Source organism: Hylobates moloch, unplaced genomic scaffold (assembly GCF_009828535.3).
Source record: "Hylobates moloch isolate HMO894 unplaced genomic scaffold, HMol_V3 SCAFFOLD_1, whole genome shotgun sequence".
NCBI lineage: Eukaryota > Metazoa > Chordata > Mammalia > Primates > Hylobatidae > Hylobates > Hylobates moloch.
Window position 1 is genome coordinate 235,902,379 of NW_026652276.1, and position 71,375 is coordinate 235,973,753.

The window sequence follows — 71,375 nt, forward strand, 5'->3', positions numbered from 1 at the left end:
GTGACTGTTCTTACGGAGGCAGGAGCCAACTGGGATCCTCCCTGCCCACTACAGGTCATGCCGTCTCAGGGTCCCCTTGGGTGCTCTGCGTTGCACGTGCCCAGTAAGGTGCTGAGCACATGGAGAGCACTCATGCACTTATTAGCGCGGAGCTGTTACTGTTGCTGCTAGTATTACTGCTTGGCTGACTTCCCATGAGAGGGAATCTGGTTCCCATAGAGCAGACCCATAAGGTCTAGAGCTGAACTTCTCAAAGTGGAAGCTAAAGAACTTTTTATGAGGCTGTGAAATACAGGTACATAAAACTGAAAATGACTGAACACATAATTTTGCACCAAATTAAGCACCATGCTGTTTTCGGCAGGGAGCGAAGGAAGGTGTTCGATGATAATGTTTGGGGAAAAGCTAAGGATGGAGCCCTCCCTTTCCCAGCTTCTTCAGTGGCCCCCCGAGCACATCTGCAGTGGAGACAAGCTGCAGGGCCCTCCCTTGCCTGGGGCTTTGCCTGGCCTCCGTCTTCAGCTCTTTCTGGGCTCCACCAAGCCTTGGCCTCAGGGTGCTGAGAGACCAGGGATGCGATATGCTTGCCTCCACCAAAGGGTCACCAATGACAGCAATCGCGAGCGTCTGCCAGGTGCTCAGGAGCAGGATGCACTGTGCCAGGCACTTCACAGGTCACCTCACTTTCCGCTCACACAATCCGGTGAGGTGAGTCCTGGGACTAGTACGGGACAGTCCTAGGGAGGCATTGAGAGGGTGAGCCAGCCGCCCAAAGCCACAGAGCTGAGATCTATCCCTCCCCAAGTCACTGCATTTTAGAGAGAGTCACTGAGCGGGCAGAGGTGACACTAATCCCAAGGAATAGCTAGTCCATGATGGAAACACAGGTATCGGCACACAAGGACAAGTATTTGCTGAAGAGGACCGTGGCATGGAGTGTGATCCCCAGACATTCCATCTGCACCTGCCTGTTTCCCAGCCTCCTTTGTCGTTAGGTTGAGGACATCAGCTTAGTACTGACCAATGGTCCGGAAGCAAAAGTGACCCTATAGCACCCTTTGGTCCAAGGCTTTTAAGAGTGGATGTGGTTCTCCGTGTCCTTTTTTTTATTTGCTAGTATAGAGATAGAAGGTGGTGGAGAAACAGGCTGCCCTGCACAGTTGAGCAGGTTGTTCACTGCACAGAGCAGCCCCCTGAGGTGGTTGAGTTAAAACCCAGCTGAGATTCTGTTTGCTGAGCTTTGTGTACTGGCATAGGGCGGCATCCACTTCAGGAAGCACAAAGGCACCACCCACTCACCAAGGTGTGACTGCCCAAAGAGGGAGAATTCCTCTAATTTGTACAAAGACATGAGTGGGTTCCAGTAGCTTGGTAGAGAGGGGCCAAGGGCGTACAGAGAAAGGAGGTGGAGAAGAGGCAGTGACTACACTATCAAGACAGGAGTGCCAGCACCTTATTTTTGTTTAAAAACAAGATGAAACTCAAAAACAAAAAAACTCAACAACCGCAAAAACAAACAGCCGCTGCTAAGGTCTCTGGAGAATTAGGCTTGTTTTCATGTACAGCGCACAGAGGCAGGCAGACCTCATTTTCTTGTATCCCACTTTATCATGCTTCACAGAGAGTGCGTTTTTGCAAATTGAAGGTTTGTGGCAACCCTGTGTCAAGCAAGTCTATCGGCACCATTTTCCCAGCAGCACGTGCTCACTTTTGTCCTGTGCCACGCTCTGGTAATTTTCACAATATTTCAAACTTTGTCATTATTATGATACCTCTCATGGTGATCTGTGATCAGTGATCTTTGATGTCATTCTTGGAATTGTCGTGGGGTGCCATGAACGGCACCATATAAGATGACAAACTTAATCGATAAATGTTATGTGTGTTCTGATTGCTCCACTGATTGGCCGTTTCTGGTCTCCCTCCCTCTCCTGGGGCCTCCCCATTCCCTGAGACACAACAACATTGTTGGGTTTCAACAACATTGAAACCCAACCACAGCCTGTAAATGTTCAAGTAAAAGAAGGGTCACATTTTCTTTCAGTTTCAATCAAAAGCTAGAAATGATTAAGCTTAGTGAGGAAGCCATGGTGAAAGCTGAGACAGGCTGAAAGCTGGGCCTCTGGTGCCAGTTAGCCAAGTTGTGAATAAAAAGGAAAAGGTTTTGAAGGAAATTAAAAGTGCTATGCCAGTGAACACACGACTGCTAAGAAAGTGACACAAGCTCCTTGCTGATATGGAGAGAGGTTTAGTGCTTTGGATAGAAGATCAAGCCAGTCACAACATTCCCTGCAGCCACAGCCTATCCAGAGCAAGGCCCTAACTCTCTTCAATTCTGTGAAGGCCAAGGGAGGTAAGGAAGCTGCAAAAGAAAAGGGTGAAGCTGGCAGAGGTTGGTTCATGAGGTTTAAGGAAGGAAGCCGTCTCCACAACATAAAAGTGCAAGGTGAAATAACAAGTGCTGATGGAGAAGCTGCAGCAAGTTCTTCAGAAGATCTAGGTAAGACCGTCAATGAAGATGGCTCCACTAAACAACAGACTTTCAATGTAGACCAAGCAGCTTTCTATTGGAAGAAGATGCCTTCTAGGACTTTCATGGCTGGAGAGAAGTGAATATCTGGCTTTAAATCTTCAAAGATCAGGCTCACTCTCTTGTGGGGAGATAATGTAGCTGGTGACTTTAAGTTGAAGCCAATTTTACCAATCGAAACATCCTAGGGCTCTTAAGGATTATGTTAAACCTACTCTGCCTGTGCTCTATAAATGGACCAACAAAGCCTGGATGACAGCACATCTGTGTACAGTATGGTTTGCTGAATACTTTAAGTCCACTGTTAAGACTTACTTCTTATGAAAATGATTCCTTCCAAAATATTGCTACTTATTGACAATGCACCTGGTCACCCAAGATCTCTATTGGAGATGTACAAGGAGATTAATGTTGTTGTTTGTTTGTTTGTTTGTTTGAGACGGAGTCTCGTTCTCTCCCCCAGGCTGGAGTGCAGTGGCGTGAAGTGATCTTGGCTCACTGCAACCTCTGCCTCCCAGGTTCAAGCAATTCTCCTGCCTCAGCCTCCCAAGTAGCTGGGATTACAGGCATGCGTCACCACGCCTGGCTAATTTTTTGTATTTTTGGTAGAACAGGGTTTCACCATGTTGGCCAGGCTGGTCTCGAACTCCTGACCTCAAGTGATCTGCCCTCCTCGGCCTCCCAAAGTACTGGGATTACGGGCGTGAGCCACCACGCCTGGCCTGAATGTTGTTTTCACGCCTGCTGACACAACATCCATTCTGCAGCCCATGGATCATGGAGTCATTTCTACTTTCAAGTCTTATTATTCAAGAAATACATTTCATAAGGCCATAGCTGCCAGTGAGTCCTCTGATGGAGCTGGGCAAGGTAAATTGAAAGCCTTTTGGAAAGGATTTACCATTTGAGATGCCATTAAGAACATTTATAATTCATAAGAGAAGATCAATTATCAATATTCACAGGAGTTTGGAAGAAGTTTATTTTAACCCTCATGGATGACTTTCAGAAGTTCAAGACTTGCATGGAACAAGTATCTGTAGATGTGGTGGAAACAACAAGAGACATGGGATTAGAAGTGAAGGCTGAAGATGGGACTGAATTGCCTCAATCTCATAATCAGACTTGAACAGATAAGGAGTTGCTTCTCATGGATGAACAAAGAAAGTGGTTTCTTGGCCAGGCACAGATTACAGGCTCACCCCTGAAATCCCAGCACTTTGGGAGGCTGAGGCAGGCAGATAACTTGAGCCTAGGAGTTTGAGACCTGCCTGGGCAACATGGCGAGACCCCATCTCTACAAAACATAAAAAAAATTAGTCGGGCTTGGTGGTACACACCTGTAGCTACTCGGGAGGCTGAGGCGGGAGGATCACTTGAGTTTGGGAAGTCAGGATTGCAGTAAACTAAGATCATGCTGCTGCACTCCAGCCTGGGCAATACAGTGAAACCCTGCCTTTAAAACAAAACAAAACAAAAAGCCGGGCGTAGTGGTTCATGCCTGTAATCCCAGCACTTTGGGAGGTCGAGACAGGTGGATCACTTGAGGTCAGGAGTTCGAGAGCAGTCTGGCCAATGTGGTGAAACCCCATCTCTACTAAAAATACAAAAATTAGCCATTTGCAGTGGCACACACCTGTAGTCACAGCTACTTGGGAAGCTGAGGTGGGAGAATTGCTTCAACCCAGGAGGCGGAGGTTGCAGTGAGCCGAGATCGTGCCACTGCACTCCAGCCTGGGTGACAGAGTGAGGCTTCATCTCAAAAAAAAACAAAACAAACAAACAAAAAAACAACAAAAAAAAACTGGTTTCTTGAGATGGAATCTACTATTCCTGGTGAAGAGGCTGTGAACATTGTTGGAATGGCAGCAAAGGACTTAGAATATCACATCAACTTAGTTGATAAAGCAGCAGGGTTTGAGAGAATTGTCTCTAACATTGGAAGAAGTTCTACTGTGGGTAAAATGCTATCAAACAGCATCACATGCTAGAGAAGTCTTTCATGAAAGGAAAAGTCAATTGATGTGGCAAAATTCATTGTCTTATTTTAAGAAATTGCCACCATCACCCCAACCTTCAGCACCCGGGTCAGTAGCCATCAATGTCAACAAGACCCTTGACCAGCAAAAAGATTATGATTTGTTGAAGATTCCTATGATTGTTAGCATTTTTTAGCAATAACATATTTTTAATTAAGTTTTTTAGAGTTGTGTACACTACACTGTAGTCTATTGAGTATGCAATAACATTACTGTATTTTTTTTTAAATAATGTTATTGCAGGCTGAACGCGGTGGCTCATGCCTATAATCCCAGCAATTTGGGAGGCCCCAGAAAGTGGATCACTTGAGGTCAGGAGTTTGAGACCAGCCTGGCCAACATGGTGAAACCCCATTTCTACCAAAAACAATACAAAAATTAGCCAGGCGTGGTGGTGCATGCCTGTAGTCCCAGCTACTCGGGAGGCTGAGGCATGAGAATTGCTTGAACCTGGGAGGTGGAGGTTGCAGTGAGCTGAGAGTATACCACTGCACTCCAGCCTGGGCAACAGGGTAAGATCTTGTCTCAAAAAAAAAAAAAAGAATAATGTTATTGCATACCTAATAGACTGCAATATAGTGTAAACACAGTATAAGAAACTAAAAAATTCAAGTGACTCAATTTACTGCAATATTCATTTTATTGTAGTGATCTGAAACTGAACTCACAATATCTCTGAGATATACCTATATATATTTATATATAGGGTATGTATTTCTCAGCCAGTAATCACTTCTCTCCTCCCCTTGACCCCTTCTTTGTGATGAAGTACACTTTCCCAAGCTCCTTGATGTTGAGCTTGGCTACGTGACTTGCTTTGGTCAATGAAATATTTGCAGATGTCTTTGGCTTTACTTTCAAGCTGTGGTGATTGGCTATGAAGAGAGCATGCTCCAGGTATCCTGGACTCCAGGATGAACACACGTAATGCAGACCTGAACCCACCCTTCACCCCTGCAGCAAAACCGCCCCACTGAGCCCATGCTTAGGTCAGCCAAACTGCAGTGGACCCACAGACCCACGAGCATAGGGGGAAATGCCTGCTCTTAGCAGCCACGGAATCCTGTCCTGATTTGGTGATGCAGGATGATGATGGTGATAGCTGACTCAAATGGCCTCTATCAAAATTAACTCCTTGTCCACATATAGAACTTGGGAACTGATTTTTGGAGGGTTTAAAAGAATCATCCTGACCCAGCTTTAATTTTAAATTCCATGTAAAGTTTAAGCTTGACATTTCAAAGTTTCTGATTTCTATTTAAATTCTTGGCTCTCAGTGGTGTCTACTCACTGCTCATTGAGAGTTACCTGTAAATCTCCCCAATTCCGTTCACCACTACAAAATGATTAAGTGCTGACTCCCATTGTTCTCTTCCAATGGTAAAGCCAACATGCGGTCTCAGAACAGTCATTAGATGTGAAATGAGGCTGAACACAACTGGGAACCTCGTGGTGCTGGGTCTAAGCCCTCCCAAGTGGATCCCCTTTGTATAAAGTTCTTTCATGTTTTGGGGTGATTTTTTGACCCATATATTTGTCCCAAGCCGTGTAATAAGCTTTGCTCATGGTATTCCCTAAGACAAGATCAAATAATTTCCCAAAGTTCCTCACCTATGCTAGAGGACCTGTGTTTCTCTGCTCCCCGTAGCCTGGCAGCAGAGACCAGGAGTGGCCTAGGGCGAGGCTGTGACTGCATCGCCTGTCCAATGCCACATCCTTCTTCCTCATGCACATGGTCCATGAAAGCCAGAACATGATCAGAATATGCTCAGAACATGCTCAGAGCACACTTGGAACATGCTCAGAACACACTCAGAACACACTTAGAACACGCTCAGAACATGCTTGGAACAGGCTCAGAACAGACTCAGAATACACTCAGAACACACTCAGAATAGGCTCAGAGCACAGAACATGCTCAGAACACACTCAGAACACACTTAGAACACGCTCAGACCATGCTCAGAACATGCACAGAACACGCTCAGAACATGTTTATAACACGCTCAGAACAGACTCGGAATACACTCAGAACACATGCAGAACATGCTCAGAACATGCTTTCATGCTTAGAACACAGAACTTGCTCAGAACATGTTTGGAACATGCTCAGAACACACTTAGAACATGTTTATAACACGCTAATAACAGGCTCAGAACACACTCAGAACATACTCAGAACATGCTCAGAACACGCTCAGAACACGCTCAGAACATGCTCAGAACACATTCGGAACACACTCAGAACATGCTCAGAACAGGCTCAGAACACAGAACACGCTCAGAGCATGCTCAGAACACGCTCAGCTCTGCTCTGTGTCAGCTTCCTGAGTAGCCCTACCTGTGACGCTTTCATAGGCAAGCGGGGGCTTTCCAAGTCCTCATTCATGCTGCTTTCTGGTGCAAGAATACTGCCTCAAGGAAACATTAAAAATATCATAGAGAAGTAGAGAAAATACCAGGATTTTCAGGAGTGGACTTGACAGACGTTTGCCTGATGTGTGAAACGGGTGGCTGTAGGAGAAGGTGTCCGTCACATTTACGGGCAGACGGAGAAGCTCATTCGCTCATGCCATCAACCCTCGCTGGGTGTCCAGCAGGGACCAGACGCAGGTCTCAGCCCTGGGAGTGCAGGGGGCACATGGTCAGGTAAGCCCCAGCTTTCAGGGAGCTTGTGTCTCAGTGAAATGCCAGGAGAGGGCCACTTGGGGAGCACTGGTCAGTTACATGGGGTGACAGTGGTGTCCCCCAAGACAGGAAAGCAGGACTTGTTCCTACACACATGCCACTCTGAATCTAAGCGTTGCCTTTGTTTCTTTGATGTCCAGACCCAAAGTGGACAGTGACTTTACAGTGACTTTTCTTTCTTGCTGCTTTTCCTCTCTGCTCTTATCACAAAGTCCTTCCAGCCGGAGCCTCAGTCTCTCCCTCCCTCCATGGCTTCCTGCTTTCTCTTCCACGCTATATTGATTTTCTTCTCCCCCAACGTTGGCTTCTGTGCTAATGCCTTATTCCAGTGAGGGAGCCTAACAGCGGGATTTCGGGGACTGAGGCAAGGCCATGAGGAACTCGTGGGCGGGCAGGCCTTTGTTCTGCAAATCTTAGCGTGCAGTTTGCACTCTCCGTTCAATTAGGATCAGACTTGAAGAGGAGATGGGGCAAAGGTAACTCATCCTGTCTTTTTCAATTTCAGCATTTTGTGTAACACCATGTTCCAAATCAGTGTAAAAACCGCAAAAACAAAATTATTACTCGCCATAACTGAAGCCCATCCTGTGGCCACAGAGAGAGCCAGGGAGTCTCAGGTGTGTGTGTGTGAGAAGAGGTTCAATTCTTCCCTCCACTGCTTCCCCATAGAGGAAGGACCGGGGGCTCGCACCCAATAATATACAGTGATAGGAAGAACTCCTGTGATATCAGAAGAATCAACTCAAGAGGTGTTCGACAGGACTGCGTTTCAGAGACTTCCTTTTGGTACGCCCAGCCTCTTGAAGCCTGACACATAAATGGAGCCTCTTCTGGAGGGAGGAAAAAGAGCAGAATGCATTGCACGCAATGTGCTGCTTCATACCCGATGTACAGGAGTCTCCGCAGTGGGAATCCTGCCATGGGCACTCGCAAACCACATCTTTGACCACACAATGAGCTTCAGGTTTGTTTAAAAAAAAAAAGTCTGGCCCTATCTAAGTGGCTGCGCTGGAAGCTGCAGCTGAGGCCCACGCCACCGTGGACAGCCCAGGCAGCTTCAGGTCTCCTGCAGCTGTGCCGCATTGCTATTGCCTGGGACCTGGTCATCTGCCAGCAGGATGACCGCGGGAGTAGGAAAGACAGCTCCCTGTCATGACAGACACATGGGCGAGCAGCAGTGTGCACGCGTGTGGGTATGTGCATGTCCACGCATGCATGTGAGTGAGGCCTTTGCGGGGGCGAGGCTCTGTCTGTTCCCTGTTTGATGCCAAATGTTAATTGCTTTGAGGACCAGAAACCAAACCGTGATGCAGTGAAAAACAGGACAAAACAGCTTCCCACAGGCATTTGGGGGACTAACTGGGCAGCCACTCAGAGCCTCTGAGTTTCGATCCCCTGCTGTTTAAAGGATGTTGTGGGGACTCCCAGTCTCTAAGACCAGGAAGGGGGCTGGTGATCATCAAGGCCAGCAGAGCTCTTAGGGAAGTTCAGGGCATGTCTGACCCGAACCCCTGCCCCTCCATGGGTCCCTGTGCTGTGTCTGCAGTCAGGCCGGATGGAATGTGTCTGCAGTCAGGCCGGATGGAACACCAAAGGCATGTCTGACCTGAACCCCGCCTCTCCATGGGTCCCCGTGCTGTGTCTACAGTCAGGCCCAGTGGAACCCCAAAGAGGGGGTCAGAAAAGGGCGTTCTTCACGGGGGAGGAGTCTAGGGCCAGAGGCTGTTCGCTTGGTCCTTCAGCCCTCACTGCCTACAGGGGTCCAGGGCTCCGGGAGGCGATACAGGGATACAGCAAAGCCGAGCTCCCACTGGACAGACATGACTCTGTTCACCATGGTTCCATCGCAGAGGCCCAGGAAGGACAGAGAATCATTCTTACTTAACACAAGGTGCTTGTTGACCTACACAAAATTAATTTCTTGACTGTCGCTGAGAATTCCCAGCAGAGGTGTTCACATCAGAGAGAACTAAGCGCACGATTGCCTGTTATCTGACAGCCTGAACAAAGGCCAGCAGGTACCTGGCAGGCTAGGGAGACCGGGGTAAAGGGAGATTTTTCCTAGTTCAGCGGTGAGGCCTCAAAGAAGCAAGACATGCCTCCATTGCTGCAGCTCCACATGCCACTCCAGCCACCGCCAAGGTATCCAGAGCGGGGCTGGGGCCAGGGCACCTGGCTCTGAAGCTTGACTCTGCCTCTCCTAGCTGTGTGCCCCTGGGAATGGGACTCAACCTCTCTGTGCCTCAGGTTTGGCATCTGTAAAACAGGGATGGGAAACTGAGTCCTTTCTTCACCTGGGGACTCTTGTGTGCCTTGCCTGCTTTCAATCATCTGCTCCACCTATTGCTTTGTACCCAGGCCAGTGGGCAAAATCCAGCATTGCCCATGGCAGCTCCAGGCACAGCAGGGCGCAAGAAGCCAACCCAGGAGGCCTCTGTCTCCTCCACAGACCCTACTTGTCGCTCTCATCTGGTTCCATGATTCCGAACCTTTGCAGGTAAAAAGAGCACTTTTTGGCTGGGCGCGGTGGCTCAAGACTGTAATCCCAGCCCTTTTGAAGGCTGAGGTGCGCGGATCACTTGAGGTCAGGAGTTAAAGTCCAGCCTGGCCAACATGGTGAAACCCCATCTCTACTAAAAGTACAAAAATTAGCTGCGTGTAGTGGTGGGTGCCTGTAATTCCAGCCACTCGGGAAGCTGAGGCAGGAGAATCGCTTGAACCCAGGAGGCAGAGGTTGCAGTGAGCTGAGATCGCGCCACTGCACTCCAGCCTGGGTGACAGAGTGAGACTCCATTTCAAAAAAAAAAATCTATTTTTTTAATATCCACAGACTTTGAGGTCTATAACCAGATGGTAGTTATATTTTTAGTACTTTCTGAGAAAACTTACAAAGTCAAACAAACAACTCTGGGCTCCAAGGGGCTTTTAAAAGGCTCTGCATTTTGTCGTCACAATGGCACCCACCTATATATTTGAGGCCTGATTTATATACACATGAATAAGCCTACACACAAACACGTATGCGTTCAGAAATACATACATCCACGATACACATGTATAAATACATACATCCACAAATACATATATGTAAAGCTTGGGTGCCATAACAGAGTGTCCCCAAAATACAGTGACCTAGGGAACGCAGGAGATTACTTCTGTCAAGACATCCTCCTGCTGTTAACGGGCCCCAAACTGTGGGGCAGCTGTGTTCCTAGGGGTCATTTAGAAACCCAGGCTCGGCCGGGCGTGGTGGCTCACAACTGTAATCCCAGCACTTTGGGAGGCCAAGGAGGCCAGATCACGAGGTCAGGAAATCGAGACCATCCTGGCTAACACGGCGAAACCCCGTCTGTACTGAAAATACAAAAAAGTAGCCAGGCGTGGTGGCGGACGCCTGTAGTCCCAGCTACTCAGGAGGCTGAGGCAGGAGAATGGCGTGAACCCAGGAGGTGGAGCTTGCAGTGAGCTGAGATTGTGCCACTGCACTCCAGCCCGGGTGACAGAGCGAGACTCCGTCTCAAAAAAAAGAAAAGAAAAGAAATCCAGCCTCCTCCTGGGTGCTGCCTGATAGACTTTCTGTGATGACGGAAGTTACCTGAGCAGGTGCTGTCCCATCCAGTGGCAACAGTCCCTGTGGCTATTGGGCATTTGAATTGAGCTAGTGCAACTGAGGAAACAAATTTTAAATTTTATTTAATTTGAATTGGTTTTAATAAAGTGGCACATGGGGCTCGTGGCTACTGTGCCGGAGAGCACGGCTCTCCTCGTCCCCAGGGCCTCGCTGCCATCTGCCCGGACGAAGCTGTGAGTGGCCTCACCGTCCAGACTCTGCGGCTGGAAGTGTGGAGAGGTGGCAAGGCCGGCGTCTGGAGGCCAGGCCTGACCTTCCTTGAGAAAATGTCACCACATGGTCACGCTCAAGCATGAGGAGGCTGGGAATGTGCTCCGACCAGGCAGCACGTGCTGGCTCCAAGTGCGGGACTCAGAGAGGAGGGAAGGAATCCTGGCACTCAGGGATCTGAGCCAGGCCATCTAAACGCAAAGCCTGCTGTTTCTTCCGGATCTGAAGGACATTCATCAGGACTCTACGCCTCCAGAGGTCTGTGGTGAGAGGGTGGGGAACACTTACTTAGCTCAGCTGCCTGCTCAAGTCCTTATTCATTCAACGCCACAGGCGAGCGTGAGCTACACTTGGGGTACAGGAAGCCCTGGGGAGCTCCCAGGAGACGGTGCGGCCCCCACTGCTGGCCCTCCTCTGACCTCCTTCAGCTTCTGGCACTAAGACATTGTCTGTGGTATGGCCCTCTTTTTAAAAATCACGTTTTCGTTATTTGGGGTATATACACCCAGCCATGGAAATGTGGACCATATGGTAATCCTAGGTTTTGGTTTTTGGGGAGCCATCATCTAGCATTCCACGGTGGCTGAGCCATTTTTCACTCCCACCACAGGGCACAAGGGCCCCAGTTCCTCCCCATCCTCACCAGTGCTTGTCATTTGCTGGTTTTCATACTCGTGGTCTGGGCCTGCAGACAGGGCATGGTGTCCTCCCCGCAGCGGGAGACCCTGCGTCATTCCCTCTCTCCCTCAGCACCTGGGCACCCAGCGTGCTGTCTCCGGCAGGTGCCCATCGGTGCCCAGTGACCATGGACGGCGAGGAGCTGCAAGCGGTCCCGCCCCTCCCTCCGCTCATGCTGGAACGGTGGCTTCTCTGAGGAGGAGGGGATGTGGGGCCCTCCGCCCAGGACAGGCGGTGGAGAGACACAGGCTTACAGCCAGCCCCGGCTGAGTCCAGCCATCAGCCCCTGGGCCTCAGTTTCCTCCTCTGTAAAGGAGAGGTGATGGTGCCTACTTTGGCTATTGTGAAGATGAAAGGAAATCACGTTACGAAAAGCTTAGGACAGCCCTGGCATGTGAAGGGCTGGGGAAACACGAGCCGTCGTTGTTACCATTGCACAAGTCTGCATCTCTGCTTACAAAGCCATTGTCTGCTATTGTCCCCACACCTCTCCAAGTCCTCCAGCCAGCGTGGGAAACCCAAGGGCATTCTGGGGGCTGCTCATCAGCAGCTTCTCCTCCTTCTGCTCCCTGATCTGGCCTGGGGGCTGCAGGAGGACCCTCACCCCTTCTTCAGCCCTGCCCTCTCTCCAGCCCACCGCGTTGCCGTCTAGACTCACACTGGGCTTTCGTCCTAACTCTATCACCTGGGTGGGGTGACCCTGGCCCAAGCCTCTGTACTCACAAGGGGGCTGACAGTCCAATCACGCTCAGCGCCCGGTGGAAGGAACAACTCAGGCAGCAGCTGGCTGTGGTCACTCACACGTTAATGGGGCACCGAGCCGTCAGACTGCACTCTGCTTAAAGGTCTGTGCCCCTGAAGGCCCCCAGCTGAGGGTGAGGGTGGGTGTGCATTGGTCTTGGGCAGGGCAAACTGGTCACCAAGCTAAAATGGTCTCCTTTTCCCTGAAAATTAACTTTTTGCCCAAGACAGACATCCTGGTGGCCCTTGCCCAGGAGTCATCCCTCCAGGTGTGCAGGAAGGCAACAGAGATCCCCTGGCCCACCCTCGACCATCACCCTTCTGTCCAGCACACCGGCCGCATCCTTCAGCACAGCGTGGGCCAGCTCCTCACCCTCTTAGCCCATGCCCTCCCAGCCTTGGTGCTCGGCTGCTGTTGACACCCATCCCTGCAGCGGGAGGGACACCCCACCCCAGGCCCAGACTCAGCTGGGCAATGTCGCATCCTCCCATTTTATTCTCTGAGCACTCTGAAGGTGAGCCCTTCATCTCATTCCTCCTGCAACCCTGAGAGGGACAAAAGGGCTGTCACCACCTCCCTGTGGGGGACACTGGCAGGGTGAGGGGACTGCCCAAGCCACGCCCAGCCATGCCCTTTGGAAATGTCCTGCACAGCGAGCTCTTCTCTCTGCAGGGGTTCTGCCTTTGCTGCCTCCACAGCTGTCTTCCAGCCCCAGCCCTGTCTGGGACCCTCTCACCACCCACAGATCCTTGCATGTCACATTTGTTACTCGGCCCCTCCCTGCCATTTCCCATTTAGTCTCGTAACAAACCTGGCTGCTTAAAATGTTACTCAGTCTATAAATACTCTTTGCTGAGCATTTTCTATAACAATAGGAGCTGGAAACCCCCAAATCCGGCTGGCTGGTCTCATGTCTGTTGCCCCGCCCACCCCTCTGCAACTTCTCAAGCAGCTCGCTTTGCGTGATAAGCTCCATGTGTGTCTCAGAACGGACACGGCTGCGTCCCATGTACCAGGTGTTGTGCTGTGTGCTTGAAGGTACAGCAACCCACCACAGCTCTGCGAGGCAGCTGTGACTTCCATCCTTCTTACGAGGGGAAACGCTGAGGCTCCAGCCTCCACGGGGACTTCAGTGCTGAGTTTCCCTCGTGATAGGCAAGGCGCTGTGCTGGGCGGGGCAGGTACAACTGACCTCCCAGAGTCAGGAGCACACACTCTCCTGCTGGGAAGCCCTCAGGGAACCTGAGTGCTCGCCTCCCCGCTTCAGCCAGGTCTCAGCCTCCCAGGGCTGCTGTTGAGGCCGACCCTCGGGATGCCGCCCCGTCCTGCCCCTCCAGGGCAGGCCCCCATGAGCAGGGGCCTGGACTCTATTGGTAGACAAGGCTTGTGTGGATTGAGACCGGGGCTGGTAAGGCCAGGAAGGGGCAACTGTAGGCACTGCCCGGGGAGGGGCAGAATCATGCTGTTGCCCAGTGATGCCAGGTACACAAAGGCAAAGCTGGAGGGACAGTGTGGAGGCCCAGACTCATTCGGGTGCACTGAGAGACAGTGGAGGCGTGCAGGGCAATGTGATCGCAGGCCTGCTTCTAGAGACTTCTCTGGCAGCAGGTGGAAGGGCAGGTGGGAGGGAGGCCGCCACTTTGAGGCTGGGACAGAAGGGTGAGGACCTGCACTGTGCATGAAGGCGACCACAGACACACGCAGAGCCATGGAAGCCAGCGCTGTGGAACACATCTGTGCCCAGAGCCGGCGGGCAGGCTGGCTCCTCCTGGGACTCTGTGTCTGTTCTCTTTGGGCCCAGGCTGTGTCCAGCTTGCCAGGCAGTGAGAGAGAGGCAGCATCCAGACACCCCGTCCCATACACCAGGGGAGCGGCACGGGCTGGGACCACCAAGCTTCCCTGGCAGGACAGCAGAGTGTGGTCACTTTCACACCGCCGAGGGGAGGCTCCCTCAGTCACAGCCTCCCATCACAGGAGGGAACCCGGGACGCAGAACCGGAGGGTGGGACAGGGGCCCAGCGCCCAGCCTTGCCCGGCCAGGGAGGATTGTCCTGAGCACCTCTGCCCGGGCCTTCATGCTTCAGAAGCCACCAGAAGCAGAGGCTGAACACGGCCACCCCGGCCACTGCAGAGCCCAGGAAGGGCAGGGCGCTGAATGGCCCGCCCAGCTGCACGCATGGCTGCGTCTTCTGTGTGCCCTGCGTCTTTAAGAGTGGGAAGAGAAAAGGAGGGACCTCTCAGGAAGTGGCGGGGCATCTGCTCCCGCAGGAGAAACTCTTTTACATTTCTAATCAGGAGCCTGGGCTAGGGAGTGTCCTGCCCCCGTGCCCGCAGGGATGGGGGACAGTGAGGCTCCTCAACTGTTCCAGGGTAGCCCTTGCAGGCAAATCCGAGAAGGCTACGGCTTCAGAAGGAAAAGGACCAGGGAAGAAGTCCTCACAGGAATAGACCGGGCTGCGGGCGAGGCTGAAATTCTTCCTCTACACCAGGACTGCTAATGGAGGTTGTTTGGTTTCTCTGCCGGTGCTGTCTTCACACACTTACAATTAATATTAGCAGCAAGTGTCACTAAGGCGCAAGGAGCGATTTCTCCAGGAATCGGAAACTCCCCCCTGCCCCCCACCCCCCCACAGCACCCGGCAAGCTGGAGCTGCCTAAAGGCCTGCCACAAGGGGCTGGGTTTCTGGAATGTTCTTTCATCCCCTGGGAGTCCTGGGCTGCTCTGTCCGGCCCTCCCTCCGTGAGAAGGGGAAGCCAAGGCTTGGATGAGCTGCCCTGGCCAGCTCCGGGCTCCACCCCCCCGCGCCCTGGCTGTTGCCATGGTTGGCCTCAGGCATCCGGCTGGGCCTGCAGGAGACACGCTTGTAGGACTTGCTAGGGCAGGAGAGAATGGGGTAACGCGGAAGACGGATTTTTTTTTTTTTTGAAATGAGCAAACAGTTTAGAGAACCCCACAGAAACAAAAGGGAAAAAGCAGGAGACGATGCAACAAAGGCCGTTAGAGCGAAGAGCATCAGTGACAAGACGCAGCTACCAGGCGACCAGGCGGAGGAAGGGTGCGGCCGCAGCGGGTGTCGAGACCGCAGAAGGGCCAGGGCGGGGCGGCAGAGGGGCTCCTGGGACCATGGTGCAGGAACCCGACGGAGGGAGACACGGGGTGGGAAACAGGTGGACAGACAGACCTCCAGGCCTGAGGCGGAGAAACAAGACCCAGGCCGGAGAGGGGAGGGCGAGAGATGGCCACCGCCCCAACACGTGGGAGTGGGCACTGGGAGTTCACGGGATCGTGGAGTAATCAAAGGGACTCAGAAACCGCCCTATCGACCCTAGATTTTACCGGGTTTTTACAGAAACTGAAGCCAAGGAGTCCAGCACACAGCTCAGGGCCATCCCTTCGGCCTGAAGCAGTGTCTTCACCTCACCAGCTCTCCGTGGGCAGCTCCTTCCCTGGCCCCACCCGGCTTGCTTTGGAAATACCCAGATGTGCTTGAATACCGGGATAAAAAACACCTGGAAGGAGAAAGGAAAATGCTGAGAGAGGGGAAGGGTTAATCCAAGAGGGAAGAAACAAGCAGGGCAGGAAGCAGGAAGCAGGAGATGGCTGGGGGCAGAGAAGAGAGGGACCTGGTGAAGCGGGGGCTGAAGGCGCGGGGACCACCCTAGGCATTCTGGGTGCCATCTCTGTACGTGACAAATTTCCACACTCAAGCTCACACCGGCCTCTCTCAACCGTCTCCGTGCAGCAGGGTTATCCATGGCTGAGACTCAGGGGACAAGGGGGAGGCAAAAAGAAACACAGCCGAGATGAAAGTCAGGGGACGGAGAGAGGAAACCAGTCCGGAAATGGCAGAGAGGAAGAGTTTGCTTCCTCCTGGGAAGGTTCCCTGTGAATGGGTTAGGATGTCTTTATTATGGAAAGATGACTCCGTGGTATCATGCGATAAGCTTGGCAGTCATGGAAAAGAAATCTGTATGGGAAATTATACTTTTGATTTATGACAGAGTGAAGAGTCACATTGCCCATCCTTTCATTTAGATTGTTAGTTAAATGAGGAAATAACCACAGACTGTTCCATTCTATTTGGTATCCATTTCTAGAAGTCTATGGCATCAATCTGTATTTGGGGAGACCACTTCCTCCAGAGCACTTTATTTTGTGAACTATTTCAGCACCCGAGGATCCAACGGTCATGGTCCCCTTTGCCATCAAAATACAATAAGTGGAGCTTACAGCTAACTTATGTATAAATGTCCATTTCTTTTAGGTGTGGATGTTGGTCTGAAGGATTTCTTCAGTCTTGTCACTAATTTTATCATGTGACCAAAATGAGCACTGGACACTGGATTTTCAAGATTTTCCCTGATAAAAATGAATCTTCTAATCCTCCCCTAATTGAACAATTCTGCATGTGATTTGCGTTTGAATTGTAAATTATAACCCTTTTCCTATTTTCTAAAATGCTCTTTTAAAAGTCTTGTAAATTCACCAGTAGTCTTCATCATTTAAGTAGTAAATGTAGTCAATTAATCTTTTTGGAAGTATTTTAGGATGAAACTTCCGGATTAGTGTTCATTTTAAGACCAAGAGTTAATGAGGAAAAAAAGCATTCCACCTCTGCAATTTTAGCTGACGGAAATGTTCTTGAATTTGCTAAATATTCACTTACAAAAAAGTTAATGAGGACGGCACCGGCCAGGCAATGTATTCAACAGAAGCTCTAATTTGCTGTGTTGTCTTGGGCCAAACACTCAGCCTCTCTGTGCTTTGGGTTCCTCTAAACAGGATTACTTATTTCTGTTTACTTTAAAGCAGGAGTTTTAAATCTGGATCCTGTAAACTTGGATGGGAAAAGTTCATCCTTGTTTTTGCTAGTGCATCTCTAACTGGAATCCACTGATTCTTTTCATTATGAAGTAGACATTGAACCCTTGCCCCGTTTAGCAGCGCCTGTGACATTGCGGCTGATTTAAACCAGATATTTTCATGTCATGTTATACCTACAGATATCTCCGAATATCATTTCTGCTCGTCACTACTTTAAAATTTGCCAATAGACCTGCTGCTAGATCTTGTTATTAAAGATATGAGTAAAGAAAGATGCATCACAATGAAAATACATTTTGTAACTATTTAAATCTGACTGGTTCCTTTGAAATCCTGTGTATCTTATTGTATATATTTAAATATATTCATCTCAGAAGGGTATGTCAGTAGGCATCCCACAGCTGCCAAAAAGATCCATGGCATTAAGAAAGGTGAAGAAGCTCTGGTTTACAGGAATATGGAAAGGCAAAATGAATATTTGCTAAAAGGATGTCAGCTCTCTAGAGAAAAAAAAAAAAAAAAAAACAGAGGAAAGGTAAGGTCCACAGATCACCGCTACCACGCTGAAGAATCCATACAATCAATAGCTGTGCCAGGTAAAGGGCTTGATCCTGTGGCCACGCCCCAAAATTATTTGTATTCAAAGGAGTCAGTCCCCCAAGGAGCATTTCTGACGCACTTGGCCCTACGTTCCTCCCTGGGTCAGCGGTAACATGTGGGCGCTGTTTCTCTTCCCCACCACCAGGCCATGTGGGGCCTCAGGGACCCCGAATGCCTTGTGCTGCCGCGGAGGCCTTGGAGCGAGTGCTGGTTCCATGGTCTGCTCTGCTGAAGCCACGACGCTGCACCCCCAGCACACCCGTCCGGTATGTGTTCCTCAGGGTGCTCTCCTGCCTCTTGTTGGCATACATGTTCACACCACGATATTTAAGAGAGTTGTCACTATGGACAAGCCCATGTCCAGCCTGTCCTAATAAGCAGCCACCGGGCTGCCCAGAAAGTCATGGTCTTCTCAAAGGAAATGCTGCAGTGCTGATGTGTGACCCCACCACATCCCAGTGCAGAGCCCTGCAGCCTGGACCTCCTGACACCCTGCTCCCGCGTCAGAGCCGAGGGCCGCAGGCACTGTCTGGTCCAACCACTGCATTTACAGGGTCTGGCCCATGAGAGCAGGGAGGGCAGGAAGCCCAGGTCTGGGGTCTTTCTCCGCCTGAGCGGTCCCTCAAGGGAGGCACGCACGTGCTGCAGAGCTGGGAATCTGGCCTTTGACCTGCGCCACTTGTCAGTCTCCAGACCCTAGTCTGTTCTTCTCAAGTTGGAGATGAAAATGGCATTTCTCTACAAAATTGTTGCAAGGATGAAATAAAATAGTGCCCTCGGGAGGGACGTATAAACTGTAAAGGGCAGGGCTGAGCTCACCACCATGGCCGTGCTAGCAGGAGCCGTGGCCGCTGGGCTCACCCAGCCGAGGCTCAGCAAACAGGCCTGCTGTGGAGCCTGGGCGGCGGGTTCGGGGCGCGGTTCGGGTCCGTCCCGGTTCCCTGTCCTGGAACAGAAGATGGGACTTTCCCACGGGCAGGACTCTTCTGCCTCCTCACCTGCGCGGTGCCAGGTCTCCCTGGAGGACTCAGCGTCACTGGAAATGTGGCTCCAAGTCTCCCTAGACCTTCCTAGAGCAGCAAGAAACCTGGCACCACGGGTGGAAGCCTGGCCTGCCCTGAGCCAGCCTCTCCCACCGTCACCACCTTCCCAGCACTGACTTCCCCTGGGAGCCTTCCACCTCTGCAATTTTAGCTGACGGAAATGTTCTTGAATTTGCTAAATATTCACTTACAAAAATTAATCTCTGCATTGTTCTCAATAATAAACACATGAAAATAATTGAAATGACCTAATACAGGAGACTTGTTAAATAAATGTGGCTTGCACGTGAAATAAACACTTTGCAGCCATTAAATTTTGTGCTGTAGAAGAATCTGAGTGACATGAAGACAGATTCACAATACACCAAGTGGAAAGGCCACAGGTCATAACATGGTAGATAAGATATAATCTAATTTACAGATGTGTGTATATACACACACGTGTATTCACAGATATGCATGTGTATTATATGATGTAAACAATTATCTGGGTGATGAAATTTGGAGACTTTTTATTTTCATATTTTTAAAATCTGTGTTTTCTAAATATTTGTATTTCTCTTATAAGAAAAAAATATTTTTTTTCCAATTTTCATTTTGTTTCATCTGGTTTTAAAAAAGAAACCCAAGCTAAAGAGGGTGGCAGCCCTTTTCCTCTGCAGTTTTCCTGCCCGAGCAGCCTGAAGTGGTAGAGGCCGCCTGCCCCATCCAGGCTGGGCCTGCTCTGGTCTAAATATCCCTCCAGAGGAGCAGAGTCCCAAGGCTCCCCAGAGCAAGGCCCACACAGGCCCACCCTGCTCCTCTGAAGGGTTGGGGAGGGCAACTGGGACAGTCCAGGTGCGTCTGCAGCAGGGGAGGAGGCTCAGATGACCACATTGGTCTCTGAAGTGGATGCAGTAGAAAGAATCAGAAACGTCCCCTCGGTGGGCACGAGGCAGGAGGCTGAGCCGGCTGATGAAGCAGGCCTCAGTGAGGAGCTCCACGCAGTGGCAGTGACATCTTGAAAGGAGAGAATCCCCTGACCCAGGACCCTCAGGTACCAGCCTGTGTTGGAGACACACTCCCTAGGTCCGGCTTTCAAAAGGAAGCTATCAGGATGCAAATTGGCTTCAGGCCCACCACCAAGTCCATGCGCGCTGAGACAGGTGCAGCGACCTTACAGTCAGAGTCTGTGTTTAGCTTGAAGTTTCACAGCACCTGTCCTCCAAGGCCTCCGGGTTATCCGAGGGCACTTCCTGTGGACATCCCGTTCCAGGCACGGCCCCTGGGGTCTACGCAGTGGCGTGGGCAGGGGGCGGTGCCTAGAGATTCCCAACACTCTAGGTCCTCCTGCAAAACCAAGACCCCACCTGAGATCAGCAAAAGTTCTCTATCACACAGCCTGGGAACACTTGCCTTGGGTTTTGGCCTAGGACAAAGCCTGGCTGGGTGAGGCATTCTGGGCCGCCATGGGGTGGGGGGAGGAGAGGAAGTCCCCTTCTGGATCTTCCCAGCTGGGTGAGGCATTCCAGGCCACATCGGGGTGGGGTGGGGGGAAGTCCCCTCCTGGGTCCTTCCAGCTGGATGAGGCGTTCAGGGCTGCCATCGAGGGTGTGGGGGAAGCCCCTTCTGCGTCCTCCCAGCGGGTACTGATCTTACTCCTTCGTTCTCAGGCGGGACACTCCAAGGGGCTCCCTTATCCCCTGACATCACTGGAGCTCTTGGCCTGGCCTCCTTCCTTCATGGCTACCACAGGCCACCCAACCAAAGAACACATTTTTTTGCCTTAAAGTTCTCCCATTTTGGTGTTTTGTGTCAGCGATTCCAGACAGCCAGTGGCCTGGTCTTTCGTGGTCCCTGCTCTCCCCGCAGCTCAGGGTGGAGGCCCCGTCCAGCTAAGCACAGCACCACCCTCCACACTAAACGTCCTCACCCGGCCGCACCGCAGGCCGCCCTCCCGCCATGCTGGTCTGACCTCGGGGGCTCCTCTCTCCACGAGGACCTCTGTGCCCCGCCTGCACCACTCCCGTATCCTTCTCGGCGCCCAGCACGGGGCCTGAGGTGCACCAGGGCTTCCTGAGTATTTGCTTATTTGAGCACAAACCCAAAAAGGCCAAGGGCAAGGGTGCGTGTGTTCAGAACAGTGAGCACGGCAGGTCTTTGGGGGCCGGGCGCTCAGAAGGGCCCGCCAGGCATCTGAGTTCTGCGCGGAAGATTAAACCAAGAGGAATCTCAAAGAGGGGCGAGTTTGAGTTTTTTGTTGTTATTAAGTAAAGTAAAGAGGGTTACTTGGAAACCATCATCGGCTACCAAGCTCAGCTGCAAGACCCCACCCAACTGTTCCACAGTCCTGGAGGGGCTGAGGTGCACTGCCCCCAAGCCAGGGGTGCGGGACTGGATCACCGGCAGGCTCCCCCAGCCCTGTCTCACGATTCTGCACCACAGCTTCCATTCCATTGCCCAGGGGGAAGCGCTTCTCCAGTGGGGACAGTGGTAACTCATAACTAACAGGAAGCGCGGACTCATTCTGCCAGCCGCGAGAAGGGCCCTGAGCTGTGCTAGGGCCTTTCCCAGGTACAAATCAATGTGGGAATGAACGGGAAGGAAGCAGTGGGCTCACCTCCTCCCTGAGATAAGGCTTTGTTTGAGCCTATGCCGTGGCGTCTGTTCCTTTGGGATCCACCTTGGCGGGGTGAGGATAGCCTACGCTCAAAGGCATGCGCTGCCCCGAGCAGGGATGCAGGACAGCCAGGAGACCCCGAGGCACAGATGCCGCGGCGGCCGGCCTGGGCTTTCTGCCCTCACTGCCTGTGCCCAGGGGCTCCGCCTGGGCCAGGCAGCCGTGGGCTAGGTCACCCGGCCGGCCTATGCAGGGCCCAGGCTGGGGCCTCTGCGCCTGCTGCCGCCTGGGCTGAGGTATGAGGCTAAAGGTACCTTACTTAACACTGTCAGTGCACAGGAGAAAACGCCCCTGGTCTGTTAATAAATCACTAGTTACTAGAAGGGAAGCACAAGAACTAGAGATGCTATCGTTGTCCTGGACTTGAGACTCAGTTAGCAGGTACAAAGGAAAGCATTTCTTAATAACAACAAAAAACTCAAACGTGTTTCTTTCTGAAGCCCCCGTGCATCCACCCGTTAGTAAGCGAACAGCATCTTCTTACTGGGCTTTGTTTCAGAAGGGGATTTGTTGCAATCAGCTCTCTCTTCTAACCTTGACACAGCCATCTTTCTACAGTGGGATCTTGCCATAGGGCCAGTGCATGCTCACAAAAACGGCTGGGATTTTTGCGGTTTGGAAAGAGAGAGCCACAGCACACCCACGGGCACACACCAGCTCCACCAGGCACAGCTGACCCAGATCCCTGGAACTGAGTGGGGATTCCCAGTGGGGCTTCCACTCTCGAAATTGGTCAAGGTGTCAGCATCCACAGCACATGCAAAAGTGAGCTAACCTGCAACATTTCCTGTTTATCATGTAGGGGCACTGCTTCAAAACACGCATGCACCCAAGACCCTTTAATCTTAGGGCATTAATATTTCATCTTGGCTTTGATCGCATATAAAAGCAATTCAAGGGTCTATTTTTACCTAAAGGTCTAATAAGTTAATAACGCTTGTTGAAGCCACATTTGTATTAGATTTCACTCTGTTTTAATACCACATTGCTTTACATAGGGTCCATTTTTAATAGGGACCAAATAGTCTATTTTTTGGTTCTCCGCTTTCTTCTGTAAACCACAGGGCATGAAGGTGCTTCATCAGCACCCTTTGATGAAGAACAACAGAGCCATGAAGATTTACTTCTATCAGACAATGAAATTCGCCTGATTGAAATCTCCTCTGTCTCTGTTGACAATGGTGTCACCTCGTGGATTACAGTCACCTTTTATCGGCCAATATCAGAGAATACGCTATAGAGAAATTCCCATTTGTTCAGAAAGCTGCTATGAGGCAAACCCTTAATATCAAACGTCAGGAGCACAGTCTAACTTTTCAGGTGCCAACCTTGCTATTGATAAAGTTTGAGATAGCTATTCATATTTGTACTTACAGTATATCAGATCTTTCTGAGTCCTGGCCATGCTTGATCAGCTGACATTGGGCATCTGATGCTTCAGTACATCACTTGCCTTCCCTAGATGCCGGTGTGTTAACAATCCCGAAAGGAGAAGGAAGTTACTGGCGCCCGTATCAGCTCCACGGGAAGGCCATGTCCCTCTGGGTCACATCTTGGATTCACTAAGCTCGTGATTTGTGAACTTCCCCCTGCCCTGTGGCTTTGAGGGAACAGGACTATCTATCAAACTGCTCACCTTACTGTACTGGGCTTTTACTCTGTGCTATTATGCTTTAGAGGGAAATTATTTAATCCGTGGTTTACTGAAATCCATGTTCCATATAGTGACACGTACTATAAGATTCTAAGCTAGTTCCAGTGCAGCCTCATGGGATTTCTGTTTTCCAGCAACTTCATAATAGATTAAATATGTTTTATGAATATCTTACTGTGGCAGGGTAGAATCTTTTTTATGTCCACTGTAATTTTTTTTCTTTCATGAAAATCTTGAGATAATTCTCCAAGATAAGGAGCATAGGAATGTTTCTTTAATTAAGGAATTAAAAAAAATAAAGACCCTATTTTTTCCCTGAGATCTCCACACTGGAAATTCGAAGCTCTAGCTGATCTCCCTGTGTCCTCTCTCTATTATGTATGTCCGTGTCTGTGTATTTGTATGCATGTAGATACATTTCCATGTTTCTATCTGTCTGTTTATCTATGTATCCATCCATCTATTTTTGGACTTTCCCGAAGAACCCAGAAGGGTAGAGAGCTGTATGTGACATCTAAGACTCCTCTTCCACAAACTGTCCTTCTGAAGCAAAGCCCCATGTTTCTGGTGATGACCCCACAAATGAATGAGCCAATATTATGTTAAATATCATCACCACCTCTCGCCCTTGGGGCAGATTATGAAAAGTGGACTACAAAAAGCAGATCCTCCCTCCTCAGCAAACACACATTTAGGGGAAGGGGCAAGAAGTTAAACTTCGCGTGAGAGCAGTATCATTTACTGTTATCTTTCCCTAGGTCATTTAAGGGCAATACATTTTTACAACTTCCAGAATTCTATTTCATTTATTGTATTTGATCTTTTTATCCACTTGGTTTCTTGCTCTAAAAGCAACTAATCTGAGGAATTTAAGAAACGTATAAAGGGGAATTAAATTATAGCTAGGGAATCATAATAAAAACACATTTGTATCTCACAGGTGCATTCATATTTTGATGGTTTAGTATCATTGTTAATTGCATCTTGGTGTCAAACTATACAATATCCTACTGCGTGAGCTTCAGCACATTTAAGATTAGCTCACAAATTTGTACCAAGTTTTAAAACAGACCACAAAATCACATCAGAGAATGACTTTTCTCATATTCCATGACAATCTGAATTTTAAGCTTGATATATAGTTTATCATTTTTTATTTAGATATAGTGATTACGTACGTGAATAAATATCAACCTAAGCCGAGAAACAGATATAAAAGCACAGCCAGCTATTGACTCTATTTTTTTAGGGTTGTCTTAGTAAATAAAGTATTGATCTTTCCTGTTTGGGACTTCGGCACAATCCCACTCTCCACTCCTCAGTAAATGGATTCATTGTCCTTGGCTTGTTCTTAGCAAATAGTAATCCACATCACAAAAAATAAAATGGGCATCTCAGCCAATCTGTTTTTTTTTTTTTTTTTTATGAGAACAGGCTCACATGTCTTCATGGAGACCCAAACCAACCATCTCATAAAAGAACAATTTGAAACCATGAAGCCTCAAACGAGTCTTCTCTCCTCATTATTTTAATAAGCATTACACACCCTACCCCGTGTTTTTCCAGGGATTTTTTTGGACATAGAATTAGGTAGCTTTTCTTCAACTCTGAGAAACTTTCTCTCACACTATAATGTTGCCTTGTTTCTTTTATTTCTGTTGTTTTTGTTTCCTCCCCCCACTTGTTGTTTTTGATTAGGTTTTGGTCAATAAATGGGACTTACAATGCACCAAGGTGGCTAGAAGGATGCTAAAGTGAGAAGCTACTCTATCTCATTGTTCATTAGCAAAAGCAGCGCAACCTAACAGTGGCCCACAGGGAAACCTGACTTCCTGCAGCCAGAAGAAATCCAGTGGTTTGTGCGTTACCACTCAAATACGGGTTGAATCAGTAACTTCGTAAGCTACAAATATTTACATGAGTTTAGCAAGTTTGATCTGGAAAAAATTCTGGAAAGAAAAAATATACAAGTCATGAGATATTAAAAATTTGCAAGATACAAGACTATTTTTAATGGGAAATCCAAGAAAAAAACTGAAATGCCATATTTAGCAAAACCTTGGATAGTCGCTGTAAGTCAAGGTTCCTCGTCCTCTCCATTCAAAGCAAAGCGTCACTGTCAATGAAAGGCACCCCTCAGTGACAGGAGGTGCACCTCCCCACGTCCGTTTAGTTACAAACAGGAGGCCACATTTTCTTAATTTCTATAATTAGTGTTAGCATTGCCTACATTTCAGAATTTTTAATGATGATCAATGAGAGTATGAAAACAAATTTGGCAACACTTCTACAATCACAACTGTTAACATTTTTCACTGAAGCTTACTTGGTGTCACAGGTCCCACCATGTTCCTGTGAAGGTCACTAGGTTTTCAGGAATAATTTTCCTGTTTAGTGCATTTCCCAAGAAAATCCAAGTTAGGAGAATGTTCCTGATTTACTACTTTAAATGCCAAATTAACCTTAACTAGATACGTTTAAATAAAGCTATAGGGACTATGTGTTAAATAACAATTGTCCTGCCCTACTGGAAAATAGTGTTAATTATTATTCAGTTCTATTTCCATCGTGTGTCAGCTCGAGTGCAAGTTCGTTGGGTTAGGTAGGAGCCATCAGACTTAAGCAGCCACAGACAAGACAAAAAAAAAGCACCCAAGTAATTAAGTGACATTAACTCACTAACTTTTAATCAGAGTTGAGGTGGGGAGGGGGCATGGAAAGCCCTTCCCCTTATCTTTGGTAAATTTTCCTAAATTTAAGAATTGTTTCCTGCTGAAGAGTCAGGAGAATGATTTAAACACATAATGTGCTTTTTAAGCAACTAAGTAACAATATGGCAAAGAGTTTTGGGTCTTCCGGGTGGAATTTGTAGCATACTACCCACTTGATTGTCACCAAAGACAATGAGAATCTCTTTTTAGAAACTGGTGTAGACTATACCCTGACATTCTTAATCATTAAAGTCAGAGTCCACTGAATGCAAATGTAACAGAGATAAAGAAATTTCCGGGAGTAACTGTTACTAGACTTTGTGTATTAAGTGTGGTCAAAAGATAATTTCCCACCAGGTCCCAACTCTCTTTCCATTCCTGTAGAAGAATGGTAGATTATATTTAGTAGTAAACTCAACACACTAAATGTGAGCCAAAAAAAAACCTTTAGAAGAAAAACAAACAAACCAGAAGAGTTTGGAGCAAAACAAAACGCAATCACTAGTGTCATCTTTTAACACATGATGCAATAATAAATTAACTTTCTAAACCACTTAAACTCAGACTGGTGTTTGAGAGGCCAATGTAATTATTGTTTACTACAAATTAAAGCATTCATTAGTTTTTACACATTCCACTAAATTTTAGAGATGGGTTTTTTAACTTGTGGTTTCTAAAAATTTAAATTTCATTCCTGATAAAAAATGGGTTTGTTTCTTTCACCAGTAGCCATATCTCACCCAGAAGACCACATTTTGAATTTGTTGCCATGTATTTCCTTCAATTTATAGGCAATCAAGTATTTGAGAATTCAAATCCAGTTCTTATCAGATAGCTACTGCACTTGTATATGTGCACATGCACTGTTATAAAATAAACAGCATACATTATGAAATCCCTATTTTGTTCACTTTTTTCCTCAATACGGAATTAAATCCTTTATTGTCAAGCTTGATTTATCAAAATCTGCAAAGGTTAATTTAAGTTTCATGTACTCCTCAGCTTCACCTATAAAAAAAAAATGCATGGTTTGTCATGATGTCAAACAACAGATTTTCAAAATAAATCATAAATGGAGACAAACACGGTATAAACAAGAGACAAAATTTTTCTTATCATGAAAGACAACATGCAAACATAAAATGCAGACATTGACCTTTGGGTGTGACTTTACTCCTCTCTACAACCAGCAGCACGGCACTCCTAGAGCTCAGTATGATTAGCAGAAGTTTCACACAGATCTGGAAAAAAAAAATTAGATAGTATCATTATCACTTTAGACACCAGCCCATTAAGTCATTTACATTATGCAAAAACTATGTTCTGGTGGAAGCATATTTTTAAAACTTTTATTATGGAAATTTTCCCAAAATGTTATTATAGAAATTACCCAAAAGCAGAAAGAAGGGTGTAATCTATTCCCCTGCACCCCAAACCCAACTTCAACAAAGATGAACACTGCTGTTCTTGCCTCATATTCCAGTCTTTTTTGGCTTTAGGATTTAAAGCAAGGCCAAGGTATTGTGTCATTTCACCCATGGCTCCACTCAGAGATATTTCACAGCCTGTAATGGGCACAGGACATCTGGCGTTTAACCCAAGGATCACAGAAGCAACTAGATACTTTGATAATACTACTTTTCCAGTCGGAAGCAATTAATGCAAACTCTATCGAAAAAGGCTATGGATTACTTTAGCTATATAACTTTTAAAAAATATGCTAGCCTTTGAAAGCAATTATTTTACATATTAGAATTTAACATTCCCATTAGTGTTGAGAAGTCTACATAAAAAGAGAAAAATCTTTTACTTTAAATGTAGGCTAAACATTTCTAGATACTTGATCTCATCTTCATACACTGCATTCAAAATTGTTATGTGGCAAATTCATCAGTGATGATGCTTTTAAATGCTAAGGTTTGATATGGAAGCAGAAGTGATACATACAGAACACATTTGTGTGTTTATTTATGCCCTCACATATTCTGTTTAACAAAAACTTTCACGAGTATTAGAGGATCCATTCATTTCTAAGTTACAGTGCTCTGTTCCATACCTTGAGTGGCATAGGGCTGCACTTTTCATCACGACCCTATAGCACATTAAGATTTTAATCATTTTGACTCCAAGACATCAAAATGACATTCTGGAGAGTCTGGGCTATATGCCCCAAGATATTCCACAAGGCACATCTAATGAACTTGCCTTTATTTCTTGCCTAGGAAAAAAGAGATTATCTGAGGAATAACCCCCTATTACTCTGTCTCACACTCCAAAAACAGAGTGCATTTGATGACTTTTATTCTATCCAGTATATAAACTGCAGTGGCAGCCACAGATTCATTTGTAATCCTATAACCTTTCACAGATATTTTTTTCACTCATCAAAAAAATGACACATAGTGTTTATGAAAATCTCAGTGATGTGTTTTATTTTCATCCAAACACAATCATCTTAAATCTGACATAAATATTTTCTCCATTCTTCCCCATTTATTTTTGTGTATGGGTGAATGTTAGAACTTCAATATTTTGAAGAGTCTGTGAATGTGCCCTTACTTGCCAGCATGTGATTATTATAAATAAAGAGAAATAATCTACATTAAGAAGAAAAAAAGCAAAACTCATATATAAACAAGGTGTATGTAACGTGTAGAAAGGAACTAAACTTTCAATAAAACCTCTAATTCTACCAATGTCTATTTTCTAAATATTTATCTTCCTAAAAGCAGTGTGTGAATATTGTAACAGCATAGTGTCTTGCACGTAGTATACACTCAGTAAAGTTATTGCTTAATGTGCAGTTTCATACCCCCCCCCAACACACACGCGCGCGCGCGCACACACACACACACACACACACACAGTCACATCTTTAAGACACTGTTTCAACTCTGGAGAGTCTATCACAGCAAAGCTGTTGTGCAGGATCACAAGGTAAAGTATCGTCTTCACAAAGCAGAGTGTGACTGTCATGATCTGGTTGTCAACTGGCTGTCCTCGTATTTTAGATTAGGCACCAGTGCATCTGGAGTCTTCTACAGTACGAACGTCTCACCCTTCAGTTGTCTGAAACCATCCCAATGTGTTAAGATGCATGAATTCTCTGTTGCTTTAGTCACTTATCAGAGTTTTTATCATTGATGTGTTGTTGAGCTTTTTCTAGCAAAAATTGTTCAGTTTGAAGAAACTCTCTTCCTTGTTATTGTGGTATTAACTCACTTTTAACAGTAGGGCTTTCTGAGTGGGTGGGAGAAGTCTAGTCTCTCTCTAGGATTAATTCATTCTCGGTTTTTAACTTATGAGTGGTTTAGAACATCCACAAATATGTTTCATGAAGAAACATTACGTGAAAGGACTCACCCCCCTTCACTACGTAGCGGCTCAATGGTGGCGTGCACCTTTGAGTATCTTTTACGCCTTTTACTTCCAATACTGCTGTTCATAGTGGTAAGGACTTAATTAGTGTTTTAAAAATCAAATGCCAATTAAGAATTATCTAATCAGGTTTCATTTTATACTTGCAAAATTGCACCTGTCTTAGGTTTATTCTTTCAGCTTGCATTTTCTCAAGGTTAGTGTTAATTTTTATTCCAATTATAAATATGCAGAAGGAATGAAGAAAGGTAGTTAAGATTATTGAAATTAAGTCAAATTGACAAACTTGGGAGCAGTCTTTCCCCAGGATCTTATTATTCGGGGCAACTACTTCTGGGACTAGTTACTGGAACCCTCTCTAGTCCTCCTGGAGTATCTGAGAGAGGACCCACGTAGCAATGGATCTGTGTTTGTCATAGACCACGTCCTTTATGAGGAAAAAATAGGAAAATTAATATCTCAAACATTGTTCATCACATTTTTGCTTATATCTGAATGCATACATACATCTTTGAATTGTTTGAAACACTTTAAAAACATTTTCTGTGGGAAGTTGTGGCTATGGACATCACACATTTCTATAGTATATCTCCAACATTGAAGAAAAATACCCCAAATGCCTGAATAATCCTGACTACATCATCTCACTGTATTCTTTTGCAAGCTTCGTTAAGACTGGATTTTAAACAGAAACAACCCAATTATCTACTTAGAGTATAAGCAAAAAAAACCAAAAAAACAAAAAAACCAAAAAAACAAAAAAAACAAAAAAAAAACAAAAAAACTTTACCTGTTCTGTTAATGGAAGATTTGTGTACTTCTTGTTGAATAACTTTTGATGACATGAATATTTATCTACAAATGTGCAGTAGCTGTTATTTTAAGGACTTTGGCACTACATTTGATATAATGGATGTAGGTGTATTATATACTTTATTGTAAACAACTGCTGAATGCTAATTGTCTCAAACTTTCACATTGTTTAAAAGTACCCCACTGGCTTTAAATCATTGTCTTCATATCTACTCACTCATTTCTTCCCAAAGATATCCAAAAAGAATGCACAACTGTGTACTCCATTGTTATAAATGTATTAAACAAGCATCCAAGTTAGGGGACTAGAAGGTCTACATACAGCCAACAGAACGGAGAGTCAGTGATCACCGCTTTCAACTTTGTATATTATAAATAAAATTCTGCTCATTTTTTCCAGCTTCTGAGTGTATGTATATGCTTAAGAATTAACTATTATTTTCCACTCTCTGAGCCAGAAAAAAAAAAATTTTAAGTAGATACAGGAATGGAACCTGGAAAAAAAATCCAGCATCCCCCCAAACAAACAAACAAACAAACAAAAATTTAGAAATTTCTTACAAAATAAAAATCGCACCTTCTGCTGGTGTAGCAAATACTCAAGCCATGAAGTGAGGGTCTCCTTCCCTGGTCCAGGATGGAAAAATCCTATCTCTCAAAGTTTTTAAAAAGAAAGTGCTTTGGAGGCTTCTAATTCTGAACAAGAATTTTCTCCTTAACAACTGGAAATCAAGAATGTTTGAATTCACTTAACATGTAGAGGAAAGAAAGTACAAAGAGGAAGGCCACACAGGCCTGTGGTTTCTGTTTATCTGTTTTCTCTCACATGCTGTCGTTTCTGATTCAGCGGAGACGAGGGATCCTGTGTCAGAGCCGTGGATCGCAGAGAGGCAGCGAGGCTCAGTCTGCAAACAAGACGCTGCAAGGCTGAGTGAGAGAGAGAGGGTGTGCGAGCAGCGAGCACATGTTACATCAGACACAGTACCTGATTTTTCACTGCACAGCTTGTCAGCTAGATAGTGTGCCTCCTGGGCGATAAGTGAGAATATTTCATCTTCATACTCTTCTATTATAGTTTCACACTGTAGAAACATAATAACAACATATGTGGATAGACGCACACTGGCGGGGCACTTTGTTAGGAAGGACTTTGCAACAATTTATTAGCTAAACATAGGAAATCATGTAACCAAGGTGGTCCATTTTTATTAGCCCTTTTGGTTTAATACATCATTGCATTGGATTAACCCTCTTCCCAGAATGTTAATTGCATCATTTTCCTGGGGCTTAAGTAAATGATGAGTTGTGTTGGAAGACGTGGGAGGCTGAAGAAGGAACATCTCTTCGCATGTTTCGCTTCCTTAAATTGGAATGGAAGTATAGGAAGAAATGGGCCTCCTATTTAAGAAGCTGAAAAGTCTAACGGTTTTTAAATTAAAAAAAAAAAAAAAAAGACCACAGCTCCTCGAAATGGTTAAACCAGTTTCCTTCTGATTTAACATAATAATCCATTTTGTGGCTTGAAAGTGTGAAAACAATTAAGCCTTCTCAGCAATCAAAACAAACGCATCTTCAATTTCACTGTGGAGAACACACTTGACAGTTACTTCGGGAAGTGTCTTTTCATACTATTTAGAGATCCATCCAAAATTTCACTTCACTTAAAAAAAAAAATACCTGACCTTTCAGAGAAGAGGGTGCTCAAATATGCCCCTGCATTCGAAAATCTTAAATTCTAACTGAATTATGTTTCTTTGTTAAAGAACTACCAGGTTATACTTTTAGGAGCTGTGAAGTTACCCAGTGGTATTCACTAGAGACTTGTAAATCATTTTCTGAGTTCATTAAGCAAGACTCTAAAAATTTTTAATGGCATTTTAAAAGATTTAAATTCGACTGTAATGTGCCTATTTAAAACCTGTGAACTACAAACACACTTATTCATTGTCATTCTTATTCTGTGGTACTTTTAACCCTGATTATTGCCTTTACTTTCTAATTAAAATAAAATCTTTAAAAATCGGCTAAAGCCCTTATTTCAAGGTTTCAGCAGGCCTGATATTTTGGCCAATGTATGAACTTAATACATTTTTTAAAACAGGACTGCCCATCACTTTGTCTGATTCAACAGCATTGACTAAAGTGAAATATATTGCAATGTATTTTGCCAAGCATATTCTAGCAAGCCAGAGACTAGCATTCACGAAAAATCAACATTATACTGGAAGGAAATTTGGCATCAGGCCAACTATCATACCTAAGCCTTTGTTTAACTTAGTTTGGGCTAGAATACTTGAATTCACTCAGGATACAATTCTTCCTCCTCTGTGAAGCCTTAGAAAAAAAGAGATGGTTGCATCACTCTCCCTCTGTCATTTGGCTGTAGATATTTGAAAGCGACATTCGTTTTAATTTGGTTTTAACCTAGAAACCACAGCCCCTGATTCCTTACGTGGAAACCTGTGAGAGACCTTCCTTGCACCAGCACTGACTGAGACCACTCTGGAGTCCCCACACGAGCGAAATGGTTTAAGCAAAACATTGTGCAAAACTGTCTTCAAGTCCCCGGGACTTGTGAACAGCACCTTCCGTAAAGTATCACTGAAACGTGTCCACTGATCACCACAAATTGCCACAACCCCTTAGGTGTCTCAAAAGTCAAGTTACTAAATGCATGGTAAGCACTTAAGCAGCAAGACAACAAAGGCAGCAGATGACATTTTAATGTGCATTTTGGTGTTCCATGTCTTGAAACTCAACCACAACAAGAGCAGAAAACAACAAAAAAGAGTTCCAAAAACACGTTTCTGGATCATACGATTCATCTGCAAGGAAGAGAGCTTACCGCAAATTTCAAAGGTCTGTAAGCATCAGAATAAAAATATAATTTTTTAAATTCTTGGTATATTTTGTCTCCTTTCCTAGGAGCAAATCTCTTGAAAGTTCTCTCCTTCGTCACAGGGTCTTCCTCAAGCTTGTAGTCGTTCATTCGCTCACAGACTTTCTCCAAAAGGTCCGTTAGGAACGCCTCCGACTGGGCTAGGGGGATCTAAGAAGAAAGACAGGGCGAGGAAACTTGTCTTAATGTTAATGTTACTTCAAAGACCTTCCGGCGAGTCCACATGGAAACGCCACACTCTCCATGAATGCAAACGTGTGCCACTTCCCTGGCATAGGCACAGCAGACGGTACCGGAGATGGAGATCGTTATTACAATGTAACAACGACCTGCTTTACATCATTACGGGGCTAGCGTAAATTCTAGTTTTTTAAACGTGCATATATTTCAAAGTGGACAGAAAAAAAATACATTCAAACTAGAAACTATACCTCTACATAGAATCATGTTTAGAAATCACTGAGCATGTAGCAAAAAGCATGACGCATAGAAAATGGCAGTTATTATCCATCTACTTGTCAGACAGAGAGGAGAGAGAGAGGAGGGGGAGAGAGACAGAGAGAGGGAGAGAGAGAAGGAGGGAGAGACAGAGAGAGGGAGGGAGAGAGAGGGAGAGAGAGCGCGCGCTCAGCTGGCTTCAGACCCCCTTAGTCGGTGAGAAGCTGGGGAGGCCCAAAGTCTGGCCCTCCCCAGGGCTGCCCTTGGCTGCGCGTCCCCCGCGCTGCAGCCGCGCGATGGCCCGGGCTGGGGTGGACGCGGGGCTGGGAGAGGAAGGGGCTCACGGACGGGCGCCCCATCTCCCAGGCGGGCTCCTCGGCTGCTTTCTTTGGGAACAGCTGGTGCACGTCCCCACGCGCCCCTCTCCCTCCGGAATTCGGCGAGGATTCAGCTGGACCCTTTGGCCACCACCTCCGTCCCGGGCGCGGGTCAAAGAGCACCCCTCGCCCTTGGTAACGGAGACAAAACGTTCGGGGCCGTCTAGACAGGTCAAGGTGCAGGATGCGGCGTCCCCGCGGCTCCTTCCGGAAGGGGGCGTGGAGCCGCCAAGGGCGCCGGACCGCGCCGCAGCCCGCGGCCTTTGCGGGCTTTTTCCCTCTCCACCCTCTGCTGATCAAAGTAGGAAGTTTGCATGACAACCGCAGTGAAAGGGGCTGAATCACAAATGAACTCGATTTCTGCAGTGTTGATATATCCAGCCTCCATTGTCCCCTTTCAGGCGCAGTATGAACCCTTCCGGTGCCAGCGACCGCGCTACATTCACAGGCGCGCTCGGGGCGCACAAAGGGTCTCCGCGCTTCACCGCCATCTGGCCACAAATCTCATCAGCGGCGCGGCGGCGTCCGCTTGAAAGCGCGGGCGGAGGGTGCGCCTGTGTTCTTTAGACCCAGGTTCCATTACAAACCACCCAGCATCGCCACCGGCGCCCCCCTTTTCAATCAGGAAGCCACTTTGTGAAAACATTCTAAAAGAAACTTGGGAAGAGGACGCGTCAGAGAAATACTGCCGCCGATTAACTATCAGCTGCGCCTCCCCTGAGCACAGGTAACATCCCTCCTTCTCCCCCACGACTCGACGGGAGCTTGATTTTGAGCTGCTCTCAAGGCCCGGACACCAGAATCGGAAGTTAAATAGCTTATGGACTATTTAATAGAATATACCACTACATGTATCGAATCACTCAAATACCACGCTTTTAAAACTCATGAATGTTTTAATCTCTAAAAATGTCTACAGTCAAAAACTGCAGCCTAAGTGGCTCAAAGTGCACATTTCAAACACAAGTAGCGTTCTACTTAACGCTTTAATTATGCCGTTCATTAATTTTCATTGATTAAGTTGTAAAACATGCACACAATACGTAGATTAACAAACAAAACTGAAAATCTGTTTTATTAATTTACAGAAACAAATAATTAAACACGTATTAATCACTGGAAAAACTATAAAATGCAGAGGCAGATTTTAAAATGTAATTTAATCAAGACAGATCATTAGCGGAAAGATTACGGAGGTTTTTTCTGTGATGCATGTATTTTAGGTATTACTTCCTTAGCTGATACATATACAATATATTCATAGTAGTTTCTGGATGTCAACAGAGTAGCATTTTACTTGAAAGTGAAGAGTAGACGCTTTCATTTAAAAATATCTAACTGTAATCAAGAAATTCATTCTCTCTCTCTTTCCCTTCCTCCCTCCCCCACTCTCGTTTCCCATCTGAAAAGTAAACATACTTGATACTTGGGGGGATGGGGACAGAGCCAGGAGGAACCAGGGGTCTGATCGCTGGGGGCTTTCAGAAACTTAGGCCTTCCTTCCATTAGAACACCAAATTCCATCCTAATACACCACTTAATTCATGTTGAGTAGAGGCCACACTGAAAACTAATTTTTCAATTCACAGAACATTGTGAGCTATTTGCAAAAGTGGCTGAGCATTTAAGTTTTGAGCAAAATTGTGATGTTTGTGTGTGGAAGGCCTTCCACAACTTACTTCTGCGGGCCATTTGATTTATTTCCTAGGTTGCACTTTTTGGAAACAGTTCCCCTTGTTAAAACTTTCTACCTACCAGTGGATTGTTTTTATTTTGAAAGTGTAATTTGACATGTTTGAATATGCTACTGTTTTGCCTGTTTTAACACAAATATGTTATGGCAAGGTACAAACGTGTGAATTTCTACAATTTTGTCAGTCTATGAAGGCTGACTGGCTTTTTGATGTGATTCGCTAGCCCTTTAGAGTAAACATTCTTTAAAAGTAGAAAATGTTTGCTGGCAGCTAGCTCGGAGACACTACCTTACGATGTTCGTTAAAAACAGGAAAGGGAAAACAGCCAGCATGAGACGAGTGGAGTTCATTTTTGCAGAAGATTAAGAAAAATTTTGATCCTGAAATCCCAAAGCATCAATTTTTTTGAGAAAATATTTAAGAAAAAGATACTTATGCATTACAGCTCTTTATACATTTATTCAAATGTACATGATTAGAGTTTAAAATGATTCTAAGTAGCTGAACTACGTTCAGTACATTTAAAGACTGTTCACAGAATAACTGGGCTTTTTTTTCCCCCTCAAAGTATTTTGATTATAACAGGCGAATAAGTATTGGGACAAGTGGAATAAAACGAAGTCTTTCTATACTGTGAAGATTTTGAATAGTACTTGTCAATAAAGCACCTCCTATTGTAATCTTTGGGAGCCTTGCCTCTGCCCTCCAAGGACTGTCTCAGAGATACTAACCTCATTAAAATATGAATGAGAAGGCCTGTGTATCCAGAGAAAACCCACGCACAGGCACAGTCTTCTTATCTGCCATTGCTTTTACATATGGACTTGTTTGGTACAAGTTATAAGTAGAAAAATGATCCATGATAATTTCATCGCTATCTTAGAGTACCCAAGCACTCCAAGTAAATCCTAACTTTTCCCAGATTTTAACCCCACCTGTAACTCTTAATCATACTCCCTAAATGTGCCTATTTCTCCCCCTTTACGTTTCTTCTGACCTTGTGCTTGTTGTATGAGCAATGGAATGGGGGTGGGGGGATACCCATAGCCCTACTTTAGAATGGAAAGAAGTACTTGAAAGTTCTGGCTTTGGCTTCTCTAGAAAACCGGAGCTAGGGAGTTTCTTACAGACCGCTATGATAACGCTTTAATATCGGCCAATTACAGCATGCCTCCATGTTTGTTCATTACTGTGTCTCTGTTAATCTTGTAGTAAATTTCTTGCTTGATAGCTGTCACAATCAGCAGGAATACAATTATGTTACAGTGGAAACTGTCATTGTGGTATATCTGTCTCTCCCATTACAGTCTGACAACCTCCAATAAATTTCACTCATCTTTATCGTTATTTTGGAGTGTCCTTCAGATATGAAACCAGTACTTAACCTGTTTAATGACTGATAATTAATTTCACATTGTAGCAAATATTTTCTTTCTAGAGGTTTAGTTAATGTAAAATTTTAATTGCATTGTAGCAATATTGCATCTAGTTTAATCACTAACTTTTCATCCATAAAAATTGAAATCACTGCTGATATTAGTTAAAAGTCAATATTTAGAAGTGAAAATTCAAAGCTCCTTTGCTCTAGGCTACAACAGGGGAAGCATGAATTCAGAAACTCTTGTAAGCTGATGAGATATATAATTAGCTTTTATGTTAATTGACTGCTATGAGTTTGTTGTATGACACTTCTTCATATAATATGCAAATAGCATTGACTGTTTAGTTTTATTAGACAATATAATTAGAAATCTAAAGGCGCTCATTTCGATGAGGAATAATAAAGGCTGATACATTTCCAGTATTCTGCATATCAGAAAAAAAATGAATTGCATCTGGACATAATAAGAGAGGTTTTAGCTAGACATTATTTAGGGAGCCCAAACCACATATAACAGAATTAATAGGAGTGCTTCCAGCCACCGTAAATTCCATATTTAAACAGGTGAATTTGTGGTGTCCATAAGACCTTGGGGGGAAAACACAAATGTTTCAGTACAATTTACCACAAATAACAGTATACTTAATGAAAATAATACCTAAATGTTGCCTGCTGTAATTAAAGTGAAATAAGTCATTCTTATTTAAAACAAAATAGTTTGTAAGTAAGTGTTCCTGTTCTTGTTACTCACAGACATTTATCCATAACATATATGCTTAGGTTGTTCAAAAAAAAAAAGGTAATAAAGCAAGAACAATGTGATTTTGGGGGGATATTTTTCCAGAATTCATTTTTTTTTAAATTTCTGGAGCTTATTTTCAACTTAACAGTGATCAAACAGAAAAAAAAAAAAGGCATAATGGATCAACATTAATGATCTTTCCAAATGGGGGTCATCTAACAATTTGATTCTTTATGAAGTTAAAAAACACACTTTCCTTTTATTATTAAATGCAAAATTGGTACTAGCATTTGCTTTCCTATTTTAAAATGTATTCTGCCAGTTTGAAAAATAAACCCTTTAATTTTTGAACATTTTAGGTAGAATGAAAAGAAATACAATCTGTCACATGAAAAATACCATAAGCTTAACCTCTGTTAAAAAATCTTCTAAGCAAGGACTTTGGGCTCCCAATTCACACTGCACCTCTCGGCCGTGCCCTCCAGTGGGCACCGCTCCGAGGGCTCCTACTGGTTTCAAAAAACTCCTAAGAGGAGAAAGTGAGAGTACCTAAAAGGGCAGAGGCAACAATATTGCAGCATAAACAGAGCATGATGCGAATTTGTTCATTCGTTCAACAAATATTTACTGAACTCCATCTAATGTCAGACAAATACACTTCTCTAATTCCGACGTTTAAAAAGAGGACTCTTCCGTGATTCTGCATAAAAATTAAAATAAAATTTTTGGAAAAGAACGTGCCCAGTGGAAGTCCAATAAACATGAATTAATGATAATATAACCCTTTGTCATCAATTGAGCTAAACACTTACATGCAATATCTGTTTCCTTATTTTACAGTTTTCTGCCCAACAAAGATCTGCATGTTTCACCGTCTTGTTACTGAGAACATAGTGGTTGATGAGTGATGATCTGTTTGGAATCACCTCTGCAAAACAGTTCCCCAACCCAGAAAAGGGGAAAAGTCCTATTTTTGGAATCTGTTGGGTGATTTCCCAACTTAGTCTTCTGAATACTTGCGGGCATATGGCAAGACTTCCTTATAAAATGTTAGACATCTGGCTGGGTGCAGTGGCTCACACCTGTAATCCAGCACTTTGGAAGGCCAAGACGGGTGGATCACCTGAGGTGGGGAGTTCGAGACCAGCCTGACCAACATGGAGAGACCCCCCCGTCTCTACTAAAAATACAAAATTAACCACGTGTGGTGGCGCATACCTGTCATTCCAGCTACTCAGAAGGCTAAGGCGGGAGAATCGCTTGAACCCGGGAGGTGGGGGTTGTGGTGAGCCGAGATCACGCCATTGCACTCCAGCCTGGGCAACAAGAGCAAAACTCTGTCTCAAAAAATAAAGTAAAATAAAATAAAATAAAAATGTTAGATATCTAAGAGGAAAAGGGACAAATGAACTGAATGATGAGTCAGGAAATTCGGCGTGCTTCTTCTCACAGATGTGAAAGCACACACATACTGCACGCACGCACACACCACGCCATGCATACAGGTACACAGATGCATGCACACACATGGATTATGCAGAAGGGGCCAGCTGGCTTCCGGCAAGCAAACCACAAAACATTGTGTGGCTTCCGGGGAGGCAGATACCGCTGCAAGCAGAGGGGCTTCAAGGTCTCCTGACCGTCTGCTCTTCCTGACCTGTGGTCGGTGCACAGGGCCACACCTCAGGAGAGTCCCTGCTCATCTGGCCTCCACACCCTGGTCCTGGTCTCAAGCCCCACCCCCCAGGAATTCTTTCACATCCTAAGAACAGGCCTCGGTGATTCAAACAAGAGGCTGTTCCACCTCCCAGACCACCAGGCCATGTCTGAAGCCACACCTGGAGAGCTGCTGCAGGGTGCCGGGCTCTCCCCACGAGAGACGCCTCACCCACTGAAATAGACATGGTTCACCTCCCCCACCCGAGGGACCCGGTGACCGCAGGGTGTCTGTGCATCCCAGATGCCCGACGTGACCCCCTGATGTCCAGTCACAAATCGAGAGGTGTGGAGGGTGGAGGGAGAGACCAGGCTGCCTGGGGAGTCGACTGGGGGAAACGAGGGGATTCGGGGATTTCTCGGAGGTGCGTCTCTCGGCAGGTTTGTGTTGCTGACTAGGAGTGCTGGGGAAAGGGAGAAGTCGTCTGGAACTGGGATGAAGTGAGGCTTCTCTGCAGCAGGGAGGGCAGAGCCTCTTTTCAATGAGCATTCATTTTCTGGTTCCCAGGGGCTAGAAAGACAGCTCTTTCTTTAAAAACATTTATTAATGGAAAAAAGTAACACATCAATTTGATTTCTTTAAAACAAAAACAAGAACAGAAGGGTAGAGTAAAACCTAAGGCTCATCCCTCCCCCAGACCCCTCAGGCCCCCAGATCTCCTCCCCCGAGAAACATTCCAGGTATGTGTCTACATGTGTGAGCAAATGAACGTGCACGCGTGTGTGTCCCCCCTCCTCTTTTACACAGATTAAAGCACGACATGTGCCGTGTTCAGCTATTACTCTGTCTTTGTCCCTTGACAGACCTCAGAGCTAAGAGGACTCATTCTGTGTCCAGGATTCGAAGGGAATGGTCCACTGACCATTCCCTGAAACAAGCGACTCAAAAGTCAAATCCACCCCCATGGGAGACAAGAGTTAAAGAATGCCGTCCACCCAGAGGGCAGTTTCAGGAGGGGTGCTCCCAAGAGTTCTGAACGATGACAGAACATGGCTAGAACATTTATGAAAAATCAGTTATGTTGTTTCAGTAACAGTGTTCGAGAAGTTTTTGGATAAAATTTACCTTAACCTATGCCAAAACAACAGTCTCAGTTACAGAGGATGAGAGTTTTTAACCCGACTTCCCAACTGAGGACCCCAGCATTTCAGGGCTGGCCAGCGAGGAGTGGGCTAGCACGGGATGACAGCCAGAGCGGAACTGCGGGAACCTCAATAGAAACTCTCAGATGAGGAGACTGAGGTATGAACAGGAGACGCGCTGTCCCCAAGGAGTCATAGGCTAAGCTGGATGGAAACACACACAGAAGAGTCCGACCTCAGCCTGGGGCACACCCAGTGCCTCCAGAACGCTCGGTCACCCAGTAGGAGCAAGGGTTACCTCAGCTGACTGGGAAGCTGGTGATGGCCCAGCAGGAGTCTACTTCTTAGAGTCACAATGCCTCAGACCCAGTGTGCCATCCCCAGGAATGTCCTGGGCCCAGGGTGACACTCGGGACATTCCCTTGGTCCCGCCTGGCCACCTTCTGTTCCCTCCTCGTGACTTCTTGGCCTCCTAGAACCTCAGCAGCCCTCCTGGAAGCCCTTAGGTTGGGCTGAGCTGTCGCGAGCGTTGCCTCTGCTGGCCTAGCAGATGGGTTGAAACTGCTGTGATTGGGGTCTCCACCACCCTGGCCTTTAGCTGAGACATGGCCGCTGGTCCTTGAGGCATTCTATTTCCTAATCAACTTCTGCAGCAGCTGCTGCATGTGCCGTGCCCTCCACAAACGACCAAGTAGGGCCATAGCTGTGGGCTGAATCATGTCCCCAAAATCCGTATGTTGAAGCCCTAAACCCCGGGACCTCAGAATGAGACTGTACCTAGAGATAGGATCTTTGAAGAGGGGATTAAGATCAGATGAGGTCACTGGGGTGGTCAAGGAGACTGTATCTGGAGATAGGATCTTTGAAGAGGGGATTAAGATCAGATGAGGTCACTGGGGTGGTCAAGGAGACTGTATCTGGAGATAGGATCATTGAAGAGGGGATTAAGATCAGATCAGGTCACTGGGGTGGTCAAGGAGACTGTATCTGGAGATAGGATCTTTGAAGAGGGGATTAAGATCAGATTGGGTCATTGGGGTGGTCCCTTTTCAAATCTGGTCAGTGTCCTTGTAGGAAGAGGACATAGGAAACCGACACGCACAGAGGGACGGCCGTGTGAGGACGCAGAGGGAGGACGCCATCTACAAGCCAAGGAGAGGCCTCAGGAGAAACCAGCCCTGAGACACCTTGATCCTAGGCTTCCAGCCTCCAGAGCCGTGCAAGAATGAATTTCCATTGTTAGTGGCTCCTGTCTGTGGGACTTGTTACGCAGCCGCAGCTGTATCCACAGTCACAGCGTGACGTCCTCCTGCCTCAAGCTCTGCTAGGTGCAGCCCAAGCCCATGGATCTGAGCATTCACCAAGAACAGGTGACTCCACCTCCAGGAAGCCTGGACACCATGCAGAGGCAGCCAGCGGGTCCATCCCACACGCTGAGCAACACAAAGGTCCCTGCAGGGCTGCACCTGCACGTGCAAAAAATGGTTCATCATCTGAATTTCTCCTGCAACACGGCAAAGTGGGGGCACTGGGCTCGAGGTCCACCCAAACACCTGAATGCTAGCCTGGCTTCACTTTTATCCACTGGCCATGGGCGGAGACAGCCACACATCTTCTTGTCTTCTGGCATCCTCCTCTGTAGAACCAGGGCGATGATATCCGCCTTAATCAAGTAATTGGTTGGAAAATCCTTCAAAGCATTTGATGCGATACAGAAAGGTGCAGTGTTTTTATTTTATCTCTGATAGCCATCATTGTCTTAGATCTTAAACACCTTTAAAGTGGCACGCATTCAAGCAGCACAGTGATTTCTGTCCTCTCCCTTCAGGTGAGGAGCAGGAGGAGGGACACCGTCCTGCATATGACCCAGAACCAAGGCCCACTGGTCCCTTCACGCCAGTGGGCATTGAAGAGCTTTCCCGTGAAGCTCTCTCTGCCGAAACTCTTCTCCTCCCATCCTCTCAGGATCTGGGAGCTGCCAGGAGGGGTGGCCAGATCCACAGTGTTCAAAGTGTGGTCCTTGGACCAGCGGCATAGCTTCCATGGGAGCTCATCAGTCATGCAGAGTCCCAGGTGATTTGTGTGCACAGCCAAGTGTGGGCAGTGCTGGTTTAGGAAGATGAGGAGGAGGAAGAGGAAGATGGTGGCTACCTGCTGACTGTTTTATATTCTGCTTTTGTGCTTTATCTAGAAAGCGTGCAGCAGAGATCGGAGGAAGGGCCATTTGGTCCAGAGACACCCTGATTCACAGGCTTGTCCTGTTACACAATGTTGGGATGAGTTGAAGAAGATGCCTCCGTTCTCAGACCCAAAAGGCACAAAGACGGCACCTTTGGGAGAGCCAGGCACTACCAGTGTCTTGAGTGCTGAATTTAGTAAGACACCATATTGTGCATTCGAAAGCAATTAGAGCTCTAGAATGGACTTTTCACTGGCACTCAAAGAGAACCAAGGAAGCAGAGAAGGATGATAAATGGCATGTTAGTGGTTCCTGGCACCTGTCTTAAGAGTAAGATCTTTTACTGTATTACAGGGCTGGACATTTTCTCAAAATGGTTTAGATCCTTTGTGTCATTATTTTCTCTCCTGCATTTCTGGTCTTCTGCAGCACACTCCCCAGGTGGGTGAGTGGTGTCTGGGGTCTCACCCTGCAGGACTGGGTTCCAGTACTCAGGGACGGACAGCCTGTGTGGTGGAAGGCTCCCTCGCGCAGGCACATGCCAGCTGGACTATCCAGGAAGAAATGCCGGGAAGAAAAAGGGGTCGTGTTTTCTCTGATCCACCAAATTCAGGTCATTCTAGAGCCAAATCCAATTCCAGTTTAGAAGTGGGTTTCAACACTTAACACACTGCATCTTCTCCTGGCTCCCAAATTTTTTGTCTAAGAAATACCCAGTTTTGAATAGGCTGTGACCAGACATGTCATCACTTCAGGTGGAGAGAGGGCAGGTCATCAGCGAACACCTGGAGTGTTTGAAGAGGCCACCACACCCCAGGGGCCAGGGAAGGGGTGACCTGTGTCTTTCTGCTTGCCTAGTGCTTCCTGGATCCCAGGTTCATACCATCTTTGCCAGACTGGAAAGAATGGATGCAGGCTGGGGGTGGTGGCTCGTGCCTGTAATCCCACACTAAAGAGGCCAAGACAGGAGGATCCCTTGATCTCTTGATTGAGACCAGCCTGAGCAACATAGTGAGAGCTCGTCTCTACAAAAAATAAACAAAATTATCTGGGCATGGTGACGAGCACCTGTGGTCCCAGCTACTTGGGAGGCTGAAGTGGGAGAATCACCTGAACCCGGGAGATCGAGGCTGTAGTGGACTGACACTGCACCACTGCACTCCAGCCTGGGTGATGGAGCAAGACCCTGTCTCAAAAATAAATAAATAAATAAGAAAGAAAGAAGAAAAATGGGTGCAAAGTATAAAGAACAGATTGAATCCAAACCTGACCTGTTATCAGTGGCAAAAAAAAAAAGACTATTAATAAGTTAATATTGTTCTGGTTAAAGAAAATCTTTCGTCTTGTTTGCCTATTTACTCAAGTAATGAAATTCAAACCTGAAGGGAAACAATGAACTCACAGTCTTAGCATCCTGACAAATCAAAGTGTCACTTTCCGGCCTTCACCCACATGTAGCTCTAATTCTCTATCCTCCACCCCACATATTCACACTGAATTCAGACATTTCTGTGGTATTACACAGCCTCCATATCCATAGCTAGTGGTGACAGAGTGCTCAATGAGAATTCATAGCTCTTCTCATAGCTCCTTGACTTTGGGACATTTGGGGTATTGACGGCACTTTAAAAATGATCAATACCTCTGCTGTGAGGATTTCTGTATCACTTTTTCCTGTAGAATTACTTTTTCGGAACATATTGCTAAGTTTGGGGTAACTAGGTTGCCGTAGGTATACATTCCCATATGCTCATATTTCTGGTCGAGGAATGGAAGAGTGCTCAGCTGAGACAGAGACATCTATAAAATAAGCTGCAAGCCAAATCATACTGTGAATTTCTGTAATGGTCTCCCCTCTCGAAAGAGGAACAGGCAGCTCATTGCTTGGGATTCCTCTGAAACCTCTGGCTCTTGTTTATCCTGCCCACTTGGAGGCAAGAGCCCATTGTAGAAGGGCAGATAGTGTGAGCCTCACTGTACCGGCCGAGAGGACTCACATGCAGTCCCAGAGCATTTCTTAGCGCCTGCTGGGAGAGGCCACCAGTTCTCTTTTTCTTTCTCTTTTTTTTTTTTTTTTTGAGACAGAGTTTCACCCTTGTCACCCAGGCTGGAGTGTAATGGCACGACCTTGGCTCACTGCAACCTCCGCCTCCCCAGTTCAAGTGATTCTCATGCCTCAGCCTCCCGAGTAGCTGGGATTACAGCAGTTGTCTTTTTTAAGTCCTTCATGTCATTTGTTTCCATTTTGGCCCCTGCTTATTTTTTAAAAAGTAGATAGATGTGAGATAATTTTGTTCCATTTGAACAAAACTTTTTCACTATTTAAAAATTAATAATCTTGATATTACATTAAATCTCTTCCCTCTTGACACTGTGCATTTGGCTAAAGGTTATCTTTATGTTCATTAATACCCAGATCTTGAAAGAGGGTTATGTTTCTAAATTAGGGGTATGAAACATTCCCCTTTGACCAGGCGCAGGGGCTCATGCCTATAATCCCAGCACTTTGGGAGGCCGAGGCAGGCGGATCACTTGAGGTCAGGAGTTCAATATGAGCCTGGCCAACATGGCAAAATCCCATCTCCATTAAAAATATAAAAATTAGCCCGGCGTGGTGGCACATGTCTGTAATCCCAGCTACTCGCAAGGCTGAGGCATGAGAATGAAAAAACAAAAGAAGGAAGGAAGGAAGGAAGGAAGGAAGGAAGGAAGGAAGGAAGGAAGAAGGAAGGAAGGAAGGAAGGAAGGAAGGAAGGAAGGAAGGAAGGAAGGAAGGAAGGAAGGAAGCAGGCAGGCAGGCAGGCTCCCCTGCTCTCAGAAGCTCCTGAAGGGAAGAAATCTTAGTTCCGTATTCTTCCAGACCCAAGAATCCTTGGCTGTGGGTGGAGCGAGCCTTCCAGGAAAGTTGCCGATGGGGATCTGTGATTGTAGAGATCACATGCATTCCGTAAACTCCACCCAGGAGGTCTGTGCGAAGGACTGACATGAACAAAAACAAGTGGTATTTCTAATGGGCAGGACCAGGTTTCTTTACATGCAGGGGACCCAAGAATGACAGACAAAGAACCTCTCCGGAGTAGAAAGTCTAGTGAACGCCATGAAGCCAAACGCTGAGATCCCCTTGCTTGCTCATGGCCCCTGAGCATACCCTCTGCACAAGGGTCCTGCTGGACATGAAGACACAGCAGTGGACAAAGTGAAGGCGTCCCTGTCCTCCCAGCACTTGTGGTCTGGGCCTGAAATCGCCAGGTGGCAGCCTCCCTCTTATACAGAGTCCCTGGGCCGCCGCCTTGTTTATGTACAGCCCGTGAGCTGAGATTGGTTTTTACATTTATAAAGGATTGAAAAAAGGTCAAAAGAATAATATTTAATGACACATGAAAATGATATGAAATTCAAATTTCAGTGTCCGTACATAAAGTTTCGTGGGACACAGCTGCGCCCACATTTGCATACTGTCCCCAGCTGAGCAGAGTGGTGTCAGGGGCCTGGCACCCGGCACCCTGAGCTATGGACTGTGTTGACAGAAGATACTTGCCAGGTTCCAGCATGCCAGCCTCACGTCAGGGGCCTTGCACCTGCAGTTTGCAACCTGCGCCCTGCCCCACGGCTGACATCATCCTACCTCCACAAGGGCAGGTCCCCAACTGCTCATGCCCTTGCCAAATTGTCTTCCTTTCTCTGGAGGCCAACAGCACTTTCCTCCTGGTGGGAACAACTGAGGTTCCTCTAGATGTGTTGAACACACACGTGCACACACGTGCCCACATGCATCCACACACAGCTGCAGCACCAAGTGGAGAGTCGGGCTGCGCTCACCCAGGCGCTGCATCTTCTACCTGTTGGCATTGACTGAGGATGCCCTCTGGGCCAGGAGCCATGAATGGGGCTTTGCGCATGTAGAGGTGCAGTCCTCTGTGACAGCCTGGCAGGGTGGGTATTGCTACTGCATGTTGCAGGCCAAGAAACCGAGGCCCTGAGCCACACTTCAAAGTGGGGGAGGCCCAGGGTGTGAGTGACACGCCAGGCCATGTCTCTGCCCATGCCACCATGTGGTGCACACTCTGTAAGTGCTGTTGACCTGGTTTCCTCCTGGCCCCAGGTGGGGGGTGGTAGCCATGTCAGGGTGTCCCTGCTGGGGGCTTCCATCCCTGCTCCAGTTCCTACCCTGAGGTTGGCGGCCCACCCCACTTCACAGAAGGGGAAATGCAGCCTTCGAGAGGGTGAGTCTCTTGCTCAAGGTCACAAACCCAGGTTAGATGCTGAAGCCAGAAGATAAACCAGGTCTATCTGGAGCCAAAGCCTTTCTCTGAATGTCAGGGCCAGAGGGGGTGAGCACCTCGTCTTCATGGAGGCGCTGGGATACCTTCGCAGTCCTCATAAGAGCCACTGTACCTGTCTACACCACCATGCACACTCCCCTGGTTGCTTCTTACAGCACACCAGTCACGCATAGCACCAGGCAGGTGCCCCCAAATGGGTTCTAGAACAATCAGTGTCACAGAACTCAGCCTCCCCTCTCTTTTTCCAAGACAACCAATGCATCACTTTCCTGCCGAACGTTCTACGGAAAGAACCATTTGAAAACAGCCAGACTCAAAGCCGAAGCACATTAAATCCAGCATCCCTCTATGGGAGCCGCACGGTGCCCACCGTGTCTTCTGGCTCCTTTTGTCCTGGGGGAAAAACACTGCAATCCTCTAAACACATCCCATTATCCTCCATTCTTTACCCGATTTGTGGATTCAAACAATTCTTATTCAGTGGAATAAGGAGCAATTAACAGGACTAGGGATTTATTAAGGATAAGTCATGCCAGACAGTTTTGACAGCTTGTTTTGAGTGTGACAGAATTACAAAATCAGAGGCTAGATGCATTATGTATTTAGACTTTTGTGCAGCATCTAATACCAGGCTTGTGAAATTATTCTTGCCAAATGGTCTGAACCCGCCTGGATGAGAACAGTCTCATGTACCGGAAACCGACTCAAAGATCAGAGACAAAGGATAAATGACATTCAGCCATGCACCCAGATGGGGGTCGGCGTGGCAGGGGCAGGGAGTGGTGTTTCACGAGGGGCTGCAAAGGTCAATGTTAGGGTTTGTTTCCCGTAACATCTTCATTATTATCTGGAGGGAAGGGCACACTGCCGGCCACCAGGGCTGTGTGGGAGGGTGGGAAGCTCCAGCCTCCGGGAGCTGATGCTCACCCTGCAGCTGCTCAGCAGTGACCGAACATGAAGAGGCCGCAGAGGGACCAGAGCAACACGGGGGCTGGGTCGGTGCCCCCAACACCCCCGCCACCCAAGAACAACCCACAGAAGGCGGGCGGGGACAAAGGCCATCAGCCTCATGGACTTGGATAGTGGGGAGGGCCCCAGGGTCCCCCAGTCATAAAACCTCAGTGGGTTGGGCTGTGTCCCCCAAAGAGACACTCAAGTCCTAACCCCAGTACCTGTGAATGTGACCTTATTCAGAAAAAGGGTCTTCGCAGATATACTCAGTTAGGATGAGATCACATTAGGATAGGGTGGGTTCTAATCCCATGTGACTGATTCCTTACAAGAAGAAACCCAGACCACACGGGGGAGAAAGGCCGTGGGACTACAGAGACAGAGGCTGGGGTGATAGGTCTCTAATCCCAGGAACACCGAGGGTTGCCACCACCACCAGAAGCTAGAAAGAGTCACAGACTAGATTGTCCTTCTGAGCCCCCAAGAAAAATATGAGCCTGCCAACACCATGGTCTTGGACTTCTGGCCTTTGACCTGTGAGGGAATCATTTCTGCTTAAGGCACCTGGATTGCAGTGCTTAGTTATGGAAGCCTGAGGTCACTAATGGAAGTCTGATTTCAGAAGTGAAGAATTAATAATGGAGTCCAATGGCCCCTGCTTCTGCCTCAAGGCTAGAGGTGGGGAGGTAAACTCAGGCACTGCGCAAGCCACACCTGCCAATGGGTAGATTCATTCTCCCTCCAAGATACAAATGACAAAAGAAGAACTTTCCTCTAAGGCAGGGGTCCTCAACCCCCAGGCCTTGGACCAGTACCAGTCTGCGGGCTGTCAGGAACCAGGCCACACAGCAGGAGGTGAACAGCAGGCCGGTGAGCGAAGCTTCATCTGTATTTATAGCTGCTGCCCATTATTCACATTACCCCCTGAGCTCCACCTGCTGTCAGATCAGCAGCAGCATTAGATTCTCATAGGAGCGTGAATCCTATTGTGAATGGCATATGCAAGGAGTCTAGGTTGTGGGCTCCCAATGAGAATCTAATGCCTGATGATCTGCCACTGTCTCCAGTCACCCCCGAGATGGGACCATCTAGTTGTAGAAAAACAAGCTCAGGGCTCCCACTGATTCTACATTATGGTGAGTTGTATAATTATTTCTTTATATATTACAATGTAATAATAGAAATCAAATGCACAATAAATATAATGCACTTGAATCATCCCCAAACCATCCTCCTCTCCCTGGTCATTGGAAAAATTGTCATCCACAAAATCGATCCCTGGTGCCATAAAGGTTGGGGACCACTGCTCTAAGGGGCCTGACGGAAGACTCATAAAGGTTGGAGACCGCTGCTGTAAGGGGCCTGAGGGAAGACTGATAAAGGTTGGGGACCGCTGCTCTAAGGGGCCTGAGGGAAGACTCATAAAGGTTGGGGACTGCTGCTCTAAGGGGCCCGAGGGAAGATTCAGGTCTCTTAGGTGGTGGCTAGCACAACCCTCAGCACCTGGCAGCACAGCTGCACCTGTTGTTTGTATTTATGAAATGGAACACACATGCCATCAGCCCCTGGTGAATTACCCCTAACTCCGCGCTATGCTACTATCATCTTTCTCTCTCTCTCAGCACTTCACACCCTCAGATGATGGTTATTTTTGTCCGTTCAGGAATATTGAATCACCTGTTTATTTCTTCTCCCTGAGGATAGTATAGCATTTCATCTTTCTTTCTTTTTTTTTATTTTTTTATTTTTTGAAACACAGTTTCACTCTTTGTTGCCCAGACTGGAGTGCAATGGTGCAATCTTGGCTCACTGCAACCTCAGCCTCCCGGGTTCAAGCGATTCTCCTGCCTCAGCCTCCCAAGTAGCTGGGATTACAGACGTGCACCATCACGCCCGGCTAATTTTGTATTTTTAGTTTCTCCATTTGGTCAGGCTGGTCTCAAACTCCCGACCTCAGGTGATCCACCTGCCTCGGCCTCCTAAAGTGCTGGGATTACAGGCGTGAGCCACCACACCCGGTTCGTCTTTCTTTATTCCCAAATTCTAAATGCAATGTGTTTCCCCTCTTAAACAGAATATTTGGTTGATCAGAACATTGTGCTTCTGCTCATGTAATATATTCTCCTACAGATTTTCAAATTTGTCCCAGCCAATACTGGCAAGATCACATAATCCATCTCAGGCCCACACCCAACAGGGCTTAGCGTACTGCAAAGCTACTGTCTGGATAAACAGGGCTTCCTAGACCCCAAAGCCACACTATTTGTGTCTTATCTATGAAACACCAATTCTGATCTTGCGGACTCTTTTTATATCATGCTAGTCTTGATCAGCTAAAACCTGACATCCCAGACACAACATCATTAAATTAAACAGCCAGTATGTGAGCAGGTGCCTAACTCCTCTGTTTTTCTTGCCATTATATCACTTTCCTAGAGTCTTCACAAAATATCAGAAATAGTCCCCGACTCCTCATAGAATTAATATGACATAGCTATTATCAACTACTTATTCTTTCATTTTCCAGACATTGAGAACCTATTATGAGCAAAATCTTGTGCTAGGGAATGGGGGTACAAGATTAAAAATGTAATTAAGGATAGAAATGTGTTACAGTACATACACAGCTAGAATAAAATGCAGAATTTAACAAATATCCTAAAAAATGCTATAAAAATAGTTTTGATGTTCAGAAGGTGTGAGAGAATATCTGATATCTTAATTTTCCACAAATTCATCTTTGTAAAAAAGTGACAAAGTGTCATTCCAACTCAGTGTGGGGGGAGCAAGTCTTATTTGATAAATGGCGCTGGCACACGCCGTGATGTTCACCCAGAAAACACCCTCCATATTGACTCCGCATGTAGACGGAAAAGAAGAGCATGCAGTAACGGAAGAAAATTCAGAAAGCAATTTGTGTAACAAAGGGCTGGCAGGGGACATTCTTAAACAAGACGGGGTGCCCAATGCCTTCGTGGATGGGGAGGTGTCCATGGGGGAGAGGAGCCACCACACACGGATCACAGCCAGAGGAGGCACGCATCAGGCAGGCCAGGGAGAGTTACTATCCCCACATTCACAATGGCATAAAAGACAAACCACCCAGTAGAATACTGGGCAAAGGCTACAAATACACACCTTGAAATAAGAAATCCAAATAGCACGCTGGTGGAAAGATGCTTAACTGCACCGGTAGTCAATGAAAGAGGAATGAAGGCAATAGCCAAACATCATCTTTCACTGGTTAGATTACCAAAATTAAAAGAATGCTATTATCCAGTGCTGGCAAAATGCAAGAAAGCAGCCTCTGTCATCCACTGCTGGCTGGAATATCCACGCTGCAGCCTTCAGAGAAGCAGTCCAACAACATGGGTTCAGGTTAAAATGTTCCTACCTTGTGACCCCTGCCTTTCAGGAATCTGTCCTGGAGAAATCCAATCAACAATACCTAAGGATGCATCACCATGGAGGCTGCAGCGTCACTGTGTGGTGGCAAAACACCAGAAACAATATGTGTCCATCTGTAGAATGGTCTTCTTAACTGGAAAATGTCCATATCCTAGGCAGCCATGCTTTTCTTTTCTTTTTTCTTTCTTTTATTTATTTATTTTTTTGAGACGGAGTCTTGCTCTGTTGCCCAGGCTGGAGTGCATTGGCGTGATCTCAGCTCACCGCAACCTCTATCCCACAGGTTCAAGCGATGCTCCTGCCTCAGCCTCCCAAGTAGCTGGGACTACGGGCACCTGTCACCACACCCAGCTAATTTTTGTATTTTCAGTAGGGACGGGGTTTCATTATTATTTTAAAATGTCGAAGCCAAAAACCTGCACAGCTGCTGCCTGGTGTCTGAGCAAGTGCAGCGTTGGCAATGGCGAGGCTCTTGACTTCGACGGTAATGGAGCGGGGTTGGGAGGTAGACATGCGTCTTTTCTTTTATCTCTTGCTGAAATCATCATGTGTTACTTTGATAATTAATTTTTTTTTTTTTTTTGAGGCAAGGTCTCACTGTCACCTAGGCTGGAGTGCAGTGGTGCGATCACACAGCTCGTTGCAGCCTCGTCCTCTTCAGCTTAGACGATCCTCCCTCCTCAGCCTGCTGAGTAACTGGGACCACAAGTACACGCCACCACACCCTGCTAATTTTTTTTTTTGTATTTTTTGTAGAGACAGGAGCTCCCTGTGTTGCCCAGGCTGGTCTCAAAATCCTGAGTTCAAGCTATCTTCCTACCTTGGCCTCCCAAAGTGCTAGGATTACAGGGGTGAGCCACGGCAGCTGGCCTTAAAATTTTTAACAAAGAAATATTTGAAAACCCACATAGAGTCATGAGACATGTATTTGGCCTACGTGATTTGCACAGGGCATGGAGAGCCACACACAGGGGTCCCGGCCACTGCTGGGCCTGTGCAGGGATCTCCAGGAGCCTCTCCTGAGGTGTGGCCCTGGTGGCCCCGAAGGAGTTCAGGCTCCTTCCCCAAACCTTCAGGCAGCTTGAGAGCTCCTTTGCTAAATAGATGAGCTTATTAGTGGGCCTCAGGAACCCCCTCAAATATTAGAAATGACCATTAATCCTGCATTTTCGTACAGAAGGGACAGCAGAGCTCTCCAGAACATGCACTCCCAGTCTCCCTGTGGCTGGAGAGGGCTCCTTTCCTCTGATGTTTTCAGAAAGTTCAGGAAAAAGGACATGAGAAGGGCCCAAAGAGCCTAATTAACTTTGACTTGACTTCAACAATGGGCAGGAGAATAAGACCCCTTTTAATATAAATTAAAATCTCTCCACTGGAGCCTCATCCTCGCCAGCGCTTTCTTTCATTGCTTTAAATTGGTCTTCTTGGCCGTGTAGGACTGTGGTGGGTGGGCCCAGGAGCCCAGACTTGCCCATTCTTGGACAAGTGTGTTCACACAGCTCTGACAATGCCGGCTTTCGGTCATCGTCACTCTTCCTTCTCTGTCCCAGGTTAAGCTACTCTGTGGGGGGATCAGCTGCTGCCAATGTGGAGGCCAAGCTGCGATCACTTCTTCATTCTAACTGGAGAGAAGGGAAGTTCAAGTCCAGCAGAGGGTGGGTGGGTAGACGGTGGCTCTCAGAAATGTCAGCCGGACCCCGGCCCCGCATAGGCAGGACAGCAAGGCTGTGGCTCTCCAGGGCCAGCTGAAGAACAGGACACTGTCTCCACTGCCACAAAGCATCAGAGACTCCCATCTTCTTTGAAGCACAGCACGGCCGTCTTGGTCTTTCTGCACTTCCCTGTTCTGTTAGACACCTGGTTATAGACAAGGCTTCTCCACCTAAGAAAAAACAACTTTGGGCCGGGCGCGGTGGCTCACGCCTGTAATCCCAGCACTTTGGAAAGCCGAGGTGGGCAGATCATGAGGTCAGGAGATCAAGACCATCCTGGCTAACATGGTGAAACCCTGTCTCTACTAAAAATACAAAAAAAGTTAGCCGGGCATGGTGGCGGGCGCCTGTGGTCCCAGCTACTCAGGAGGCTGAGGCAGGAGAATGGTGTGAACCCAGGAGGTAGAGCTTGCAGTGAGCAGAGATAGCACCACTGCACTCCAGCCTGGGTGACAGAGCGAGATTCGGCACAAAAAAAAAAAAAAAAAAGAGAAAACAACTTTGTCCCAGCCATGAGTATTCTGGGTTTCAGAACCTGGAGGTTCCGAAGACCCCAGGAGGGGGAGCTGGACGATCGGCTCCCAGCAAGTAGCCAGAGGCTGGGAGAGGCTGTTTTCCAGTCTTTCATGAGAAACCAGAAGTCCAACGTTCTACGTGAAATCTTGATCCACATTATGTGGGCTGGATTTGGATCCCGAGCCTCCAACCATCCACGTGGCTGGGTCCTTCGGCCATCACCCTCACCCATCACAGCTTCAGATGCCTCTGGCCTGTGTTTGTTTCCTAACCTGCTGTAACAAAGTGTCCCAAGCTAGGGCCTTGAAACAACAAAAATGCACTCTCTCATAGCTCTGGAGGCCAGGCGGCCAGCACTGAGGCACAAGCAGGGCCGTGATCTCTCTGCAGGCTCAGGCAAGTGTCCTTCCTTCCCTCTTCATGGTTCTGGTGGCTGCTGGCAACCCTCGGCATTCCTTGGCTTGTGGATGCATCACTGCACCTCTGCCTCCCAGGGCCCTTGGCATTCTCCCCGGTGTGTGTCTTTGTGTCTCCATCTTATCTTCTTATAAGGATGCTGGCCACTGGATTAGGCCCCGTCCCACCCCACCCTGCTCCAGTATGACCTCATCTTAACTGACAACATCTACAAAGGTTCTATTTCCAAATAAGGTCACCCTTCAAATTTCTTTTCTTTTTTTTTTATTTTATTTTTTGAGACAGAGTCTCACTCTGTCATGCAGGCTGGAGTGCAGTGGCATGATCTCAGCTCACTGCAACCTCTGCCTCCCTGGCTCAAGTGATTCTCATGCCTCAGCCTCCCAAGTAGCTGGGATTACGGGCGCCCGCTACCACGCCCAGCTAATTTATTGTATTTTTAGTAGACTCGGGTTTTACCATGTTGGCCAGGCTGGTCTCGAACTCCCAACCTCAAGTGATCCACCCACCTCAGCCTCCCAAATTATGGTATTATAGGCATGAGCCACTGCGCCCAGCCCACACGTCAAGTTTCTGAGTGGATGCAAATCTGGGGGGCACTGTTCAATCCAGTGCACTGCTTCACCGGATTTGGGGCATGGTTCCACAACAACCTGAGCCTCTTCCTGTCCTGCCGATGTGTCTCTGTCCACATTGGCCCTAACTATAGTCAGAGGTCCACAACTGGCAGCAAACTTTTTAAATGGAAATAAACACACATCACCTGCAGGGTTTTTTTTTGTTTTTTTGTTTTTTTTGACAGAGTCTCACTCTGTTACCCAGGCTGGAGTATAGTGGTGCAATTACAGCTCACTATAGCCTTAAACTCCTGGGCTTAAGCAATCTTCCTCCCTCAGCCCGTCTCCCCTCCATGACCCCTGCACCTGCCCAAGTAGCTAGGACTACAGATGTGTACCGCCATGCCCAGCTATATTTTTTTAAGAAAGTTTTTTACAAGTGGGATCTTGCTATGTTGCCCACAGGTCTTGAACTCTTGGCCTGAGATGATCCTCCTACCTTAGCCTCCCAAAGTGCTGGGATTATAGGTATGAACCACTGCCTAAGGCCAGGCAGCCTTAGATCATTCTTTGTACGGTTACAGCCACAACTTCCTCTAAACATTGGCATGCTGGATTTGAGTGAAGAAAATTCCTGACTTTTATAGAACAGGGTTTCTCCACCCTCAGCACTACTGTCATGGGGGACCCAGTGATCCTGTGTTGTGGGGCCGCCCTGTGTACTATGGTGCTGAGCAGCGTCCCTGTCCTCCACCCACTGCATACCAGGAGCCTCTCCTCCCCTCCAGTTGTGAAAACCAGGAATGTCTCCAGCCACTGCCAAATGTCCCTTGCGGAACAAAACCATCCCCGGTTGAGAACCACTGGCATAGACCCTAGCTCCAAAAGTAGAAACTTGGGCTCAGTCATTCTACTGGGACAAAGGCTCTCTGCTCTCCAGTCTGATGGTCTCCCTGCCTCGGCCTTCCACATAGTTTTGTTCAGGTGGAACCCTTTGTGCAGTTTGTCTTGACATCCTTGGCTATAAACTGAGGCCAGAACCAATCTGACTGTCCCCAGACACAACCCGCCTAGTTCCCACAGGCATGCATGCCCTGCGTCCTCAGGCCTCAACTGAGATCCGATGCTGCAAACTGCGTGACCACTCACTCCTTCCTCTAGGTGTTAACAGGCTTCTCCTTCCAGATAGGCTTTTTTAAAAGGAAAATTTGGGCTCATACTATGCCAAAATTCTTGACAAGTAATTGCCTTCCATGCTAAATGTTGATGTTTTTAGAAACAGAGATTCAAGAAATAGAATCTAAATAGCATGTAGGCAATTAGGCTAGCCATGACATTTAAGTCCGAGAGGCTTCGATAACCGATTCAGAAGTTTTAAAACAGTGTCTGGACAGCGCAGTCTGGTGTTGGACACCGCCAAGCCTTCAACCGGCCGGTCCTGACTTCTAGGCTGCTCAAAGTGTGTCCTTCTCTTCCTCTCTCTGCAGCTTAGGATATCGGCACTTCCCTGTCAGATGGGGTTGTGCCCACAGAGACACGGCCAGCGTTCAGAGAGGGGATAATTCCTTATTTGTACTTCTGTTTCCTAAGAGCAGCCCTGTTGACCCTTTGGGAGCTTTCTCTGCATTCAGCTTTACACAATCACACCAGGCAGACAGCAAACAGGGAATCCCAGCAAGAATGTCAGGCCCAATGGGTGCTGGCCTAAGAGAGAGCCTGGGCAGAGCTTCAGGGCCGCGCCTCAGAAGTGGAGAAAAGGCTTGTTTTGCTTCACCAGTTCCCTAGAGCCACCTAAGCCCTGGGCCTCTGGCCACTGTCAGCCCGGAAGCAACGGCAAGAAGCCCCGAGCAAGATGAGCGGCCCTCACTGTGCGCACTGTCCCTCCCCCTGTGTGGATCGGGTTAAAGTGTGAGAACCAGATCAACCTGGATTCCAGACTGACAGCTTGAGCAAATAAAGCAAGATATGCGTCAACATCCGCTCAAACGAATACATAAGGTTTTGCAGAGACTGATGTCTAGGAGGATACTTCATAAGTTAAAATGATGCTACCATTTAGAGAGGAAAAATTGGTTCTGAAAATTCAGCGTGATTGGTTTTATAGCTGATTGATGACAAAGCTAGCTGTGTGGGTTCTGCTCACAGAAGAGAGCTGTGTCTCTGTGTGTCCCTGCAGGCTCTGTGTCTTCCTGTAGGTCACTGCCTTTCTCAACTGTTCTTACACAGCCTTCTCCAGCTCTTTAGAAGGAGTACCCCAGATGGGCCGGGCATGGTGGCTCACGCCTGTACTCCCAGCACTTTGGGAGGCCGAGGCAGGCGGATCACAAGGTCAGGAGATCAAGACCATCCTGGCTAACATGGTGAAACCCCGTCTCTACTAAAAATACAAAAAATTAGCCGGGCGTGGTGGCGGGTGCCTGTAGTCCCAGCTACTCGGGAGGCTGAGGCGGGAGAAAGGCATGAACCTGGGAGGCGGAGCCTGCAGTGAGCCGAGATGGCGCCACCGCACTCCAGCCGGGGCGACAGAGCGAAACTCCATCTCAAAAACAGAAGGAGTACCCCAGATGATCCACTGCTATATTTTATGGTTCCTACCACCTCCTCCTAAAATAGGTTGCTGAGAATTTTTTTTTCAATCAAATCCAACTGAAAAGAATTTGAATTTTAAAACCCCATAATACCTCTACAATATCTTCCCGTACTATTACAATGGAAAAACTGCCTCGCTCATGGAGTTCGGTCTGCAACACACACGTGCTTGTGCCTCGCTGTCTCCTGGCTCTGCGTGTTGGGAGTCCCAGGGAAACATGACGGATAAAGTTCATCTCATCAATCAGGAAAATTCATGTCCTCACACACCACCTGTCTCAGTCTACAGTCAGAAAACAAAACATGCTCATTTCTCCTTTACCGCTATTAACCACCAAAAGAATCACAAATTGATACCCACTCAATGTCCTTCTAACAGGTACAAGCTCTGCACATCACTAGAGAATCTTCTATTGCAGTTAGAGTAACCAAGCATACGCCGCAGAGTGACAACATCTGTGTGGCTTACACCACACAGGCAGCCGCAGAAACAGCGCCTCCCAAACGGCAGGCACGGCCTTGCTCACGCTCAGAACCCACTCCGCGCCCGACGGGAACGGCTGGAGGGAGGAAGGAGCCAGGCACCTCTCATTCAGGGTCTGACATTTTCACTTGGCAGATAAGTAAGTGAGTCTGCTCGGATATTCCGGCTCGGAACGTGCCCGTCCGTCAAAGAGGGAGGGGAAACCAAACGAGCTTGTGCCTCCTTCCCGATGGCTCTCCACGCAAAGTTAATGTTTGTTTACCCTAAGCATATGCCCAAGTGAGGCCTGCACGGCCACCTCACCGCGGGTGCAGGGCGCGCCTCAGAATGACAGCGAGGTGCACGCTCCGGCCCGCGCAGAGCGGGGCCAGCTCCGCCAGCCAGCGCGTGGGAAGTCCCGCAGCACCAGCGGGGTCCGTCGCTTCGCTCCATTCTGGCCCGGCTTGAAACCCCCGAGGGGAAGAGTGGGTATCAAATGTGAATTCCACTCGTCCACAGCGCCGGGCATTATGAAAATCTGAGCACCTTTGACCGGAGAAGCAATAGCTATGGGATTAAGGCGAATTTCTTATGGAGACGAGGAAGATGTGCAGTTTGTAATTACCTGCTCCCTGTGGTACAGTCCGTCCTTCATGCCTGGATCTAACGGGACAAACTCTCAGCGGCTTTGCTCTCCCGGCATTGTTTCAGCACCCACCAAGAGGATTAAAAATAATCTCTTTCTCTTTTAATTTTGTGTCGCCCACATCGCCTCCTCCTCCCCACATCCCCTGCGGACAGCATGAATTTTTAATCCCTGAGGTTTGGGAGGGGGAGGGGGTGTTAACCCCTTGTTGAGGTGGCGCCCGAAGGACTGGAAGCCCTGGGGGAAAGGTCCCCCTGCTGGCCCCGCCGGGAAGAGCACTGCGTCCCCCCAGGACACTGACATGCCTGCCTTGTATGTGCACTCAGCCTCAGGTGCCTCCTCTGGTGCCCAGATAGGCTGCCAACTCACACAGCTGCTCCACGCCTTCCTTGTCTCTGCTCTGAGATAGGTGACTTTGAGCTCAAACGCACACACACGTGCACAGAGGCACACATGCACACACGTGCACACAGACACACACATGCATGCATAGACACATGCACGTGTACACACGTGCACAGACACAAACGCACATGTGCACTTGCATGTGTGCACACAGACACACACACACTCAATGCAAACACTTGCTCCTGTTTCCCCAGGTTTGAGTTTCCACCCTGGCCTTTCTGATGACGTCAGGCCTTAGCATGTGGGGCTGATCGGGAAGGCGGATCAGCTGCAGGGGCCGATGTCTCAGCCTGCTCCACTCACAGCGTCGGGGGCTGGCCCACTGCACTGAGCGAGGCAGCCCTGGTGGCAGGTCTGGGCAATTCACAGAATTGGGTCCTGAACCTCCCCTACTGCCCCCACAGCAGCAAGGGGCTGGCGTGGAGACTGGAACGTGATGGCACTCCAGTTTCTGGTGAAGGCCACAGTCAGGCCACAACTAACATGCAGAGCACAGGGCTTTCTGGGCACTGAGGGAGCGGGCACTGAGGGAGCGGGCGCTGGGCGGCTCCTGGGCAGGAAAGACCAGGCTGGGGAGTCAGAGCTCAGCCTCTGCTCGGTGTCTGTGGACAAGAGACGCTGGAGGGCATCACCTATCTTCCTGGGAGGAAGTGACTGAGGAGGTCGGCGGTTCTCTGGCTCTGGTGGGCACAGGACCTCAGCTTGGGGAAAGGGAGGTTGAGACAGCCCAGCGGTGACCTGGCTGATGTGAGAGCGGGGCTGCGTTCAGCAGAAAAGGCGGCTGGATGCGCAGCACATCGCAAAGGGCACGGAGAAGGCATCGCTCAAAAACAAACAAGTGGCAAAACATTCCTGCATCCCCAATTCCCTAATGCCAAATCCAACATTGGTGGGGCTCCTGCCTTTGTGCCCGGTCAGCATGCAAGCACTTGTGGGATGGACCCAGCATTGGTGCCAGGGCTGCAATCATCATGGAGTATTAAGGCCAGCTGTTCCCATGTGCCCTGCCTCCAGGAAGGTGAGCTGTGCTAGGCCAACAGCAGAAGCTTCAGGAGAGAGCCTTCTCTCTGCTAATGTTTGAACACTTGGGAGAGGAGGAAGGGAGCATTTTAACTGCAGATGAATCATGATCCGGAGATGGGAGAAGCCAAGAGCTTACAGGTGCACACACTAGGCACAATGGCAGCCAAACACACACAAGGCAAAAGGACACACTCAAGAAATGTACAGAATCCACAGGAGTAAGACAGAAAAGCTTTACCAAAGGACATGAAGGAAGCTGGGAATGAACAGAGCACATACCATGAGACAGGTCCAACCAACTGCCTCCCCAAAACCCCTTCTCCCTTCCTTGCCTACAAACTGGGCCTGATTTAATCCTAGAAGGCTTCAAATAGGGAGGTGGCACTCAGGGCCCATCCTACCTTCCACGGGGCTGCAGAGGCTGGAAAGCAAAGCCCTACACTTCCAAGACTCATTTGCAGCTGGAGGGCTGTATGGGATCAGGGTCGTGTCGTTGGATGCATTCATCTGTGACTTGAAAGGCGGTGGATGGAGAGCACGACTTCTCACCGATTCTGCTGTTCTCTGGTAAGCACCGTCTGTGGTCATCGGGATTTTCTGGAGAAGACTACAACATCTTCTCATGGGAGTCAGGTATGGGGAGGGTACTGTGGTATGAAGAGGCAGGTAAATTCCTTTCCATTTAAAAGAGCTCAAGTGTTTCTGAGATTTGCAACTGGAGGCTGGCAGGTATTTTATTTGGTGCAAGATTTGGCTGTAGGTAGTAAACCCTCCAGGACGATATTCTGGGCTGGGCTGTCCTCACTTGGCGGGGTCAGAGGCAGTGGGGATCCAGGTGCCATTTGAAATGGGATGCTGTAAACCCATAGCATGCAGTGGCGAAACAGGGACTTGCAGCATTACTTGTGGTTACCTGGAGTGAAGTCCCCAGGGAAGGGGAGGCTGTGGACGACTGATCACCCACTGCAGCAGACAGGTCCTGGGCGGGACTGGTTATTTCTGCAGTACTGGGAGGTTAGCAAGCCTACGGGCTGCTCTGTGCTTGAGACCTATAGTCATAGGTTTCAGGAAACTCCTCAGGTCACCAAATGCATCCAGGGCCATACTGAGGTGCCTTTCTTTGTCCCATGCTACCAGGCTTCTCTCCAGTGATCAGTGATCTGCTATATGGTCACCACACTCCACTTCTTCCTCCTCCTGGACACACAGCTCGACTGTTTCCAGCCCCTCTTCCAACTAGGTGAGGACGTGTGCTGGAGTCCCAGCCATGGAACATAGGCAGAAGCAAGGCCCCTCACTGTTAGCCCTGCCTGTAAACATTTCCCACAGAATCCTCCATGCTCTGTCTCCCCATCCACCTGCTGGATGAAGGGGACTCTGGGGCTTGGAGGAGGAGGAGCCACAAGACAGAAGAGCCTGGGTCCCTGAATGACCAAGTGGAGCAGAGCCCCGTGCCAACCCACACTAGACTACAACATGAGCAAGAAGTCAACTCTCAACGCTCGTGGTGATCCACACTGACACCAGGCGGCGTATGATACTTAAACTATTCTGACAAACACCATCAGTAAAGAATCATGCCAGCAATTTAAATAAAAATAAGTGATGGTGTTTCTCTTTTTAAATAAAATTTAAAAAAATAAAATAGAAGATGGTACACAATAAAAGCCACCAAACAAATTAAAAATGTATACAACCCCGAGTCCTAGGGACTCAAGGACCAGAGCATCCATCTGTTGATGCTTCTTGCTCTTCTTTGAGAAGAAAGGAACATGAGGAGTGTAAGTAAAGGAGCTGGGGCTATTTGTTACTCAGCATGCTAACATCTGCTCATGTCCTCTACATGGCTGAGAGATGAGACCCACGTGTCTCAGAAGAGCAGGTCCTCGGCCAATGAGAGTTATGGAAAGAAGAGAGAGTAGCAGCAGAGATAAAGGGGGAAGCTACCTCCCCTCCAGCCCCTCCTTCCGAGGACTCTTAAAGCACCAAAGGACACATGCACAGAGCAAAAATAGAGGATTGCATCGGTCCCTGAGGCTGCTCCAGGGCCAGTGACATCACCAGGAATGAAGCTGGACAGTTCAAGGTAGGGCCACATCACAGCTTTCTGTGGAATTTTTTTTCTTTTTTCTTTTTTCTTTTTTTTGAGATGGAGTTTCGCTTTTGTTGTCCAGGCTGGGGTGCAATGGCGTGACCTCCGCCTCCCAGATTCAAGTGATTCTTCTGCCTCAGCCTCCTGAGTAGCTGGGGCTACAGGAATGCGCCATCACGCCCGGCTAATTTTTTCTATTTTTACTAGTGATGGGGTTTCACCGTGTTGCCCAGGCTGGTCTCAAACTCCTGACCTCAGGTGATCCACCCGCCTTGGCCTCCCAAAGTGCCAGGATTACAAGCGTGAGCCACCGCATCCAGCCTCTGTTGAATATTTTATACGAAACAAGATCACGTGTCTGCACGTAGTGTTCCATCTTATTAAGAACGATGCTACTTTTTAGAATATTCTACATCATCATGGAATTCTTTTGATTTCTAAAAAAAACTTCAAAACTTTATGTTTTAAAATTTAACAAGTAATATGTTTATTATAAAAAAAAATTAACAGATTAAAAAAAGAAAGGAGCTCAGCAGTAATACCCAGATACAAGAACTGTGACTATTGTCTCAGTGTATTTCCTGAGGCTCCCTCCTGCAGCGAACAGACACAGACACGTAAGAGGGCATCTGTATGTGCAGGTTAATAACCTCTTTTTTGCACTTAATAATAGGAATATACCCTTCTGATTTTTTCACCTGGCAATTTACAGTTTCCTGTGAACATCATTTTCTTGCACCATCATCTTTCTCAATTGTTGCTGAAGTAATTTACTTATTAAGGTGGCATCCATGGGCCAACAACCCTTGCAAAACAATTTAGGGGTGGTCCCTTAAACTCCTGGTTGCTAAGTGTGGCCTCCAGCCCTGCAGTCCGTCTGCACACCATCCCTTTCTCTTGTGCTTGCAAGAAAATGCAAGTAAGTCCTAGGGACTGTTGCCACCAACCTCATTTTCAGACACTGGGGACCCTGCAGGCTGGTCTCACTGTCTCCTGGGCTCTCCACCTTTGCCTGTGTGTGACCCTGAACTGTGGCAGATCTGGGGACCATCCACCAAAGAGCCCTCCCACCCCCCTCCTGCTAACCCCAGACTCTGCCCCTCCTCATGTGCCCAGGACAGGCCGCGCCCCCACAAGGCCCTGAGCTTGGGTCTGGATTGATCTGAGGGACATCTGCGAATGCCCCACTTGCCCGGCAATTGGTCTAGCCACAGGCGTTAGAGGCCCTCCTGACCCATGAGATATGAGGGGGAGTTCTGGGGGCTGGGGGTGGGAAATCCTGGACAAATGTCCTCGTTAAAAAAGAGACCCCAGGCAAAGCTGTTCACTTTTCTGCTCTGAGCACCGCCATGGGCTGACTCGTGCCTGCTCCTGTTCACTTCCTGCCCACCCCACACAACTCACCCTTCACTCTCTGAGATGCGGCGTTCACACTGGTGGCTGCTGAGGTCTCTGGGTCAGAGTGTGAGCTCCTATCAGGGAAGAATTCCTCCCCTAGTCCACACCTCATGTAGACCCGGAGTGCTGATCCAAAGACGACCAGTGCCAGGGCACATCAGCAGGAATCTGAGCCCCAAGGCTGCTGCCACCAGGGGCCAGGAGCCAGCTTCGGGCCCCTTTCTTTGTCTCACTCCACACCCCACCCTGCCCAGCTGTGGTCCCTTGGTCCATAGAAAGCATAGGCCGCTAAGCCAAAGCTGTCACTGCTGTAATATAAGGATTCAGAGGGGATGTTCTGATTTTCTTTCTGCAGAAGGAGTCAGGAATGGTTGTGGCATTGTTTGGGTGTTAATAATCTTCCCAAATGAAATATCTTTAGGCTACTGTGTCATGCTGAGGACAGCCATCTGCTATAGTGGCTTCCAATTTTTTGGACATGACCCACTTCTTACACCAAAACCCATTATATAAAGTGTCACAAAACACTTTCCTTAAGATGTACTCTGATATTTAATATATATTTCTACATTATTGTATGCCACTACACAGATTTCATGGCCCTCTAGTGAGTAGGAAAATTGCTGATGGACTGAATCCCCCTGCACCTCCTGGCTGGCCTGTTAGAATAGCCCGCCCTCTCATTTTGTCCATATACAGTTGTGCAGGTTGCACACTGCACAGCTCCAGGATGTTATAGTGCCCTGTTGTTTCGTAGTACATAACGGGATGGGGTAGCTCTGTCAATAGTGCGGGGGCAGAGGGAAAGCTTCCCTTCTGCTCCCTGTGAAGGCTTGCTGAAATGACTGAAAAAAAGATTAATGGGGGAAAAAAGCAGACAAAGATTAATGTGTGTTAGCATGGCAGCCATATGAAATATGAGACTCCAACAAAGGCAAGGTGGTTGAGACTTAAATACCTTTTTCATGGGGGAGAGGGAAGTGGGGAGCCTTGGGCCATTTTAGAGGGATAGTCAGTGATTCTTAGGAGAAATGAATGGACACAGGAGGCAGAATTATCTTGTCAATGATTCTCTTAGGAAACTGAATAGGACCAGCAAGTTATGGGAAGGTGAGGGGTAGAACTGCACCGTGAACAAAGATTTTCTTCTTATGTGACAAAGCCCCCCAGGTCATCACTTTGAGCTGCCCTCAGAAGAACAGATGAAAAGTCTGGGGGTGGCGGCGACCTTTAGGCTTTTCTCTCCTCTGGCGGCTAAATCTTTCCTGGTTATTTGATCAGATTCCTCGGGAAGAGATCTTAAGACAGTTGTATTTCTTTTGGAAAGAAGTTTCCTAAGTTGGATAAGGAAATTCCAGAGGCTGTCTGCACTTGGGGGCTGGAGGAGGAAACAAGGTTAGAAAGTCCAGGATTCTGAGACAGCTTCGAAGGACTTCCAACGTCCTTCAATTTAAGTGCTCGGCTTTGCCAAAGCACCGTGCACTAGGGTCTCGTTCTCCTCATCTTAGCGCTAGCAAATGGTATTGGAATTTGTCTAAATTAACTTATCAGCAAATTAAATTAATACTAATTTGTCAAAATTAAGTGAGTCACTAAAGCTTTCTGGGCCTCATCTGCATTTCTAAAATGAAGCTAATTACAGTGGCCCTGTTTACCTCTCAGAGTTGTTTTTTAAAACTTGAAGAAGCATGAGGTGTTGGTGCAAACTGGATATTGGCCCCGTCCTCACTGTTGCTGTTGGTGATTTCTGTTTGAACTTTCCGAGTTTCGTAGAGAGCGAGGCCTTGCTCTCACACTCAGCCGAGGCAGAGGACATCCCTGAGCTCTGCTGCATCATTTACGATTCCCTCGGTGAACACACATTTCCTGGGTCCCTGCGGGTAACACACGCCTTGCCCTGGTGATCCTGTATCCACTGACTGGAGTTTGGAGGTTCAAAATCTAAAAGCAAATGTGAGCCCCTCGACTCCAGCTCCCTGACCCTGGGTGCCCCGCTGAGAGCAGCAGTGCGTGCGTACCCTCATTCCCTCATTCGGGAGGTCAGCCTTTCATCACTGGGAGAGGAGACGAGCAAGCAAATGTGAAGTAACTGCCTCCGAATTGTCTTGTGCTGTGTTGCTCTGTTTTAGGAAAAATGCCATTAATCCAATTTGTTTAAAAAATAAATAAATAATAGGGAAATACCCGCAGTGCTGAGATGCTGGCTGCATTTTGCTGAACAGACGAGGCTTTGTGCCAGTGCTGAGGAGCTATCAAGTGAAGACACCCCACCTACTGTGGCAGCGGGGGTGGCCTCCCACCTGTCACCAACAGCCCCAGGCCGAGGAGGCAGCTCTCTGAACTCTGGACTTTAGTGAGCGCTCCCCCGCAGAGCCTCCCGTTCCCGCTGTTCTGAAGACAGAGACCTCTGCGAGCGGAGCACGAGCTTCCTGCGTATCATGAACATCGAGCAAGACGTGGCACGTGAATTTCATTTCTCAAGGAGAACGGCACTAAAATCCTTGGCGAGTGAGAATGTTTCCAACAGAGCAAGGCAGTCAGTCCCCGGGAGCTGAGGTCCGTGTACATCGTGTATTACTAAACAGCTGCTCCTTCCGTCCTCTCTGCTTCTACAGGCTGTCCCATAAAGTTGATAACATCGGAGGCTTCTGAGCTAGCTTGAGAACGACGTTGATTAGAATAATGAGCCTTATTTTCTAATCATTCCCCACACCACACGACCCACACCTTCCTCCCTTCTAGCCTACTTGGCGGGTCAGCCTCAGATGATGGGGAGGAAGGCCAACCGGGCCTGGCTTTGAGGATCCCCAGAGCCCCCGCAGTCTGCTGAGTGTGGGGCCTGTCCATGGGTCTTGCTGTAACTCAAGGGAAGCTGGGGCACCCTTCCTCAAGGGTCTTGCTGCCTGGCTGGCCAGGAGGACAGTGTGGATGGAGCCACACACCCTGAGGTCCTTCCCAGGAAGGGAAGTCTTCCAGCCTCACACCAGCCTCTATAACCATCACTCAAAGGTGGGTAAGCAGCCCTGGTACTCAGAAACCACGGCAGCCCTACAGAGGGGATGCTTTGCTTGAAGGGGCCTTTTAGTGCTGTCTTTGCTGGAATTCTCCCAGGGCTGTTTATCTGGAAGGTTCTGGAAACACTGGAGTGGAGGGGAAGTTCTACCGAAAGGCAGCCAATGAACGCTGTGTTTGCAAGCCGGCTGCCATGACGGGGGCAGGGTCGGGGCGGGGTGGGTTAGGGGGTGGGCAGAAGTCTGCTGGGAAAATCCTAGAAGCCGGTGCAGAACACGTGCAGTGGGACGCTCACTGTGGAGTATTCACAACCCCTGCTCTAGGGCCTGAGAGCTGATTCGCTCCCTGCCAGGCTGAGTGCTGTCAGGCAGGGAAGGCGGAGCTGGGCAGGGGAGTCAGGGGAGCCAGAGGGAAAGCAAGTCCTGCTTGGTCCTGCCAGCTGCTCCCCGGACCTAGGGGTCTGGGAGTCACCAGGCTCCAGGGAGTGACCCCCCAACCATGGTGAGAGCACCCCTTGCTCATGGGCGGGCGTAGGGAGCCAAGGGAGGAAGGTCCTGGGCGTGGCGTGAAAACGCTCTTCATGGAGACCTCTGCTTGCCCCTCGGGGCTCACCCGAGCTTCCTGACCGATGCTGGGGCCTCACCGCTGGGCCTCACGTGGAAAGCGCCACTGCACATCCCTGGGGCTGGGGGATTTCTGTCTGAGCTACAATGCTGCTACTGGCAAAGTACGCAGAGTAGGAAAAAAAGCGGGGTCCCCACACATCCCGGGGCTGCTGAAGCACAGCCAGACCCCAAGACCCGCCCGCTGCTGAGAGGACATGCAGGCCGTCGTGGGCACCTGGCCCTCAGCTGTGTCTGTCCAAGCCCCACATCCACGCCGGAGACTGAGCCAGTGCGGGCAGAGGCCGCCTGCGGCCACAGCCCTCTCACTGGCCACTCTCTGGGGGCCTCCTTTGACTCCCCTTCTAAGCAAGGGAGGCCTGGCTCAAGAGAAGCTGGTTTGCACATCTCCTCTGTCCACACTGCTCTCCCCAGACCCACCCCAGCCCGAGGCTAGACGGAGAGAATAGCCCGGTATGGACACAGGCCGCTTTGCACACATAGGGTTCGCACAGTGCCGAGAGGCCACTCACTCGCTTTGCTTCTTCCCTGGCTCCCCTTAGGAACTCGGATTCTCGGGGGAACGCGCCTCACCCCTCCCACGGAGGAACAGCCTCTCCAAGGACTTTGTGGCATCAGCACCCTCAGCTCTGAGGATATGGCCTGTGTTTCTTTCCATCCTGACTGAGGTCCACAAAGGAGAAATAAGCAGGCAGGGTGTCCTGCTGCCCTGTGGCCAGCTGGGCCGGGCTAAGAACACCTCTGGCTTCGAGGCTCCTCCGGGCAGGACAATGGGGGCCCGAGACCCCTCTCATTTGGCAGCTGTGTGCCTTCTTTTGTTCTTCACTGAAAGCCAAGCTGAGCACGTGCTCTGTGAGCTGCTGGGTGGAAGGAAGAGAGTGGCCCCCGCAGTAACACCAGCCTGGCCCCCATCCAAGTCCAAGCGAGGCAAGGGCAGAGCTGACTTCACACTGCCAGATCCCCTACTTTTGAGTTTGGCCAAGTAGCCTGCCGACGGAAGAAAACAATGCCACAGGAATGTGAATCATAGCAAGGAAGAGTTTTCTAAGTGGGAAGGATGAGAGACCTTCTAGAAGTTTCCTGGGGAAGACAGTGGAGCTCTTTGAAGCATGGGAGTAGTGGGACGTGAAGGGGTCACTCTGCTGTGAGTTAGCCAGAGGCAGGAACTGCTGAGCCACACCCCCACCGCCAGGCCATGCTGTTCTCCAACACGACGGCTTTAAAGACGAGTTCTCCAACACGAGGAACCTACCCACACGCCTACAGCGTGCACCATGTTTGCAGAGAGAAGTCTCCGTGTGATGCTGGCCTGGGCTACTTCTGGCTGAGCAGGAGCCCTGGGCAGAAAGATCACCTGAGATCCGCACCAGCTCCTTGTAGCTGCGACTCTGAGATTGCCCTAGGCACACTGGTGAATGTAGCCGTCTAGCTGCTTTCATTTGCTTTGCAGACTAAGTGTTCCTGGCAAAATCGGAAAAGTTATTTCAACTTGATCGCCTTGAAGTGGAACATCCTCCAAGACAACAGAAAGCAGGGGACGGTGTGGCCCATTTTCTCCAGGCAAATTTAATTCCATTCTGGGATTAGACACACTGGAAAGGCTCAGGACTCCCAAACGTGGACTCCTGGGTCACATCACTCAAGGATGCAGTGTGAATTCGAGGAGGGTGGAAGGTACAAGGTGGTGCCATCCGAATCCCCGCACGGCCCTCCATCCGCTGTGGGAGCTGTGGCCACTCGGCCTGACTCCCCCTGCTCTCATCAGTAATGCAGAGATGCTATTCTGTCTGCAGGGTCATTGTCAGGACTAGAAAATCACTTAAAGGCTGTCGCCCAGCAGCTGTCAATAAAGAAGGGCCACCTGGCTCCTCCCCTTCCAGCCCCTTCCTCAGAGCTCTGCGGTCATTTCCTTGGCTCTCATTTGTCGGCCCTGTAGAGAAGGACTTCCTTTCTGCTGGCCCAGGAGCACTAATCATGGGTCTGAGGGCCCAGATTGAAGTTATCAAAATATTAAGACTTAATTTATCTTCAAAGCTATGCTGGCTGGCACACACCCCCACACTTACACACGTGGACACAATGCACACACAGACACGCACTCACATCTTCCCTGGCGCTGCGTGACAGTGGGAATCAGCTCCCGGCCGGGTGTCAGGGACCAGGACTATTCTGGATTTTGTGGAGGCACATATCCTGCATTCGGGTGACCATAAAGGACCTTGAGATTCCTGGGTGCAGGTGTCAGACCTGCAGCAGAGCAGCCAGTGGGCCTGCACGGGGTCCCTCCGGTGGACTTGCCAGACACGCCTCTTGAAGGATCCATCCTTGAGTGTGCCTTTGGGGAGGCAACGAACCCAAAAGGGACCCCTGAGAGCCCAGCCCTCTCCTGTGGGAGGTACTGACCTGTGGATGGAAATTCCTCCCTCATTCATAACTGAGGCGCATTAGAAGCCTGAGGTACTTTCTGTAAGGGCTGCCTGTCACAGCCCCACAGTTCAACCATGGCACCCGTCTGTGACTCTCCTTTCCTGCCCTGTCCTCTTCGGATGGGCACACAGCTGCAGGAAGACACGGACCCCACACAGACAGCCTAGCTTGCATTATTTAAGACAGGTGCAGTGCATCAGAACAAAAGAAAGCTGCAAGAAATCCAGACCCACTTCTGTTTAGCTTTGAGTGAGCTGGATGATATTGGGGAACACCTTTCTAATAATAGTTCTCTTAGAAGGATGCTGAAATTGGCTTATGTGTTCTGGGCACCTAGCACCTGAGGGCTCAGAGGGGAAGGTGTCCCCTAATGGGTCCCTCCTGGTGTCTCAGACGCCATCCTTCCAGCGCCCCACCCGCCGCCTCTGCTCCTCAGGGGAGCCCCTCTCTGAGCTGTGCAAGAATATTTCCTCTTTCTCCACAGCCACCTGTCCGGTCTGTTCCAGAAAGTGCGTCTTACAACCTGCACCCCCAACTAGCAATCTGCAGATCTTGCAGTGGGGAGGGCGTGTGGTACCCAGGAGAGGACTATTCTGCTTTGAGTGTCTCTAGGCCGCCCTTTAGCCTCTTATGGGCCCCCTAATGGCCTCACCAAGAACCACGGATGCGCTATTTTTATTCTGATGAAGAACAGTGCCGAAATGTCTTTCGACTTGACGAGACACAAAATTTAGGTGCTGAGAGAGATACTTCAATTTCAAGCTTAAAGATTACTTCAGGTCCCCCAGGACTCAGAAGCAATTTAGAGCTGATACCCTGAACAAGAGAAAGGTTAGAAGATTAAGACCAACTGCTGTTTGGATAAATGGTTGGTAATTGCCCATATCCGCAATTATACACTGGCACATAATATCTTTTCCACTACCTTTCTCCTCTCCTGCGTCCCATCAGGATTGATTCGGAAGGAGCCCACCTTGGTCTTCTTCTGCCGAGCTTTGGTGATGTCGTGCTCTATCTCGTCCATCAGCGCCCTGCACGCTAAACAAGACACAAAACAGCTGTGATCAGAGGCGGCGGAGAGCCGGAGCCGGGCCTGTGGAGGTGGCCTCTCTGGGAGGGGCAGAGTGGCTTCCTCTGTGCCACCCTCTAGCTAGAACAGGGACAGTGCCGATGTGCCCAGGACCTGGGGAGGACTCTTGTCCTCTGCAGAGTTTTCAAAGACAGTGAGACAGAGACTACTTTTTTTTTGTTCCCTTTTGTACTTTGTGTTTTCAAAACCATATACAATTTACTTTTACATTTAAAACGTGCTTTTTTTTTTTTTTGAGACAGGGTCTCACTCTGTTGCCCAGGCTGGAGTGCAGTGGCATTATCTCAGCTCACTGCAGCCTCAACCTCCCACACTCAAGCCATCCTCCCATTTCCACCTCCGAGTAGCTTGGACTACAGGCACACGTCACCACACTTTTTTTTTTTTTTTTTAGAGATGGGGTCTCACTATGTTGCCCAGGTAGGTCTTGAACTCAAGCCATCCTCCTACCTCGGCCTCCTGAAGTACTGGGATTACAAGTATGAGCCACCAATGCCAGCCTTAAAATGTGCTTTCCTATTTATTCATTTATTTATTGTTTGAGACAGAGTCTCGCTCTGTCGCCCAGGCTGGAGTGCAGTGGTGTGATCTTGGCTCACTGCAACCTCCACCTCCCAGGTTCAAGCAATTCTCCTGCCTCAGCCTCCTGAGTTGCTGGGACTACAGGTGCTTTCCTTAAATACTGCAGATGCTCATCCTCTGAGTCCACAGGACTCTGGAAGCCCCTCTGGGTTGCAATCGTTACACCCAAGTAGCTTCTGCACTGTGGGAAAAGTTGGTCAAAACTGGGCCCTCCTCCAAAAGATACATTTTTGCTGGATTGGAAGTCAAAGGGGACTCTCTGAAATTTATTTTTATGGGAAATGTAGCTGGTTTTGTCCCCTAAAATCCCTTCTCCCCAGGCTGTGGTTGCCAAGTGGAGGCGGCTGGGCTGTGCCTTGGGGTCTGAACTCTCACAAATAAAAGATAAATGAGGTGATGCCTCCAATATCGGCCGCATTTGCTGAACTGAAAACTGATTCTGGCTTTCCTGTCTGTGGATGGAAGTCA

At 48.1% G+C, this 71,375-nt stretch overlaps 1 protein-coding gene and 1 pseudogene across 7 annotated transcripts; one reads left to right on the forward strand and one right to left on the reverse strand.

Annotated features, from left to right (window-relative positions):
* LOC131384352 (tigger transposable element-derived protein 1-like) overlaps nt 1-4,257 on the forward strand; it is a 7,458-nt pseudogene extending 3,201 nt beyond the window's left edge.
* Nucleotides 4,258-15,199: 10,942 nt separating this feature from the next.
* On the reverse strand, nt 15,200-58,500 carry CNPY1 (canopy FGF signaling regulator 1). 7 transcript variants are annotated; one of them, XM_058428454.1, is made up of 7 exons: nt 34,238-34,421; nt 33,047-33,250; nt 31,187-31,283; nt 27,167-27,251; nt 26,897-27,018; nt 23,020-25,248; nt 16,522-20,315 (listed from the first exon to the last, which is right to left on the reverse strand). In XM_058428454.1, the coding sequence occupies exons 1-4, from the start codon at nt 34,301-34,303 to the stop codon at nt 27,214-27,216; spliced, it is 405 nt and encodes a 134-aa protein (XP_058284437.1). In that variant the 5' UTR covers nt 34,304-34,421; the 3' UTR covers nt 16,522-20,315; nt 23,020-25,248; nt 26,897-27,018; nt 27,167-27,213. The 7 variants fall into 7 exon arrangements, with proteins under 7 accessions (XP_058284443.1, XP_058284437.1, XP_058284448.1 ...); XM_058428465.1 differs by lacking the exon at nt 34,238-34,421 and adding an exon at nt 58,232-58,449 and having other exon boundaries at nt 23,020-27,018; XM_058428448.1 differs by lacking the exon at nt 26,897-27,018.
* Nucleotides 58,501-71,375: the final 12,875 nt, after the last annotated feature.

What these genes read in the sequence shown, in the direction of transcription:
- CNPY1 (XM_058428436.1), bottom strand. Translation starts at nt 34,303, where the DNA reads ATGGAGGCTGGATATATCAACACTGCAGAAATCGAGTTCATTTGTGAT. An exon ending in ATTCAGCCCCTTTCACTGCG is followed by an intron (nt 33,251 to 34,237) that starts GTTGTCATGCAA and finishes CTTTCTTCTTAG; the next exon opens with ATCCCCCTAGCCCAGTCGGA. An exon ending in ACAGACCTTTGAAATTTGCG is followed by an intron (nt 31,284 to 33,046) that starts GTAAGCTCTCTT and finishes ATGTTTCTACAG; the next exon opens with TGTGAAACTATAATAGAAGA.